The sequence below is a fragment of the Rosa chinensis genome, chromosome 6 (assembly GCF_002994745.2).
Source record: "Rosa chinensis cultivar Old Blush chromosome 6, RchiOBHm-V2, whole genome shotgun sequence".
In the NCBI taxonomy this organism is placed as follows: Eukaryota; Viridiplantae; Streptophyta; class Magnoliopsida; order Rosales; family Rosaceae; genus Rosa; species Rosa chinensis.
This window is the reverse complement of record NC_037093.1, coordinates 24,726,386-24,798,205: the sequence shown is the minus strand read 5'-3', so window position 1 is coordinate 24,798,205 and position 71,820 is coordinate 24,726,386. Positions and strand designations below refer to the sequence as shown.

Below are 71,820 nucleotides of genomic sequence, written 5' to 3'. Positions count from 1 at the left end.
AATAAAAAATAATGAAGAAATATATTGGGGTTTAGAATGCAAACTATAAAGAGGTTCTTGAAATTTGGATTGACCATTTTATGCACTGGAAAATCATATGCCAGTGAGAGGGAGAGACTGGGTATCACCTCAACTCACTAGCTATTAATACTTGCTAATCAAGCTTTAACTGAGTGTGAGATCAGCAGGTATCCAGCTTAAAAAGAACTTAGTTATAATTTCTCATAAAAATTTGTGACAACTGCAGTACTCATACTAAAACCTTATCAAAGATGTAGTGAGAGATGATGACCCTAAACAATTAAGGATGCTCCAACTCCATTAGAATCTAATAATCCAAAGCAGAAAATAAATTTTATATAAATCTGAATTTTTTTTACAAGTGAATACTATCACAGCAACAATATCATTAATTCTACATGGAAAACGATTCTTTAATAGCTTAAAAAATAAGAAAACGGACCATAGTAACCGACGGCTGTTGCGCTGACCAAGACTGAAGGTCGGACCGCATCTGGTAAATCATTTATTAAATCTATGACCTTCACAATTAATTGAAAGGCCACATCAATTTTTTGCAGCAGTAACAATATTTTAAAAAGGAATATATGTATATGAGATATACTGGTTTAATAGCACTATGAAGAGATCATTAGATAACTGCTTACCTTAGAGGTGACTCTAACCCTGCTCTGCTTGATCTCTTTCTTTATCTACAGTCCAATAAGAAGTTAGTCACTTTAACTGGCTTCTAGGAAAGCATATTTATCATGTTTAGTTCTGCTATTAAAAGATTGTTTGAATCACACACCTGCAACCTTAAGCCATTAGCTAGTAAGATTCCATCAATTCATCAAACTAAATATACAGCTGTCATATGTATAGATACACACATCTTAGTTATTAAAGATAAAAGGTTTGGTTATTAGTTTCATTGGCTTTAATCATATTTCAGATGATTTAGGAGTGCTTTAGATTCAAAATTTCTATCCAGAACATAACAGTAACAGCTACACAAAGGGTATGTAATGTAACAAAGCAAGAGTTATCTAGAACTTCTTTTCATATTATCACTGCTTACTGTAAAAAGACAGGTAGGATAACCAAAAGAAAGGTAAAGGTAGTAGACCTCAGAAGTCCATCTTGTACTGATGGGCATTCCAGCCAAATTTACAACACCAGTTGAACCTCGAATGCTATCTTTCCACTCTGGCTCCTCTGCAATTACGATTCCTGGAAAGTCCTTGACTACAAATAGCAAGGAAACATTCATGTATGAAACCAAACAATCTAAAATGAAGCAACAAACAAGACTAGATTCATATTACCAGAAAAATAAAAGCAGTGACATTTAACAAAGAAACCAAGAGTTTTCTGGAAGTTAACTTTGGGGTTAATTTTAATTCATGTACTTATATAATAGTGTGGTAGATTTAGCAACATTCCAATTGCAATTGAAAATTGTTTGTGTTACTTGTCTATGATCCTTCCAAGCCTAAAGCTTCAAGCTATTAGTAAGCAACTCCGCATATCAAGCGCATTTCAACTCTAAGCACTGACCCTAACATGTACACCCACAAAACTGAACCTAACGAGGACATACATGAGAGCAACAGAATTACCAGAACCAGTAACTTAAGGAACAACCAAGCTCTATACTCACACTAAAGGGAAAAAGGACCAAAGATGTCCTGTCAAGCATGAAGCAACAACACATAACTGTTTGGAAGGGAAACATATTAATAATAGGCTCAATGAGTACTGGAAGGAAAACATAATCGTAACTTCTACAAGTTGCCATAGCCTTCAGTCAGTGATCCAAGTTTATCATATATGATGCAAATTAATCAGGAATCTTCAACTTAATTAAGTAGTATTTACGACACTATATGAGGGTTGGACTAGAACATTTAGAACATCTGTAACTGTTTATAACAATTTAGAGGGGAAAAAAAGGTATTCTTCCATGGCTTTTTGTGGTTTCTTGGGAGGGGCAAGACCAATTCAGCATACTTCCAAACTATTAATCTATCTCTAATGAGTAGTTATTCCAAGAGTTTGCAAAATTGGATTCAAATAAATATAAGTAGGCATACCTTCTTACCCGGAAAAATTAACTCAGCCTTTGATCTAGACCGTGTCAAGACGTGCACACTATGATTATCTGCATTCCAGTTTTGGAACAGAAGAAATTTCAAGTTAGTGCAACAACCAAATACATGTAATATAAGTTTTAGTTTCATAGACAATAGGTGTTAGGTATGACCTGCTTGCAGCCTTTGCACCAATCTTCTACCGATAAAACCCGTAGCTCCTGTTACTGATACAGTCATCTGATTTGCCTATGACAACCTGCAAAGAGTCAATGAAATCTCCAACAAACAAAAGCCATCCTAGAAACCTCATTATTATTATTATTAACTTGTTTGACACATACACAATTGCCTATAAATTGCACCACTAAATTTATCCAAATGGAAAGGGCAAAATGTAAGCTGATGCAAACCAATTACAGGTAGTCTAGTACAGCTGAATTCCCAAAATGAATCAACCATGCATTGCAAATAGTGTGACAGAATCATCAGAAAATGTACACTTGTGAAAAAAGATGAAGAGCACACCTTCTGGGTTTGGTCAGAGGCACACCAAACAGTGAGTCTCTTAGACTCCCACTTCTAAACACCCAAAAAAAAGAAGAATCAAACAAAAAGTCAAAATCAAGGGGAACAACAAAGGGAGCAATGTGTGAGCAAACAAGTGAGAAAGTAGGAAAAAGGAGAAGTGGGTTACTTACAGAGGGGGGCAGAGAAACGTGAAGGGAGGTGGAGATGGTATGGGTCCATGAGAAAGCAGTGGCTCTGCAGACCTCCATTGTTGCAAGCTCAAGGAATAAGGTGCTTTCTTCTGTTTTTCTGGTAGTGAAAGGCTGAAAGCTAAGGATGGATGATTGGATAGTTTGAATGACTAGGAGCAATGTGTTTGATTTGGAACCACACCCGACCCCCCCACTCGTTCCCAATTTTCCATCACCCATTTTCCAAAACTAATGCTGCCAGAGGGCTATATGGGTTTTCGGGTCTTTAACCCGGCAACGTCCTCCATGGAGGTGACTTTCACGCAAGTTATTAATACTAGCCTTAGCCTCGTACTCGTGTAATTAACAAACAATTGGTAAACATCCTTAAATTGTTATTCAGTTTTTTAAATTTATTTTATTTAAGTTTTTGTGATTAAAATTTATATTAAAATAACCATCTGGTGTGGTAAGGTTGGTCGAGCTGCCTAGTATGGAACCCCCATATTTAGAGTTCGAATTTCAACTCCCACCAGTTTGTGGCTAGCAGGTTTGAGGGGTCTTCGGGTTCGTGTGCCTGCTGCGGGAGATTAGTCTGATTTTGCTGGGATACTCTCGTGGACCTCGGTCTAATACTGACTTGGTGGGTGTGTTATTAACTCGTTAACGTAACTGAGGTGGCTTGCTACCTCACTCCCGATTAAAAAAAAAAAAAATTATATTAAAATAACTATGTAGAGGATTTCAATGAGTATTTATTTTATAGACTCAAGGACAAATATAATTTTGTTGAAATTAAACACGTGATGCTCTTGTGATCATTTTCTCATCAAAGGCAAAACAAACCTCAAAATTGTACCGATTCTAATATCAACAGGTCATACTGTTACCCAAAGATTTTTTTTATTTTTTTATTATTTTTTTTAGTAACGGCTAATATGGCTTCCCGTAAGTCATAATCAGTAATCAAACCGCAAAATATAGGGGGAGAGACATTGTACCTAAACCTTGTATTACAATAAGCCTCAAGAAAATGTCTCAAAATAATAATATAAGGAGTCTCTACATAACCTATGTACAAGCACTAGTTAGCAAAAAGTGCATAATTGTCTACTTCATAATTAAAGCTATAGAATTAGCTTAAGTTCGAAAATGGAAGCATATATAGTTAGAGGTTGATTCTTCCTCTTGTCTTTGATTTCTTTGCTCGCCTCATTTAGTTCCCTGGAAATTAAGGATTGTGTGGAGGAATTGTTTGCACCATTTTTGGATGATGCAATTTCGCTCGTCTCACATTTTTTGGGAAGATTATTGTTGGAAACTTGTTGGCAAACTATGTTACTACTTCTACAGCCTTGGTCTGGTGGGATTTGACTCCTCCCTTCACACTATCATCATGTAATAGTGACCGCTGATGTCTTCCACAGTATCAGTCTTGCTAGTCTCTTTCTTATTTGTTTGTTTGTTAATACTAACTAGAGATGTATTGGTTTAGTCCCTTTCTCTTTGTGTATCTTTTATTTTTTTTTAAATAAATTTTGGGCCATAAGGAGGTTCACTACCTCTCTAGAGTCAGACCATCTCTATACTGAAGTGAGCAATTTAAGCATTTTAGACAACCGGTCATTAAAAAAAAAAAAATAAGTTAACCCAATCCAATCCAATTAAAGATGGTTTGGTTCGGTCGATTAGGCGGTTTTAAGTTTTAACCTATATTATATTAAAATACTATTTATGAAAAAAAAATTAGTAGAATTCAATCTAAATAATAAAAATTATATTAAATAAGCATAATCTAAATTTAAAATACAATAATCAAATCCAAAACCAATATTCAAAAACCAAAATCTAGGATAGATTCAAAGTGATTGACTTATTTGATGGCTTAGCTATAAATACTAGCTTAATATGGTAGTATTAAAGGTTAGAGAATGAGAAACTAAGATATGTGATATAAGAGGATCAAATTAATCGTAGCGATTATATATTAGACTTCTAGGCCTTTGGGCATTGGATTCGATATGGTAGTATATCATTTGAGAATAAAGTTATAATTGGATATTTAGAATTTACTTAGAATAACTGGACAAATGAATATATATAAATATATATATATATATATATATATATATATATATATATATATATACAGATCCTATCTAGAGCGGAGCTCCGCTTTGAAATTAACGTGTGAAGTTTGAGTTTTGGGTCACTTTTCGGTCGCATATCCACATCTCGACCCTTCAGTTTTTAGGTATTCGTGTATAGATCATCTCTGCAAATTTTCAGCCAAATTGATGATCGTTAAGGTATCTAACTCGCTTAAACCAATGGACGGACTGAATCTGTCAACCTGAACCGTACTAGCTTTAAGGCAGTTATCAATGCCTTAACGATCATCATTTTGGCTGAAAATTTGCAGAGACGATCTATACACTAGTACCTAAAGACTGAATGGTCGAGATGTGGATATGCGACCGAAAAGTGACCAAAAAATCGAACTTCACACGTTAATTTTCAAAGCGGAGCTCCGCTCTGGATAGGATCTGTATATATATATATACACAAATTTAAAAAAAATTCTTATTACATTTCAAACATACTGGTTGGTTCGGGTTCCGCGGTATAAGCAAAAGAGAAACCAAACCAACCCAATTCAAAAATGGTTTGGTTCAGTATTGAACCGGCTTTCAATTTTTAAAATTAAAAAACCTTAACCAAACTATATTTACTGGTCGGTTTTGACCGGTTTGTACCGTGCTTTGCACACCCCTACTCTCTTATCCCTTTGTTGAGGCCCAAAAAAAAAAAAAAAACTATGTTTCTTCTAAAGAAAAATTATTGACTAGCCTTCCATTAGCCAATCACGCAATTGTGGTACCAACATAAATTCACTTTCTAGCCAACAAAGAGGAGCACTTTCTTATCCACAACTAAGCCACATGAAATACACTAATCACATTCAAGATAGCTTCCAACTGACTTAAGAGTCATGATCCAAATAAATTGACACTCGAAGACCATAGATAGAGGGAAAATGCTCAAGAAAGTTCAAATTCACTAAGTAACAAGTGAGGGTGGCAGATCGAAGATCCCGTGAAGGACGAGGAACGCCTATATTGATGCTTACTACCTCCAACTCCTGCCATCAACACCACCCGCGATCCTTCGAGATCTAACCAATTGAAAACCAATTTGAATTCGACCTTCTCAATCCTAATCAACAGTCTATGGAGCGACGCGCCTCTCGATACTTCTCCCCACTCCTGAAGCTGGACACGATGCCACGACCTTGACTTGATCACACATAAATTCAAGGCACAGTCGAGGACAATGCCTCCTCTTATCCCTAGGCTAAGGTTGTTTTTACAGTTTCGGATTGGAGCTTTTCCTTATCTATAGTGAAACTTGGACTTGTTTTAGAGAATTAGGTGAATTAGTCATACATTAAATTATTTTCTTTTGAGAAATAGGCATACATCAAATTAAGTTTTAGAAGATCGGAATGTCCACAAGTTACATTACGTCATCATATGTTGTTTCCAAATCACCGTTGTACGTTATATATATATTATGCACGTGCCTTAATTAGTCACATATTTAAAATACCCTCTTTATATTTATTCACGCGCCCTATATTTATTCACGCGTCCCATAATTTTTCATGCACTCCATATTCATTCATGCACGTCATATGTATTTATAGTGACTATATTATAACTAGGAACATTGAGCGCGCAAAGCAGCTAATCATTAGATGTCAGTAACTATTTACTTCATTTTCTTCTTCCTCTCCTCCTCACTATAAGGATGGCAAAATTGAAAACTACTATAGGTCAGTTATTGATCAATAGTTTTTTTTTTTTTTTTTGCCAATGATCGATCTCTTGTTTCCACCGTATTGTTGCCTTCAAATGTTATGATAAAGACAAAAAAGATAGCTTCTGTAGTCACATTCCTAAATTATGAGTAACTCTTTCAGTTGAATTCAAATTTTGAAAGAATATATATGCTTGTTATTGCAAAATAGACAACAAATTTGTGGAAAACTCTGACTATATTAATGAACTTTAGTTGTACAAAACAATAATGCTTCTAAATAAGGTCTTCTAATTGGACTTAGAAACAAGGATCTCTACAGACTTAGTCTTTGAAATACAAAGAAAATATTGTTTTTACATCGGAAAATAAGCAAATGCAATAGGAAAATGAAAAAGAAAATATTGTTCTAGATTACATTGGAAAATAAGCAATTACATCTAAAAGTAAAAAAGAAATTGTAGATTACATCGGAGAATTCTGACAAAAACACCAACAATATGTGAAATACATAACCAAACAATATTAAAGTATTAAACTACTTAAGTACATGTCAAGATAAACACCAATAATTATGAAATACATAACCAAAAACAATAATTGTCCCAAACAAACAAAAAAAACCAATAATAATCAAGTAAACCAGTTCCATTTCACAAACATAAGCAATATATCCAGAAGAAACAACCATAAAATAAATTAAACAGTCATGCAAGAAAACCAAATCAAAAGAAAATTGTCCGGAATTAAAAATATAAAAAAAACACACACACAACAAAAGAAACTCAAGCCATGAATTCTTCAAGGGAAACGAAGGGACGAATCATTTGGTCATGTGTCATTGCCGTTGTTGTAGTCTATGAATGCTCTTGGTGGAAGTGGTGGTAGCGGGTGCAAGAAATCCATCTTCTGTGGCAACGGTGGGTTCATGATGTCCATGAACCAGGGTTGCTGTTGAAGCATCTGCTGCTGCCTTTGCTCCTCAATCTGCATCATCTGGTAATGCATATGCTCCATACTCTGTGCCTCCACAGGGATATGGTGTTGCTGCTGCTCCACGCCTCTACTGGATCCCTCACCAAATGCACACATTGTTGTCAGGTTGAGCTCTACCGTAGCTGGTGCAGCTTGCACCTGGTTGAGCTGGTTCTCCTCCTGCTATTTGATATCTAACTCCTTGAGGTTCTGTTCGATTATAAAAGTGAGGTCACTCAGATCCTTCAATTCAAGATCAGATAGGGTTTTCCCCTTCAAGCAGTCGAACATGACTTGAGTGATCTGCTTCTCCTGGTTGTCTCTTTTCAGCTTTATGATTTTCTCTTGGATTTTGTCTATTTGTTGTCGTAAGAAGGTCTCCTGATTGACCATATTTCTTGTCTTGTCCATCTCCGGCATATCTTGGAACCTTGTTAGCATTTGGTGGACTTCTGGATGACTTGGGAAGACCTTCGACTCGACTTCAAAGGGACTATAGATGACCGCCGCAGCCTTGATGTCACAGAGAGCGGTAATCTCGTATACCTTCTTCAGAAGGCCCTTATTTCTTTTCTTAAATGTGTTTCTTCTGGAACACGCATTGGCGATGTACTGCAGTCTCAACTTTCTTCTAGCCATGGATGATTAACTGGTAAAGAAAATGGTGAGAAGATAGGGATCAAACAAGGGAAGGAAGAAAGAGCTTTGCTTTCTTAGAGCGGAGAGAAATGAACTACTGGGTTTGCTATATATAGCGCGGCAAATGGGTACCTAAATCAAATTTGGCTAGAGTTGTGTCCTGATTTGAAAAATGTGTCCACTCTTAAAATGAGACAGATAAATTTTGTTGGTGTACCTAGGATGTGAAATTTAATGAGCGCTTACGCTTACGCATGTATTGATGGGACCAAATCATTATTAGGTTGGTTTAATTTTTGTAATTGAAATGGAAATTAACTTTATATAAGAATTGGGCATTATTCATTGAATTTCAAAAATGAAAATGGGCCTTAGAATATGGTGACTATATAAATGGTAATTAAAGTGAGTTATTAAAAAAATTGGGTCATAGATACCCTGCAACAAAAATGTTTGACGAGTTGTCTACATGCAATTAAAATTTTTAATTTATTTGTTTTCTATTTTGATCACCCATTGGTTTTTATGGTAAATTTTGTTACCTTTTAAATGCATACATACAAAAAAGCCTAGTTTTATGTATTGCATTTTTTATTTCAAACTCCGTCGTTGCTTCCATCTTTAAAAAAAATTCAGTTATAAGTGAATCCAGCCCTTTATGGTTTGAGAATTCAAAGCTTTCCTTATATACTTTTGATTGTTGTTGTTCTCTTATCTTTGACACCACTATTAATTTTTTAAAAAAAAAAAGTTGGATAAAAACGAAAGAAAAAACTCTTAAAAAAAAATTGGCCGACACTGCCTAGCTCGTCTTCATACCATCGATCCCTCGATCATTTTTTCTCACTTAATTTTCAGCTTATAAGTGTGAGTTATTAACCGAAATTATGAGTGAAATTAACATTTCTTTAGATTTGGAGTTAAAAACAAAACCTGAAATCAGAGATATGATCTTTTAGACATATTCAAAATGCTACTGTGAAAACTGAAAAGGGATGGCCATGAGATATGTACAAATGAAAATTGAAAAAGAATAAAAGTACAAAACGTAGGGGGACATAAGAGTAATTAAGTCAGAAAGCATGAACAATTTGAAACAAAATTTTTGCTAAATCATAGTTTGGAAAACTCATACTATTTTTATTAGGGTTTTTTGCACCAACAGTGTCTGAAGACTTGGGTGACTGACAATATGATACCCGAACTCAAAAAGTTATCAGAGTAATACCCAGACTCAATTTTTTGTATCAACGTGGTACCTACTTCAATTTTTTGTCACGGTGCCGTCAATACTGATCACGTGCGTCGGACGTGAGTAGCAAAATAAGGACAAAAATGACTTTTCACTCCTCCACCCCCGTTAGAATCAAATCCACCAATCCAATCACCGTAATTCTCTCCTCTCTCCCTTCCACTTCTCTCTCCCATCATCGGAGACCACCATTCCCGGCCACCAGTTCACGGCACACCCACCACCAAGCGATTCAGGACCCAATTCCGATCAAAACCCAAGAAGATCAGTGCCATCCACCTCTACCAGCCTCCTCAAGCGACCATCAAAGTAGCTACGGCGCTGCTCCCCATTTCTCATCGAGTTCCGTCCATTTTCTTAACACACCACCACTATCAGCGTGCTCAGAGGAAGCCAGACATCAAGATCCAGAATCCTCGCCGCCAACCCATCCTCAGAGGACTCTGGCTTATCTTCTTTGTTCTGGTAACCCATTCTGGGTTTCTCCAATCATTCTTCCCCAAATCTCGAATCCAGTATTTCTCTAGTCTTTCGTTAATATTATGAGTTCCAATTTCACCGTAATGGAACATATAGAGACATGGTTTCCATCAGCGCCGTCCTGCAAATCCTTTGAAAACGACGACGCTTTTCCTGACCAAGCACTCAAAACGTCGTCGTAGTCTAGCTTCAACATCAGCCCACACCCTGGATCCTCCTTATTCGGACTCTTCTCCTTTGGAAGCAACTTCGCCAGCTTCGACTCCACCACCGATAGCTTCTCCATTGAGCAGTGACGAATTACTCGTGCTAGTGGGCGGAAGATGGTGATGATGAGCTATTGGTGGAAGTGGTGGCATCAGACGCCGCCGTTCAAATCATTGAGACTAGACTTAGGTGTCCCGAGCCTGAATGCCCCGAGTCTGAGTGTCCACCGAAAATGGAGGGCCTAGCTATTATAATGATGTTTCGGGTTTGGGTTTTGGATTTGATCTGTTTCAAGGAAGAGGACGATGAATAAGAGAGAAAATTTAATGAATTGAGGGCAAAGTAGTATTTTTGGCCTTATTTTATGAGTCACGTGCGACGCACGTGGTCAAATTGACTGCGCCGTGACGGAAAATTGAGGTAGGTACCACATTGATACGAAAAATTGAGTCTGGGTATTACTCTGATAACTTTGTAAGTTCGGGTATCATATTGTCAGTCACCCAAGTCTTCAGACACTGTTGGTGCAAAAAACCCATTTTTATTACGATAACAAAGGGAAAATGTGGTATTGAATTCCACCTAACTGAACCAACTAAGGATGAACCATATTTTGTTGGAGAAAAATATTTGATGACATATGATTATCTTTCAAAATATGTTATAACAAAATTAAAAATAAAAATACTGATGATATACAAATCTTTTATGTTTACAGAAAATAAAGATGAACGAGAAGAAGATAAATAAGAGATGAGAATTGGTTAGTGAACTAACAGCCTAGCTAATTCTATTTTCAAAAGATAAAACAAAATAAAATCTACTAAAGAAAATATGATGATATACCGATCTTTTATGTTGCTTTGAAAATAAGGATGAAACTGAAGAAGACGACTAAAAGAGGGAGATGAGTTTTCTTCCTGTAATAGTATTTGAGTGACCCACTTATCACGCTTTGAGTTGAAATTAGTCCAGAGAGAGGAGGCTCACTGAAAGAAATAGGAATTAGGTCATTCATTGTCTTGACTCGCATATAAATACTGAAAATGTTTGCCACGTAAACATATGCACCATAAAAAGTATTAAATAAACCATCTCAACAATAAAAATCAACTAGTCATACATATAACATTGTTCGCGGTGTGGTGCTAGGCCGGCCCTGAGGATTTGGAGGCTCAAGGCGAACTAAATTATGGGGCTCATGGCTCAATAATTTAATATAAAAAATAAATAAATTCAACAAATACAGAGTCACATATTACATGTCTACAATACATCAAAACTAAAATCTAAGTGAATCTTACTTCTAGATAGAGTTGTATCTACTAATTATGTGACCATAACTCCAAGCCTCTTGTTCAAGAGTCACTCCAAGTAACTAATTAAGTTGAATAAATGTTTTTTTTTCAACAATTAAGAGAGATTTAATAAGTAAAAGTGTAAAACTATGAACACTTGATGAAACCTAATATCAATTTATTATATACATACTTTATAAAAATATCTTTCAAAATCAAAGTAGAGAAGTGAGGATTGAAGAATCCGTGGGACTTTGATAGTTTGGGTCTTTGGCAAATGATCAAGTCTTTTTATTTTATTTCTCTGCCATCTTTTTTTTTTTTTGTTAAGGGATGAGCACATGAGAGCTTGCACAACATACTTTTTAGGTTTTGGATTCTTGACTCAAAGCACCAAAATGGGCTCAAATTAACCCACTTATCCCATCAATAGATTTTTATTCTCATTTACCCAATTTAAAGTAAAATGACAACTTTGCCCTCGACCTAATTAATGAATTACGTCAATGTCATCTCTTTCCCTCTCCCTCCCTCTCTCTCTCTCTCTCTCTCTCTCTCTCTCTCTCTCTCTGTTCGAATTGCCGTCGCCCTAAATTCTGGCTCCACTCAAGACTTAGGGATCAAAACCCTTGATTTGACCAAAGAGCAAGCTCTTGCATTGGAGAAGCTCAAGGATTCGTCGACTTTTTACGGTGTCTGTGCGCTTCTAGACCACCAAGTGCACATTGAGGGAAAAGTGCCCTTTCAAAAAGGAGTTTTGATAAAACGATCTCATCAGGTTTCGGGTCCGAAGATCATGAGCAAACAAGATGACTAACAAAAGGGACATGTGGATTGAGTTCTTATGTGTTGTGATGGGTTGTTAGATCATATATTCAAAACATCTAGGGCCATCCCCCGGTTGGTAAAATACACGGTATGGGACGTGTAGGCTCTCTTATTTTTGATATATGGATTAACGGGTATTTAAGTGAAGTTCATTTGGCATACATGCATCAATCATTATCATTTATAAAGTATTGATTGTTAACTTGATTGTGTAATATAGTAAAGATTAATTTAAAGAGTTTAGCCCTACTAAGTGAAAGCCCACCCCTATAGATTATTGTTTAGATGTGTTACGAGGTACGATACATTTGTCGAGAGGACTAAACGAGACGTTACTTTGTTTACGAGACTCGAAAAGGATTACAGAAGACAAGAGGGAGTTAGATTCGAGAGCGAGATGTAATTTCTCTTTATTTGAGTTTTGTTATTTTAAATGTTTTATTTTCGTCTATTTCTGAAAATGTATTTGGTATTATTTTTAATTTCGTTTTACTTTTCTATTGTTGACACCTCGGATTGGGCGCTGGGTACCAAATCTCACCTTCACCTAGTTCAGGGCGTCACAGAGTGGTACCAAAGCTAACTGGGGATTAGAAAACCTAGATCTGTGGAAGTATAAAACTTTTAGAAACAAAGTTTGGATCGTTAGAAGGTATTAAGTGATCGAGCAACTATAGATTTTCTAAGGGGATTATGCGATGACGATTTTGTTACAAATTAATTCTTATGTTTTTGAAGAATGTTTTTAATTGAGAGATTTACTTTGAGTACAAAAGTGATAAAAAGATCATGATCATTATAGTTCTTAGCTGCACCTACGAGCTCGGATCCTGTGTAGTTGGGTAGGAATCTGTTCTGAAGATGTCGCTTTTGTCTATTTCAAATCTATTGTGATTTCTTACTCTTGAAACTTTGCTGTCAACTCAGTCTTTGTTTATAATTATTTTGCCGATTTGAGAGGTTTGCTTATCTTGAGGATCTTTAGGATCATTTGCCTCAGTTACATTGGTTAAGAGGTCTTCACTGGTCAAAACAAGGACACGATACACTTTGTTTTCTTTTCATTGGACAATGAAAGATTGTTACTTCAAACAAGGAAATAGTACAATTGTGAAATGATTGGAAGATAAGAGTTCGTTCTTTAATTGACATAAGTAATCATGTTTGGATCTGTCAATGAAAGTATACTATTTCAGCAGAATTGGTATTGACATTCGAGAGACGACAACGTATGCACAATCTACTGGTAATTGAGATGAGATTATAGTTGGATAAGGTACTTAATGTGGAGAATGATGAGTAGTTCGATTTGATGGAAGATTGTATTCTGCCGAATGTAGTTTTGATTCTACTTAAGATGATTGTTGTGCGGAAATGAAGATAAAGAATACTGCATTAGTTCTAGATATTAGAATAGAGAGCATAATTCAGAAATGTTTAAGGAAGCTTCATGTGAAGGCAGGTGGTACTCAAAGTAAGTTCTTTGGAGAATGTGTCACCTGGAGATGCTTCAATTGGATACGTTAGATTGGATATGATCGATGAGATTTATTGTTAGTAGGTGAAGCCTAATTGGATGATTAGTGGTTGTTTGGGTGAACAACAAGTTTGTGTGGACTTAGTGAAACACATTAGACTTCAAGATTAGAAACAGTTTGGTGATTGCTATTTTTTTCAAGTGATGGGAAAAGAGGAGCTGAGTGTATATTTTTCCTTGAGTAATCAGAAATTTTGGAATTTGTGATTGTGTGTAGTAAAGGAAAATGAGACTTGTGAACCAAGAAGGATGCGCTCAATGATTTATTAACAATGGTTCCTGTCAATAACTTTGGAAGGGTATACAACGCAATAGTAAATCATCAGTTATGAAAGATAGTACCAAGATAGATGTGAGATGAGTCAAATAAGACACGATTGAGAGAATGAATTTTTCTGATATAGTATTACACCCATTCTGTGGTGTATATAAATAGATTACAATCGTACTACAACTATTGTGTACTACTGTACTACACAACATATACAAGGTAAGTAGTTACAACAATATATTCCCTTGTAGTCTATTCCTAATAGGGAACGATGACTCACACTAACAAGTTGGCGCATATACATCAACCATGCCCAACTTGCTTAGTGAGTCATAAAACGCCTTCCTGGAAACTCCTTTGGTAAGTACATCTGCAAGTTGCTCTTCAGTTGGAACAAAAGGAAAGCTAATGATTTTGGCATCTAGATTCTCCTTTATAAAGTGACGATCAACCTCCACATGCATAGTACGATCATGCTATACTAGATTCTGTGATATGTCAATAGCTGCCTTGTTGTCACAATACAACTGCATGGAATTTTTGAGTATGAAACCCAGATCACGTAACAGATTTCTCAGCCACAACAATTCACACACTCTGTGAGCCATACCTCTATACTCAGCCTCAACACTAGAACGTGCCACAACTTTCTGTTTCTTACTCTTCCATGTAACCAAATTACCTCCCACAAAGGTAAAGTAACCTGATGTCGACCTCCTGTCTGTGATATTTCCAGCCCAATCTGCATCAGTGAAGCCACAAACCTCAAGAATGTTGTTGTGTTTAGAAAATAGTACTCCCCTACCTGGAGCTGACTTTAAGTACTTCAGAATTCGCATAACAGCATCCATGTAACTCTCACTCGGATTATGCATGAACTGACTCACCACGCTCACTGCATACACAACGTCTGGTCTGGTATGAGCCAAATAAATCAAGCACCCAACTAACCTTTGATAGCGAGCTCGATCAGTAGGTACCTGATCTGGATACTCAGCTAAACCATGGTTCTGCTCAATAGGAATGTCAATAGGTCTGCAATCCAAAAAACCTGTCTCTGTCAGCAAGTCAAGAACATACTTCCTCTGGCACAGATAGATTCTTTCTCTCCCCCTATCTACCTCAATTCCTAAGAAGTACTTAAGCTCACCCAAGTCCTTCATCTCAAACTCAGAGGCTAGCTGTCTCTGCAGTCTATCCATCTCAACAGTGTCATTACCAATGATTACCATATCATCCACATAGATAACTAGAGCTGTTACCTTCCCCTGTTGATGCTTGAGAAACAAGGTATGGTCTGAGTTGCTTTACCTGTAACCAACCTTCCGCATGAACTGTGAAAATCTTCCAAACCAAGCACGAGGTGATTGTTTGAGACCATACAGAGACTTTCTCAATTTGCATACAAACTCACTAGGAGAAGCAACTACATACCCTGGTGGGAGGCTCATGTATACTTCCTCGGCTAACTCTCCATGAAGAAATGCATTCTTGACATCAAACTGTCGGAGTGGCCAGTTTAAACTAGCAGCGAACGAGAGCAGAACCCGAATAGTATTCATCTTGGCAACAGAAGCAAAAGTTTCATCATAGTCTATACCATACGTCTGAGTAAATCCCTTTGCTACAAGACATGCTTTGTATCGATTTACTGATCCATCTGCATTATGCTTCATGGTAAACACCCAACGACAGCCTACAGCCTTCTTGCCTTGTGGTGGAGGCACAAGTTGCCAAGTACTGTTCTTCTGCAACGCCTCCATCTCTTCATCCATAGCCTTCCTCCACTTTGGATCCCCCAACGCATCCTGCACTTTGTTAGGTACTGATACAGCAGATATTTGATTCACAAATGATTCATATGACTTAGACAACCTCCTAGTGGACATATAATTGGCTACTGGATATGTTGATTTGGCAGTAAGAGTAGGTTCATATCATTTGGCTGATTGACCTCGAGTGGTCCTATGTGGTAACACATATTGCTCAACATTAGACTCACTACTACTAGTATCAGTGGATGGACATACCTCAAATAGGTGATCTTCAGTACCAAGAAGCTGTGGGTCAGGGGTAGAAGCGATGGCAGGAGGGGCAGTTGTGTCTTCAACCTCATTCTGAGTAATGGGAACTGGTGCTTCTGCTGCTGGAAGCGGCGAGCTAATAGTTTCAACCGGATCCTTCAAAATGCCTCCTGGCTGTGTGGCTGCTCCTTCTCCCTCTAATTCCTCCCCCTCTCCATGATATAGCTCTTCAAAATATGAATTCTCCCCCTGAAGAGCTGTATCTGAAGAGGAGAAATAATTCATGTCTTCAAATAAAGTAACATCCATAGTGACATAATACTTTCTGGTGGGTGGATGATAGCAGTTGTACCCCTTCTGATGACCTCTATAGCCAACAAACACATACTTAAGGGCCCGGGCATCCAACTTAGACCTATGATTTTGTGGTACATGGACAAAGGCAACACAGCCAAAAACACGAGCTGGAAGATTGTGAAAGGATGGTAAGGAGACATGAGAGGCGAGAACCTCAAATGGAATTTTTCCCTGAAGGACACTGGATGGAAGACGATTGATAAGATGAGAGGAAGCATGTATAGCATCGCCCCAAAGATACTTAGGCATATGAGCACTAAAAAGAAGGGCACGAACCATATCAAGTAAATGACGGTTTTTCCGTTCGGACACTCCATTCTGTTCTGGTGTTTGTGGACACATGGTTTGGTGAACAATCCCATGGATTTTAAAAAACTCTTGGAACACATGATTAACATACTCCCCCCCATTGTCAAAACCAAGGACTTTAATGGTGCTATGATATTGTGTTTGAACAAGATTACGAAAGGTTTGAAAAGCGGGGAAGACTTCATCTTTGGTTTTAAGAAGAGCAACCCATGACAATCTTGTACAATCATCAATAAACAAGGAATAACACTTGAAGGTCCCCAAACATCAGAATAAATCAACTCAAAAGGAATAACACTTTTATTAGAAATACTAGGAGAATAAGTAGCATGATGACTCTTGGCCAAAACACATGTTTCACAATGTAAAACTGACTCATCCACACCAATAAACAGAGTAGGCATGGTTTTCTTCATAAGACTAAAAGATGGATGCCCTAAACGGCGATGCCACTACCAAATCTCACTTAGCTTATCAGAAGTCGAAGTCAAAGTGGCTCGGGACTGTGCTCCTGGTTTCTCTCCTGCGTATGTCTGATCCAGATGGAACAACCTACCCCTCAGATACCCCCGACCGACTATCTCCCTGGTGAGAAGATCCTAAAAAATCATATACATAGGATAAAAGGTTACAGAGCATTTAGACTCAGTGTTCAATTGTGGGACAGATATCAAGTGATGAGATAAGTCAGGCACATATAACACATTATGAAGTTCTAAAGTGGGAGTAATACGCACTGACCCTGACCCTAACACAGGAAAAGCCTCACCATTGACATTGGTTACATAGGACACTGATGGGGAAGACAATCTAGTAAAATATGATTTGTCATAAGTCATATGATCGGAGGCACCAGAATCAATAATCCATGTATCAGAACCAACAAAGTTAGAAATCTGTAAAGCCATACCAATTTTACCTTGACCAGCTATAGAGGCTGTAGGTGTAGCTCCACCTGCTTTATGATGATCTTGGCCAGCCACTCCATAGAAATCCGGTTCTTGGACCAAGTGAACCGCAGCTGCTTTCCCCTTAAGGCGATAACCTTGCTTTTTAGGTTTAAGGTGTGGGTTCAACTTCCAACAAGTCTCCCGAACATGCCCAAGATCGTTGCAATAAGAGCATTGAGGACGAGGACGGTTGGTGAAGCCTTGTGGGAAACCTTGCTGATGAAGTGGGGCTGAACTCTGTTGCTGAAGGAAAGGTGCAGGTGACTTGGCCTGAATGGCTAGGCTTGATACTTCAACCTGTGCATGTTTGACACTTTCCTGCTGAGACTCATCCTTGTGGATGTATGTAAAAGCTGTGTTCAAACTAGGAGGGTCTGTCATTCTGAGCAATTCCCCCTTGGCACTGCTGTGCTTTGCATCAAGCCCTCTTAGGAAGACATGAACCCTTTCTAGCTCCTTCTCCTTCTGGTACCACACAAGATCTTCCTGATTCTTGATCTTGCAAGGACACTTCTGATCAATTTCAGCCCATACATTCTTCAGCTTGGTGAAAAACACTGACACTGGTTGCCCATTCTGTTGCATTCCTGCAGCTTTGCACATTAGTTCATGAACCTGTATAAAATTAGACTCATTCGTATAGAGATCTCCCAACGTCTTCCATATTGCCTCAGCAGTTTCACATTCCTCTACCATCTGTAGCACATCATCAGTCATGGCCATAAATAAAATGGACATTACAAACCCATCATCATCTTCCTACTTAGCATAGGCCTCTATGTCATCTTCACTAGGAACCTTGATTGTTCCTGTCACATGTCCCATCTTGTGTATCCCACGAAGATAAACGGACATAATCTTCTTCCATGTTTGGAAATTGGTACCAGTGAGTTTGGTACCTCCAAAAGAACCACCCTCTGAGCTCTTAACAGAGATCTCAACTTTCTGAACCTCATTGGCCTTAGAACCCTGACCTTCACTTTGATCACCACCCATCACAACAATACAGTAGCAAAAATCACAGAGTATGCAGTGGAAAAAAGAGGATATTCCAACAATTGCAGCGATATATATGTATATATATATATATATATTTTGAAAACTGTTGGGATTGACCGAGTTGGTCGAGTTGACCGAGTTACCGAGTTGACTGGGTTACCGAGTGGACCGGGTTACTGAGTTGACCGGGTTACCGAGTTTAGCTGGTCTGACCGGGGGAGAGGGACGACCGGAAGCGGGGCGACGCCGGACTGAGTCGAGGTCACAATCGTGGACGTCGATTGAAGGGATTCGACGATCTGAGGTAAATGAAGGCGGACGACGATCGATCTGGTGTTTGAGGCAGACGAAGGCGGACAAAGATCGATCTGGTGTCGGAGGCAGACGAAGGCGGTCTGGGACACAAGACGAGGCCGGTCTGGACTGAAGGTCTGGGAGAAGAGCGCCGGCGATCTGAGATGGACCAGATCGATATGTCTTTGACGGAAGACGAAGCCGAGCGAGCGAACAAGATGAAGAGGACGTCTGAACGACGTCGTTTCAGAGCCTGACCAAAAGATTGGCTTTTAACCCTTTTCGGATCTTTGCTCTGATACCAAGTCAAATAAGACACGATTGAGAGAATGAATTTTTCTGATATAGTATTACACCCATTCTGTGGTGTATATAAATAGATTACAATCGTACTACAAATATTGTGTACTACTGTACTACACAACATATACAAGGTAAGTAGTTACAACAATATATTCCCTTGTAGTCTATTCCTAATAGGGAACGATGACTCACACTAACAAGATGAAGAAGGATATCGAGTTCAAAGTCGTACATAGGATTGAAAGAATGTTTTTAATCCCAGATCATCGGAATAATTTTGAGTTAAAGGTATAGAGGACTGAAAGGTTGTCTGCAATCTTGGATCATCAGAATTCATCTTACAGATTAGTAACTTCAACAATCAAACTGTATTTTCTCTACGAGAATCAACTGGTGAGGCGTACACCATTCAAAAGACCTGAATGTCAGTATTTTGAGAGTTTCTTCTTTAGTCAACGGATATGAAATACATGTTGCAGTTCAAAGGAAAGTTTGTTGATTAGAATAAAGATTGAAGTTCAAAAGAAGATGTTTGGCTTCAAATGAAATTGGAACTATTTGGTTCATAGCTATAGTTCATAATTAACTTTGCGGAATGGAAACATGAGTTAGTTGACGAAGGTATGTGTTCTATATGGAAATGGAATTCCAATGAGTGTTGAATGAAGGTGAAAGAGTTTCAGTGTTTTGGAAATCATAAATTGGCAGTTGAGGAAATTTGAGTAAGGATCGTTGCACATTTAGAAAATTGGTTGTAGTTCAATGAGAAGTTGTGGAGACAAGACCATATTCAGTAATGCTAGCTCAGAAATTGAGATTCGTGGTCAATTAAGAGTAGGAATAAGAGAAGCAACTTGCATTGGCATAATATTGGATTTGAAATATGAAAGTGAATCGAGCATCATATCTTGGAGGACTGAGTATTGAGAATCAAGACGAGAAAAGGAAAGATTCAGATGTACAAGGAAGAAGATAAGAAAACAAGGAAAGAGAGAAATGCAAATGAAAGAGAAGAAGAAATGGAAAGGAAGAGGAGAAAACTTACACATTTTGCATTTTGAATATGAAGCCAAGTCTTTTGTCTCTATCTTGGAAAAGTGAATGACAATGGCAGAATACGTGAAACAGTGAAAGGCAAGGGAAAAAGGACATAAGAAGAGAATGAACAGGACAACCAGGGAAAAACAATGAAAAAAAAGTGAGAGACTTGGAGAGAATCATTTTGACACAGACTGGATATTTAATATGTCGATTAAGAGAAATGCTCAAGCAAATGTGCTAAATCACCTAATTAACCATCTCTGTCCAGATTCATTGTATTTTGTAATTGCTTGATCTTAGCTTCCTCTTCATTATGTAATTGCCTAGATTAAAGATCTACTTAGCTAACTCATTGTAATTGCTTAGACAGAGGATCTAGATAGCTTAGACATAGGATCTAGATAGCTGTAATTTAGTAATCCTAGCTTAGACAGAGGATCTAGATAGCTGTAATTTAGTAATCCTTTGTGTATATAATGCTTTCCTCACAATGAGAAGAATACACAGCAAATTCTATAAATCCTTTTATGGTATCAGAGCCAAGATCCTCCTCTGGCTCTTGCTCTTCTCTTTTTTTTTTTGCAATCGTCGTACTGCTGTTTTTTCAACCTCTTCCTCTTCCTCAATCCCCACAAATTCTTAGCCTTAGCCCAGTGCTTTCTCTTCCCAATTTCCAAATTTCTTGAAACTGCCACCACGTTTTCTGCTTCCATGACATCCTCCGCTGCATCTTCATCTGTATCCATGCCATCAGTTCCCTCTCAACCTATCTATCATTCTGTCACAGTCAAACTGAATGATGATAATTTTCTGCTTTGGTCTCACCAAATTGAATCCTATCTTCATGGTAACAAACTCTTCAAATTTGTAGATGGGTCATTCCCTTACCCAGCTCCCTCTTCTTCTGATCATGAGGCATGGTTCTGCACTGATAAGAATCTTGTTAATACCTTGTCAGCAACTTTGTCTGAGCCCATGCTCGCTTCTGTTGTTGGCTGTAAAACCTCAAAAGCCATTTGGGATCGCATCCAGGACTATTTTACACAAAAGTCTACTGCCAACTCATCTCATTTGCGACGCAAGATTAATGAGCTTTCTCGTGGAACCCGCACCGTTTCTGAGTACCTATAAGAAGCTAAGTCTATTTCAGATCAACTTGCCTCCATTGGTGAACCCGTCTCCAACACTGATCTGGTTCAAGCAGTCTTGAGGGGTCTTGGAGATGAATATGATATGCTGGTCATCGCTCTTGAATCGCATGACAACTTACCTCACTTCTCTACTCTACGGTCTCGCCTTCTCAACCATGAGGCCAAGCACTGCTCATCACCACCACCTCTCGCTATGTTAGCATCCCCCCATACCCATTCTCACCAGAACAAGTCTTCCGGGTATCGCCCTCATAGTCGGTTTAACAATAGAAATCGCCGGAACAACACCAATGCTTTCAATACTCCTGCAAGGATATCTTCTCCTGGTATCTTAGGCAGCGTTCCTAGCTCTAGTCTGTGTCAACTTTGTCATAGACCAGGTCACTCTGCTCCCACATGCCCCATGATCAACCGCTTTGCTCGCCCACCAGTTCCGAACTCTCTCCATACTGCCTTTGCGGGTTTACAAATTGCTGGGCAACCTCCTTATGACACAGCTTGGTATCCTGACACTGGTGCTTCCACTCATATGACTGGCAACCCGACCTATCTACAACAGCGCCATCCTTATACCGGCTCCGACTCTGTTATGCTTGGAACGGGTGATCAGCTGCCTATCACCTATACGGGTAACATGTCACTTTCTCTTGGCTCCAACTCATATAGGTTGAATAATGTTTATGTCATTCCCTCCATGCGTAAAAACCTTCTTTCTATTGCCCAATTCTGTACTGATAATCATGTGCTTTGTGCCTTTGACTCTCATCATTTCTATATTTTTGATCATTCTACGGGTTGTCTTCTGTTTCAGGGCCTATGTAAGAATGGTCTATACAAACTACCTTCACTTCCGTCCAGTCTACAAGCCTTGTCGGCTTCTCTGCAGTCATCTACTTTATGGCATAGTCGCCTTGGTCACCCGTCTAGTAAGATTATGTCTTACTTAGGCAAAAATAAATTGTTATCTTCCAACTTTAAATTGGACAAATTTTTTTGTAAGGGTTGTGCTTTGGGAAAATCCACACAACTCCCCTTTTCTTCTTCTCATACAATAAATACCGAATCTCCTTTTCAGCTTGTGCATTCTGATGTATGGCAATCACCACTCTCTTCTGCTAAAAATTATAAGTATTATGTTCTATTTACAGATGATTACACAAGGTTTACATGGTTATACTTTATGAAACACAAGTCTGAAGTTCTTGACCACTTCAAGAATTTTTTGTCTTATATTAACAACCAGTTTTCCTCCACCATACAACAATTCCAAAGTGATGGTGGCAAAGAGTATGATAATGCTGCTTTTAAAACTTTTTGTTCCTCCCTTGGTATTCATCATCGTTTTTCTTGTCCCCACACTCCTCAACAAAATGGCCTTGCTGAACGTAAGCATAGACACATTGTTGACGTCGCTCGAACCCTTCTTGTCACCAGCCATGTTCCTCTCAATTTTTGGGTCGATGCTGTGTCAGCGGCGGTATATCTTATTAATCGCCTTCCCACTCCACTTATTCAGTGGTCCTCTCCATACATTCGTCTCTATGGCATTAACCCTTCCTATTCTGAGTTGCGAGTTTTTGGTTGTGCATGTTATCCCCATTTGGGGGCCTATCTGACTAACAAGCTTTTGCCTAGGACTGTTGAGTGTGTTTTCTTAGGCTATAGTCTACAACACAAAGGATACAAGTGTTTGGATCGCACCACTGGTCGTGTTTACATCTCCAGACATGTTCGATTTGATGAGCAATCTTTTCCATTTGCTCAACTCAGATCTTCTCCTGTTTCCACCTCCTCTGAGTGGACTTGCATTCCGGTTACTCCGCCTCTTCCGGCTCCCCAGCCCCCTCCGGCTTCTCCGCCTCATTCGGCTCCCCCACAGCCCCCTCCGGCTCCCCAACCTCCTCCGACTTCCCAGCCCCCTTCTGCTCCACCACCTCCTCCGGCTTCACAGCCTCCTCCAGCACCATTACGCACCTATCAACGTCGGCAACCTACTTCAAATGCTCCATCCGGCACACACGCTGTCCTACCCTCTCTTCTAGAGCTTTCTTTAGATGATTCCTCCTCAGTTCCAGGTTCTCCTACCGTAGCCATCCATCCCATGGTTACTCGCAAGCGGGATGGCACTCTCACACCTTTCATCCGCACTGATGGTACTGTTCGATATCCCTTACCCAAGGCTCTTCTAGCTCTCACCAGCTCTTCTCCTGCTAAACCAACCTGTTATACTGACGCTGCTCGTCATCCTGAATGGCGCCAGGCCATGTCTGTTGAGTTTAATGCCCTTCTTAAAAACCACACATGGGTTCTTGTCCCTCCTGATCCGCGACAACATGTTGTTGGTTGTAAGTGGGTGTTCAAACTCAAGCGCAAGTCTGATGGTTCTATTGAGCGGTACAAAGCCCGTCTTGTTGCTAAGGGTTTTCATCAACAACCTGGTGTTGACTTCGATGAGACCTATAGTCCTGTAGTCCGACATACCACCATCCGGACAGTTCTATCCCTAGCTGTCTCCTTTGGATGGACCCTCCGTCAGTTGGATGTGAAGAATGCTTTTCTTCACGGTGTTCTTGCTGAAATAGTGTTTATGCGTCAACCTCCAGGCTTCGCTGATCCAGCTCGCCCTCATCATGTTTGTCGCCTCAACAAAGCAATATATGGTTTGAAGCAAGCTCCTCGTGCATGGTTTCAGCGGCTCAGTGGATTCCTACTTCAATTTGGTTTTCTTCAAAGTCAGGCTGATCCATCTCTGTTCATTTTTCGAACCGAGTCTGCCATCATGTTGCTTTTACTGTATGTGGACGACATTATTCTGACTGGGAATCAACCTGAACTTCTCTCTTCGTTTGTCACCACTCTTAACAAAGAGTTTGAGCTCAGTGATCTTGGTGGTCTTTCCTACTTTTTGGGTTTAGAAGCTAAACCTACTCCTACCGGTCTTCGACTCTCTCAGACCAAGTACACCATGGATCTCATTCATCGCCACTCCATGACTGCATGCCAACCTTGTACTACACCGGTTTGTGCTACTTCTCAGCTGTCTCACCTGCAAGGTGATTTGCTGCCTGATGGCACTGAGTATCGGCAAATTGTGGGCGCTCTTCAATACTTGACATTCACTCGCCCTGATATTGCCTATGCTGTTCACCATGTTGCTCAATTTATGAGTGCTCCTCGCACCTCTCATCTCATTGCCGCTAAACGTATACTTCACTATCTAAAAGGGACTCCAGACTTTGGTTTGTCTTTTCGTCGCTCCTCGAGTCCTCTCAATCTTCGTGCTTATTCGGATGCGGATTGGGCTGGATGTCCTGACACTCGACGTTCCACCACAGGTATATGTGTGTTTTTAGGACCTAATCTTATATCTTGGTGTGCTAAGAAGCAACAGGCTGTTTCTCGCTCCTCTGCTGAAGCTGAGTATCGTTCTCTTGCTCATGCTTGTGCTGATACTATCTGGATTTCATATCTCCTCACTGAACTTCAGTTTTCACCTCCTCGACCCATCATCCTTTTGTGTGACAACCTCAGTACCACTTACATGGCCTCTAATCCAGTCTTTCATGCCCGTACCAAGCATATTGAACTCGATTATCACTACATTCGCCAATACCTTCTTTCTGGTGCTCATCGCGTTCAATTCACTCCATCTCCATATCAGATTGCCGATATCTTCACGAAAGGTCTTTCCCGCCAGCGGTTTGATCTTCTACGGTCAAATCTTGTCTCTCCTGGATCGTCAGATTTGCGGGGGAGTGCTAAATCACCTAATTAACCATCTCTGTCCAGATTCATTGTATTTTGTAATTGCTTGATCTTAGCTTCCTCTTCATTATGTAATTGCCTAGATTAAAGATCTACTTAGCTAACTCATTGTAATTGCTTAGACAGAGGATCTAGATAGCTTAGACATAGGATCTAGATAGCTGTAATTTAGTAATCCTAGCTTAGACAGAGGATCTAGATAGCTGTAATTTAGTAATCCTTTGTGTATATAATGCTTTCCTCACAATGAGAAGAATACACAGCAAATTCTATAAATCCTTTTAGTAACTATGTTAGAAATGAAAACGTGTATCCTCATATGTGGAAGTGTGCTTATGGAAATGTGTTCGAAGTAGAGCTACGATTTAAATTGGTAACGATATGGAATGAAGTGAGACAACACATGGTTTCAATTAGTTATATCTGCATATAAGTTTCTGCTTTGTATGTAATCTCTGGTCAATCTCAGATCACCTGACAAAGCTATGAGCATGGTCGATACTCGGGTATGCTTAAGTAGTCTAAATGCAGAATTGCATCAAATTAGTTTGTTCAGCTATTAAGTAATATTGTTGTGAAGTCGTTATTCATTGTACAGTTACAAATTGTGTCTTCACGGGCAAATTCATCATTTGGTTCAATGGTCACACCTTGGAAGTTATGAAGCTTGGAAAACTTGGATTAAGAGTCAGTGTGTAATTGGACCCGATCAGGAGGAAAAATCTGACGAAGGTTGATAAAGGCGAAATATAATTTTAGAACCCAGAAATTGTGAAGGATATTGCTTGTTGGAATTTGAATGTTACAAGAAGTAAGGTTCTCATATAAGGTTCAAGGAATTGGTATTGGCACAATGGACATCGAGACATTGAAATTGATTTGGATGCTATCGAACTAGCAATTTGGTGTGTGGTTAATTATAGTGAGATCAGAATGCATTAAAATTACTGCAGGAAGTTGCAAATGGACGAAGTAACATGAAAAAGGTAAAGGAAGTATTTGTGACTCCTTATATAGAAAGTAATGTGGAAAGAGTATAAATGGATTTCACTATCTGTGCTTATATAGTTACGACACTCAACTCAGATTAGGGCCCAATTGATCATCGGATTCCCCTAGATATTCTGAAGTTGAATGCTTGTTGATTAATAAATGCAAATTGCTAGTACTACTTTCTACTGTATGAGTGGCTGAAGAAATAGCATTGAACGATCATGTGAGGCAGTTATTGAGGATTCCACTATCAAGTACTCTTATTAGAATTTAGGGACAAAATTCTTTTAAAGAGATGAATTGTAAGATCTAGGAGATTGAGACACAAAGGGCTACACAAATGAGCAGAAATGAAGAAATGAAGCTTTCATGTTCCAACTAGGAAACCCGGTTCAAAAGAGGAAAGTGTACCAAGCAAGATTTAGAAGCCAACTAAGAAACTTGATCGAAATAATGAAAGAAATGGCTTTGGAGACCATCAAGGCTTGAAGGTGACGCAACAAGGCCCAAGAACCCTATGGATTAACTTGGATTTTCAGCAAAATGGATAAAAGCCCATAAAAGTCCATTGGATTTTAGGGTTTGTGACGCAAAGAGACATGTTTAAGGGTTTTGCCGTGAAATGCCAAGAGAAAAAGATGGAGCCAACGTGAAAATCAAAGAAAATATCAAGAAGATTACGCAAGAGATATTCAAGGGAGAGTTTTAAGGAAAGAAGAAGTGTGTGCAACAAGAAAAGGTCCAAAACAAGTCTAAATTCATTCCCTACTTTGTCTCAAAATATTTTGGCTGAAATTGAAGTACAAAATCAGAATATATTCATGGAATTTCGGCAACAATATATTAGGGAATTATTTTGGAGACTTTTGATTGGTTGGACAACACAATAGGGCTTACATGGCAATTTTCGATTGGTTGGAGTTATGTGGAATTTTCTGATAATTCCTTGGAAAATAATAGAAGATTCATGAAGACTTGGAGACCAAGGCTAACGTCCCCTATATATACTCTCCATTCTTGACGTTTTACACACCTCACAATTCAGAAAATTACTCTATACGCGAAAGCTCTCTCCATCCTCTAGTGCAAGTTCAACGTTTCAAGCAAGGAAGAAGAAGAGAAGAACCAAGCCGTGAGCATCCCTACATCATCCACCTTGAAGACCTGCTTCTAAGATTCAAGAATCCATAACGTCAACTTCTCCATCCCCATCTCCATCTCACGGTGTAATTCGCCCTCTTTCTTTGTAACCTTGTTTGATTTCGTTGGAATTGTTTCTAGTTGACAACAATGTTTGAACAAAGTTTAATTCTGAAATTTTATAATTGAATGAAGATTTCGATTCTTATAATTGTGATTCTATAGTTGCTTTTGTGAGATTTTTCAATTAAATTTGCTTGATTGATATCTTTTATATGTTTATCTTAAATGGTTTGAAACTTTTAGGGTTTGCATATAATTAGAGCTAGATTTAAGTTTATGATTCACCTAATAGTTTTGTGAACTTGAATCAAAAGTAGTAAATGTTTTGGACAAGAATCGAATATAATTGAAAAGGATTGCAATTAGATGAACTTATTCATACTACGTTGTGCACTTCAGTTGATAACCTTTCTCTTGTTTATTGCGTTGAACATGTCTTGATTTGCTAGCTTTCTAGACTTTGATTGCATGTTTGATAGAATTGATCTATGTGCTTTCACTTAGATTAATTAGTAAAGGAAAGTAAAATATGGGAAATCGTTTGCTTCAAATGTTTCACATGATCAACTTCTTTCTCATGACTTGGAAGAACAATTGTAGGGTTGATTCGAATTTGATTATGGAATTGGTTTTGATCTTTGTTTCTTATGTTTCATTCTTGTACTCATGTTTTTGTTTATACTTAATTGTATTTCTTTCTTTTAGTTTTCGAAAACCTAAAACCCTAAAACCCTAAAACCCCCTTAATTTCGTAAATTGTATATATTCTTATAAATATTATACTTTGTTTTTATTTTAATTCTTTATTTGTCTTACAATGACAGGTGTACCCTCAATCCCCGGAATAGAATGATCCCTATTTACTTTATATTAATGATGACATTTTTAGGGTTAAATTATATGCTTGCTTTGAGCGTATCAGTTTCCCATTTTTGAAAGGGAAAAATAATTTCCAGCTATTTTTGTTTGAATATCTATTAGTTTTAAACTAGTTATAGCTTTCAAAAATTATTTAAACTTTTAGTTTGTTAAAAATTATCTTTTGAGCCTATAGGATTATACTAGAGGTCGTTACGAGTTCGTATGAATTTTCATAAGATCTTTCGGACACCCGAGCTAATTTTAATCATTTTTAGAAGTTGGTAATATCCAAAAATTTATTAAAAATATATTTTTGAAGTCGGCTATATCTGGACCGTTGATTTCAAATGGTAGAAGATCTAGACCATTGAAGGAAACTATATATACCTTGGCACCACATCGATGGTCTGAAGTAGGCCTGGCAACGTGCGGGTATAGTGCGGGTACGGTGCGGGTTCTTAACGGGCCGGGTTTTTAACGGGCCGACCCGGTAAAAACCCGTTAAGTTAACGGGTTTCGCGGGCTAAACCCGGCGGGTTTGCGGGTTTTCCGTTGGAACCCGTTAAGAGATTTTTTATTTTTTATTTTTTATTTTTTTTAAGCAACTAGAATTAAGACTTGTGCATATAATTTTTCAAATGGAACAAAGTGCCTGCTTTATAACAACAAATAACTAGTGGAAAGCCATTTCTTTCTTTTTCCATTGCTCAATTCATGTTTTATATGGCTAGCTTTGTACGACACTCATTCTCTGCCCTTGACCTTCCAGACCACAAAAAAAAAAAAAATACATCATTACATCTCGCTAGACTTCGTACAATTTTCCTACTGTTGAGAGTGTTGACCCTAAAATCACACTATTTGTGACACACTCTATGCAAATCATCCATCACGGCAAGGCAACTCAGCACAAAAACTTCAACCAATCTCATAAACTCATCTGGATCCTTCAGTTTCTAGTTCTTCATATAAACAACAAAAACATGCTACAACCATATTCAAATTCCATCTCTTTGTCAACTGGCATGGGTGTTCAATTAATGCAGGCTATGCAGCAACAAAATTCAAATTGCAGAAGCTTTGCCTTATCAGTATATCATCTTACATTATATCGTCAAATCGTCAATAATACCTTGGCATGGTAGTCTTTCCAAACTCTGCGAGCAATCTCTGCAAAACAAAAGCCTTGAACTTGATTTTCTGAATGCTTAACTCCTCAGATGTAGGATATTGAGTCGGTTGGTGCTGAACTAATCTCTGCAATAGCCCATCACAAGCAAAACCCAGAATCAGAAAATCAAATGAAATTGAACACAACACACAGAATTGTATAAAATTGTGGAGTTTCCCAGCAATCAAACAGAACCCATATTGAAATCAAGACCAGAAATTCAATACTTCAATCAAAATCGAAGATTACAACAACCCAAGATTACAAATCAATATCACAACAAAAACCCAGAAATCTATCACAACAAAAACTCCATCATTCAAACCCAGATACACACTCAGATTTCAGATTATAAAATGCAATACCCAGATACAAAAACTGCACGGAATCGAAGAAAACCCAAAGCAAAAGACAGATCCAATACCTTGAGAAATTGGGCGCGCAGAGAGAGATGAGAGAGAGAGAGTTGGGATTTGGGTGACGGAAATGAATGGGAGGCTGCTGTGCTCACTGCTCAGATTCAGGGTTGCGTTCCAGAGAGAGAGCGTTGCGTTTTTTGTCGTTGCTGAATGACGGAAAGGGTCGGAGTAGGTTTGTTTGGAAGTAAACGGGTTCCAATGGGTTCCAGTGGGCTTAGCACGCAAGGCCCGTTAATTTGCGGGCTTTTTGCGTGCGGGCTTTCTTAACACGAATTTAATAAATGGACGGGTTCGTGCGGGCTTTTACCGTGCGGGTTTGCGGGTCACGGGCTCAAATGCCAGGCCTAGTCTGAAGCTCCAATGGTTGCTACTGACAGTTCAATGCCGGCTCTTCAGGAAAGTGAGGTGGTTCGTGAAGTCTCGTCATCGTTATTATAGGGATTTAGTTTTTGATTTTCTAGGTTTTGTTTAGGATTAATCAGCCCCTCCTCCTTTGAGTAAGGGTGTTGGTGGTTTTTTTAGGGATTTTGTTTTAGTTTTCTAGGTTTTGTTTAGTTTTAATTTGTCCTTCCTCCTTTGAGTGGGGGTATTAGTAATCTGGACTAGTGGTTGTGCCATTGTTATGGTGTCATCCCCAGAGACTAGTTGTTTTAATTTCGATGTTTTCTTGTAGTCAATATAATGGAGAGCTGCCTCTACATATATACCGACGATTTTGGTGTACGGTGTCGGAAGGGTTTAGTCTCTTCTTGAGGTTGACTGTAAGAATGTATTGGAACTCCTAAGATAAGTTGATGTTTGTGGTTAGAGTTGAGCCCCTATCGGTTCATGGTATTTGTAACCACCGGTTCTATATTAGAGGTATGATTAAGTCATCTTCTCTATTTGGAGTAGTTGAGATTTTACAGTGTCATCCCATCATTGTAATTTTTTGGATTGATGAAATTTCTTCTATTCTCACCAAAAAAAAAAAAAAAAAAAAACCCTTTCGACCCTTGTCAACCCTATTCAGAAAGACAGCCCAGTTCGGCCCTTAAAGACGAGTAAGAGCTCATATATGAATCATTGGCCTGACTCTAAGTTTCGTTGACTTTAACTAGACCCGACCTGTTCCTACTCTAAACCCTACAATTTAAGGTAGGGCCCAGTCCATGATGACCCCTATTTTGATGTATATTTTCAGTTTACATTAAATTTGTGAATAATAATAATTTTTATATGTACTACTGCATGTAATTGAAAAAATACAAATTTTCGTTAGATATAAAGAGAAAGTCAAACCGAACTGATAGAACGATTAGAACCGAGTCCGCACCCTATATAAATTCTACAGAAATGTTAAAAGTGGAGAAGGAATGAAAATTTATGGGTGTCCATTTCTAACAATGGAAAACCCGATGACCCGACCCATGAGTTAGCTCTATATATACGATGCCTTCACCCTTCTCAGCTTTGCTTGTCTAATTTTGATACAGTGCAAAGCAGGAAGAGGAGAAATGGCGATGGTGCAGTGGTGCGGCGCAGCGGCGAGGCGAGTGTTGGTGAGGGAGCACCGCGCCCTCTTCACGACCTCGTCATCGTCGACGTCATCAGCTCAAAGCAGTGGAATCGGGGCTCCGATGCTGTGCGGGCGAGGGGACAAGAAGACGAAGAAGGGGAAGCGGTTCAAAGGGTCGTACGGGAACGCTAGGCCGAAGAAGGAGAAGATGATCGAGCGCATCAAGGACAAGGTTGAGGTTCCCAGGTCCACTCCTTGGCCTCTCCCTTTCAAGCTCATTTGAATTCCTCTCTTTCTCTTTCTTAGGGTTTTAGCTTCTTTTTATATATGCAATAGTTGAACTTTTTGTGCCTTGTTATCGAAATGAGAATGTGTACATTTCTTTGTATGAATGCTGCTTTGTGCTTTTTCTTTTAATATAATTTTGATTAGTTTTCTGGTCTGGTTATTTGATTGGTCTCCTAGTGTCGTATCATTTAGAAGCACAAAATGCATGGCAAAAGATTCGAGCTTTTTAATGAGAGTTACTTTGAATGGACTATGTCTGAACTCTAGTACTTGTACATTACTGCTGAGGTGAAGAAACAAAAGAGTGATTGGTGATTAGTAGGGGATTCATGGTTTCTGGGGTAGAGTAAATCTGATTCTCTTCGTACGTGTTCTCACTAAAAACTAGTATTGGTAATCTGATAATTTATTCTTTTTTCAGCAAAATTGAAATGAATTAGTTATTCTTCTAATTTGTTATCAGTTTCCAATATTATTTGTATGGCCTATGTTAGTGTGATACGACACTCATAATGTTTGTGTATATGAGCAATTTTGTTAGGCGTATGAGCAGAACTTATAAAGACACAGGGGAGGGAAGACTGGAGAGTAATATTTAGCCATCTTTCTTATTTAGATGCATGCCTCACCCCCAATGAATTGACCAAGCTACCATGAGCATAAATAGGCATCTTATAGTAGATATTGTCTTCAACTTCTGTGTTGATTCATTACGAATCAACAAATAAGTGGAGGATGGCGATTGGAGGGTTCAATCCCAAGATATCCCGTATAATACCATCTTAAGCAATTTTTCAACCACCAAAGCTCAAGTTTTTAAGAAATCTTGGCCAAAAAAGGAAGAATGTAGTCTCATAAAGAAAAGAAGGAAGAAGATAGACCGAATGAAGGCCAATTTCAGATGCCCAGGTCTACTACTTTGCCTTTCCCTTTCAAGCTCACATGAATTTGAACTCCGCCTCTCTTTCCTTTCGTACTGACATGTTTGTTCCTTAGCTTTCGAACGGTTCTTTTCATGAATGCCTTATGCTTATATTTGGTTTGAAATATTCGTCATTTATACGTGTTTGGCTACTAAGTCTTACTCTTTCATGCGTCTTTCTCTTACTTTTATTGTCTAACACTACAAAATGCATAGCACAGGTTTCAAAATTTAATTTAGAGCTAGGTTTAAGGTTTATTTGTAGTGAGCTCAAGATAGGGAACTGTAACTGTGACCGCAAAGTTCAATAATGAGAATAGAATAGTACTTCCTTTGCTCAGGAAACACTTTGGTGATGGTTCTTGTAGCAGTCTTTAGGTTTTGGGCTTTTAGCAAAATGGGAGAATAAAAAGGCTAAGTTTGCGTTAGTTCTGTGACTTGTTATTGTATAAATCTCTCATCATTTACTAAAAGCACTTGTTTAGCCAAACACAGATGTGATAGAAAGGCGGAGATGTGGATGGAAAGCCAAACATAGATTGCGTTTTTGTGTGTTTTGTATACTGGGATATGTTATTGGATACCAACTATTAGTTTCAATTTTCTTTCTGGAAAGAGGAGACCTATGAACAATACTACATGATTGTGCATCTGCTTTTATAGTTGTAGTAGCTAGTAGGTGTAGGCCTTAGTTAGTTGGCTCTACTTCATGCCTACAGTGTGTGATTAACTTGTGATACTATGACCCTTAATATTACCTAAAAAGAAATGCATTGAATTGTAAAAATAAAAAGTCAAGGTTGGTTGCATTGGCTACCAGCCAAAACTGACAGTGGTGCTGCCCCAGTTGCAGTTCCCGAATATTTCTGCGGTGCTGCAATTACTGGTAAGCTGCCACTCCTGGGTGCTGCCTTTGGTCCAGCGATCTTTAGTTAATCACCATAACAGTATTTGGTTCAGGGTTAAAGTCAAGGCCAATTTTGGGATATTGATGTGTTGGGTCAACCGGTCAAGGAGTTTCTTTCTCAATTTTGTAGGGCAGGAAATTTTGGTGGGTTGGGTGACTAGATTGGAGCTGGTAATAGTGCTCATCAGTCTCTTATTGTTGAGTCAGTTAGTGTGATAATTAATTAATGACTGCCAATAGAGGCTTGTGATATTGAGTTTTGGTGAAAGCTACTGACTTTTTGCTCATCTACAAGATAAAACTCTATACTTATTGGTTTGTAGATTAGGTCAAACAGCTCATAAATGCATGCTCAAGTCTCAAAGTTGTAACTCAAACTGTTCTTGGCTTTTTAGACTACATAAAGTTCTAAGTACTAATGTTAAACCAGCAGTAGATCCCCAAAAGAAACTGTTTTAATTACATGTCCCAGCCTTTCAAGCTCATCTGAATTGAGTTCTGATTTTATTCTTAATCCTCTTTAGCTTTAGGGTTTTGATATATGCAATTTCAAGGGTTTAATTCATGCCTTGTTATCGGATTCAGAATGTGTGTACATATTTATATGATTGATATATGCTCTTGGGTTTAAATATTTGTTGTTCAGTTTCTTGGTTATTGATAGATATTCACTTTTATGTGTAAAACCACAAACTGCAATACAGAAGATTTAAACTTTTAATTGAGTACTTCTTACAAAGAAAACAATTATGTTATTGTAGTCTGCCTGCATTCAGTGAGGAAGCACTTGGAAGGGGGATGGTTGTAGAAGTCTTGAAAGTTTCAGGGTTGTAGGTGAACATTAAAATCAGATACTCTGTTTATATTCACATGAAAAGTATTACGAATTTACCAGTCAATTTTTCCAGCAAAGTGGGACAAAATCTTCAATAAAATTCTGTACTGTTCAATTTCATATCATTTTCTGAAATCACTTATGTTGCCAAATTTAGATATGATGAGACATAATGTTCATGTTTAATCTACCAAGCAGTTGAGAGAAGCTCATCTGAATTAAATTCTGACACTCTTTTCATTTGTACTCATCCTCTTTAGCTGTTAGCTCAATATATGCGTATTGCACTCCCATTTTGCAGCATTGCATTTGTCATTGCTTTACGCTGCTCTTGGAGTTTGTATATTTGTTTGTGAATTGTTTATTTTGTTATTTTATGTTCTTAATCTTCATTTGTTGTTGAAAACACAAAATGCATAAAGTAAATCTCAATATTATAATGAAGAGTTATTCTTAATGAAGAAAAGATTAATGAAGAGCTGTATGGAATGGAAGACACACACACACACACACACGTGTACTCCAGTATTTAACTACCTTATTCATTCTTAGAGTTCAAGAAAGAAACCCATGATTGCTGCACAATTACAGGGTTTTAAGTTTAATTGGGAGAAAAGTGAAGTACTTCCTTCGGATTGATTTTTAGGGACTTTCATAGGGTGTTTTGATTTTTAGAAGGAACATCTGTATGTACTTATACAAACTGATAAAGTTTCCTGCATCATTCAGAATTATCATTTTTCAAGATCAATTGTCTGGTCAAATATAGATGTGGGATAAAGGCTTTATAGCATGTGTTTGTATGTTATTTATCTGTCACACATTCTCTTGTATGTTTCTGTGTATGTGTGTCTTTGTCACACACGCCTTTGTATGCGTCTGTGTTGGTGTGTGTTTTCCAGCAATTTAGTGATTGGGAACTAAACTAATGAAGAGAAAGATGAATGATGATAGAAAACTTTGAACTAGATACTGAAAAGGGAGAGTAGCATACTAAACTCTGCGCAGATGTGGACTAGGTAAACAGTTTAGGTTTATCAGGGCGATATTGGGGTGTGTTGAATGAAGAATTTATTTTTATTTTTGTAAAATTTTGTGGGTGTAGATGGTAATGGTGCTTCAAATGTGGCACCATTACCATCCTAGATAAATGTGGCTATTTGACAGTGAGTGTATTTAAAAGCTAGCCAGTTTTGCTTGTCTGCATGATCAGAGTTCAATAAATTACGTATTTGGGTATAAAAAAAAAACATCATTATCTCAGTTATAGATCATTGTCTCAGAATTTAATAGGTAGCACTTCAATTGCTCGTCTCATTCTGTTATTTTCCTCTCCACTCATTTGTTTGATATTAAAGATGGATCTGAGTAAGCTTTTGTTTTTACAATGTTTGGTTGCATTAGCTGTGATAGAAAAGGGTTTTCAGGGACTCTAATCTGGGTTGGGAGAATGAATTTTGATAATCCAATGGATTGTTCAGTCGAATGACTAATCTGATCCATTTACTTTGTTGGAATTGAAAGAAGCCATAGCCACTTTCACTTTTGCAACTAGCATGGAATTACTTCAGGCAAAAGGCATCAGTCGGAACTTTTAACCTAGAGGTTGTAATCTGCATGGAACTACATTGGCCACCTATCCTTTCTCAGGTTCATCAACCTTGAGACCTATAGCTTCTCTGGCAAGATTCCACAGGAATGTTGACCATTGCTCCGACTGCACCTCTCAATCTTAGTCAAAACATGTTGGAGAGGGGAATTCCAGTCAACCTGACCAGCCTGGAGCTGAGCGTCATAAGTTTTGGATCAAGCCGATAAAGTTCATCAAAGATTGGCTCGTTGATGAAGCTAGTGATATTTGATCTTTAGCCGCCAGGAGGCATCCCTCCTTTGGAAAAAAATCTTTCATCAATTAATTTTTTTTCTTTTTCTTTTTCCAATTGGCAGTATTCCACCAGGTATAGCGCTAAACTTGCCTAACTCCAACGATTGTTCCTTGAAGTATATGAATTCCTCGGGAAAATTCGAGGTTTACTTTTCCAATGCTTCTCAGTTCGAAGAGTTGATATTTCATAGTCACTGAGCGGTAGTGTTTATTTTCAGCACTTGGTGGGAAGCCTTCAAAACTTATAACCCCAGTTCAGTATGTTAAACAAGGACGAAACCTAGAAACCAATCATGTATATCAGGCTAACAAACCTAAAAAGTAGCTAAAATCAGATATTCGATCATTTGCTACCTTGTTCTTACAATGTCTGGTTAAAAAGGTCTTTTGGGAGTTTAATCTAAGTGGGGACAGTCCAATGGATTTTGCCCCTTAAGATACACCTGTTTTGCATTAGCTATGGGCAATGGCAATCTTGTGAGTCATCTGGATGGAAAGAAACAAGAGAACTTTTGAAAATATGGAGGAGGAGCTAGAGCTGTAGCTATTATGGATAGGTATGATTATCGGCATCTCCATAGGCATTGGTTTCCTCAGAATTCAAAAGTCGAAAGTAGTTCACTCCATGCAATTCTTTATGATTGGAAGGTTTCGTAGATATATGCTAGTTTTGGATGTAGACTTCAACATACAGCTAGCACATTCCATGGACATCTTCTCCCCAATGACATACTTCGTTATAGTCTCTTAATAGCATGAACTCTCTGATATTACCAAGGATGATGTTCATCTTATGTTGGCAGACTTCTGTTGATCATCTCTGTCTTGGCGAGTCTCCAATGTTTTTTGGGCATCTCATCTTTTTATTCCCAAACAGGGCTTACCAGACGTTGACTAAAGTTTGGGAACCTTTCTCTGGTCTGTAATTTTTCACGTGCTTATATAGCATTATTCATAATGCTAAGGTGGCTTCGAGTAATATCTGCTTGCTGAAGGATGAAAGAGTTCTTGGTATCAAAGCTTTGCATTAATAAGGTGATTCGTATGACACCATGATCCCCTTTAAGAGTTTAATTCAAGGAAATGTCTGTGGCTAATGTTTTCACACGGATTTTCATATGTAATACAGTATTACTCACATGGATTATAGTCCGTATGAATTTAACTGTAAACCTCATCTGTGTGTGATGAACGCATTTTCTTGGAATATTTCTTGAACATGGCTGTCATGGTAATGCATATTTGGAACCTTGTGACGGACTGACGGATGCAGATTAGTGCTGCCAACACTTCTTGCTGTTGTTAACCATTATTTTCTCATACTTGGCCTCTGAATTGGATAAAGATTCTTAAACTTCGTTATTCCTTGAGGCTATGCTTTCTTCACATACTTGGAAATGGGGGAAAGCATTTGAGTGGCATGAGTAAGTCAGGCAGAAATATTCAGTAACGCAGGTTTTAAGGAAAAATTATTCCTTGCTTTCCCTTGTCTTTGAGTTGCAGTGCAGAAACAGTCAGTCAGTCAGGTTTTAAGGAAAGATCCTTTGGTGTTTTTCATTGTGATTGATCCGAATGGATGTTGGCCTCAGTAAAATTTTGATGAGTTGTATGAGATGTCTACTGCACTTATCAACCAAAAGTTCTTGGAGCTTTCTACGTTGGTTTAGCCAAAACATCAAGGGCATGATCTTCATATTGGGGATGATAATCAAAGGGAAGCTGTCGACTTTAGACAAGTATCTGTTTATTTCCCGCATACTATTAATTCTTGTCCCTCTAAGCTCTATTGGTTTTAAAGTCTCTGCTGCAAATTTCTTTCTTGTGACTAATTGGAATCGTCTCTCTTGGCAATTACCTTGCTGCCCCAACTTGGGTTATAAGCTTGCTTTGCCAATCTCAGCAACTTGATGAATTCCTAATTAACTACTGGAGTAGTGATTGCTGCTGTACATAGGTGCTTCAGTTCGATAGGGAAAAAAAGTTTTGAGTAATTCCTACTCAGAAACACATAGAATGGTGAAATATTGTCATTTTTAAGATCAACTAAATGGTGAAATACATAGGTGACAGAAAAGCGCTTATACGTCTTCCAGAAATTTAGTAAAGCATGGGTGATGGGAGCATAAGATCATTAGAGAATGATGAGTGAATGGTATGGGAAAATATTGAACTAGAAAATGATTGGTGGAAAGGAAGTGTGGCATACCAGCATGACTTGTTTATGATATGTTGGACATCAAATACTACATTCATTGTTCTTTATGGTCTGGGATATGCCTTGGATATGTTTTCCAGTTGTGAACCAGGTCAAAACACTATACTTTCTCATGTGGCACTAGCTGCTAGGTTATGGTATGATAAACATCACATGATTAGTTGATTCCGTTGCGACTGCTGCTACTCGTAGAGGGCAAACCTAATAGCAGTTTGAACAAGATTGCTAAAGGGACTGAAGTGGTATCCAAGTATGAATATGATATGCATATTCCCCATATCCAATAAATTAAACAAAAGCCAATGGTAATGATGTATTACTGAAAATATCAAACAAAACAATTGATATCCATATTGTGAACTTGATGAATAACTATTTCGTTCTTCACTTTCCCTTGCAATCGCTTCGTCAATTCTACTGCTAGTTCTACAATTGTGCAGAGTCCAATGATAAAGTAAATGACACCAAACATAATACTAACAACGCCAACTGGGGATGCTAGAGGATAATATGTGCCTTTTTTTGGTTCAGTTACAAGCCTAAACCCAGTGTAAATTGCCCATACTAGCATCAACATTGCAATCAAACTCACAATTATGCGGCTGACGATACATATCGTCTTCATCTTCCCTCCTGCATCAATATGAATCAAGTAAATAGTAAATGTCAATAGGTTTATGATTGTTCACAAGCAGATTCACATCATAGATGAAAATTTATAAAGTGGTATATTAGTGGTTGCTGTATCGGACTCATTATAGACGACGTTGCATCTTGCAAATCAAAGGTAAGTGGGAAATGAGGGTTTGAAGGTTTGAATTCAACACCCTTGCGAATGATCAGAAGTCATTGTTGGGACATCAACTGAGGGCAAACCAATTACTAATAGCCATGGCCTCGAGACTATGAGTTTCTAATACTGTTTTCAATCAGCAGACTATAGTAAGTTCGAGAAGGATGCCACCATAAACTATGAAATCTTTGGTTGACACTCCAAATGGTAGCCATTTGTATTTTTCCAAATTGAGCACTAGGTGGAAAGCTTCAGAAACTATTCTTATAAACTGAGTTCTAACGCCAATACTATGTTAAACAATCACCAAACTTAGAGAACGAAGCAACAAACGTCTATCGAGCTAAAAATGTAAAAATGGCTTAAGTGAGATAATCATATGACAGAATGAAATGATGTAAGTTTTGGTACGTGTTACGACCTTGATGTATGCCACCCTCCTCCGGGTTTTGAAGTTGTTCAGAAAACTTCACAAACAAGTCTGCTAGTATAGGAAACCCAACAGCCAAGAAAAAGAAACCAAGAACTATGGTAAGCACTCCACCAAAGACTGCCCAACTATTGTTGTAGTACTCATGGTTCATTCTTGGTTCCTCTGCAACTTCAAATCCAGAGCAAATGGTCCACATAAACAGTATTACAATGATGACAGATGCAAATACACCAAAGGGGGTTGCATATATGCTTTTGGCATCTCTTCTAATCTTCCATCTTATGACTACACACTCCTCCATCTATGATGTTTTGGCCAAACAAGAAATGCTTTAGGGCTGAGAGAGAGAGAGAGAGAAATAAGGGAGGAGGACAAATCATCTGATTTTATAGTTAGTTGGGTCATCCCTGATTCAAAGTTAATGTGGTAGTAACCGTTCACTTTTACCGAATGTAATTAGTAACAGTCTATCTAAATTCAAAGTTAGTACAGCCATATATATCATTTCAGAATCTGTAACGATTGAAGAAGTGGACTTGGATTAGGAGACTAAGACCCAAGTGTAATGTTTAATGGGAGAATTGAGAATTGAAAGCCACTTTGAAATGGTTACATCTCAGCGCACAAAATGAGTCCCTCGTTTCTAATTGGTATACCTTTCAATTTACATCGGTCCTCAACAACCTCATTCCATATGGTTTTTATGCTTATAAATATAATTGAGACTCATAATGTTCTGCTTGAATCTTAATGTACGTGTCTTTGCTTCTGTGGTGAATGAATATTTGATGTAATTCCTAGTGGGAAATGGGATTTGAGTCTTAACAGTTCAGTCATATTATGGAGCACTCAACCAAGTCCTACCCCAACCCTCTAGAGTGCAAGTGACTTGATTGTTCTTGGATAAAATGATGATCCAACTAACCAATATCACAGTATTTGTGCCTTTGCGCCATTTTAGGCAACATTTACTTCATTCGTATATGGTCTGGGATCCTTTTGTGTTGATTTAAGACTTATATTGTGTGGACCTCCATCCTTTTTTTTATATTTAATACCGTTATTTTTTCAATTGTTATTAGATTTTATCAACTCATATGAGAAGAAAAATAATGATAGAGAAAGAGAGAAAAAAAAATGTAAGAAGATTTTGTCAACTCATTCTTATAATAGTTAGAAAATTCTCTACCAGTGAGTTGTGACCTGTTAGTAAGTTATTAATCCAACATTGTAAAGGTCATGGGTTCGATTCTCAATAGCATATGTAAGGGTGGGCGACCGGGCTAAGGGTTTATTTAAAAAAAAAAAATTGGAAATTTCCCTAAATCAATTATACAAAATCATTACTTTCTTATAATGGTTCCCCAGTCTAACATAAAATCAAATTTGGGAATGAGACTGGGTTCATCCCAACATAGAATCTTCTTCTCAATTGTCATTTAGAATTTTGTATGGTGATTAAGAGCAAAATCCGCCGGCTTCCTTCAATTTTTGAATTGGTTTCCTTTATTTTATTCTATAAATTAGGTATGTTTCCTCTTGTTGAGTCCCTTCCTTCATGATCTTACCAAATTGTACACAAACAGAATAGATTACCCATGTTCTCTTAACTATGGTACCACCTTTGCAATTGACAAAGAAGTTGAAGAGCAATAGCTCTAATCAGAATTCTTCATGGTGGAAGGAAAAAAAAATAGTAAAAAAAAAGAAAGGAAAGAAAGAAGAGAAAAAAAAAAAGAACAACAAATTTATGAAGAAACAGATTTTAATTGTTCAAGGATGTTTTGGTAAAATTAAGAACGTGTACTGAGCTCTTTAAGTATTAACAAAAAATGAATTGGAGGTTTAATAAGTAAGAGATGTTCAAATATCAAATTTGGAGGTCCAACTAGAATTACCCTAAAAAAAAAAAAGATATATCAAATTTATTTCCATTTTAAGAAACAAGGAGAAATATGAAATAAACAAATAAATAAATAAATAGAGGAGAAATAACAAATCTATGAATAATGGAGTTGGTGCATATCGATAAATTTGCAAGTGTAGTTCGTGATTCGTATAAAGCAGTTTTTGGGAGTATGTCATGAGTGTAGATCACAATCCCGTATAGTGCATATAGGTGTGGTGATTGGTGGTAGTCTCTTCAATTTGTTATCGGCCGAGGGTTTCGGCAAACATAATAAGGTTATGGTTTCTTTTTAGTTTATAGTAATCTTTTGTTTGAGGTTTTTGTTGTCTTTAGTTTTTTGATCTGTGTTCAGATATCAAATAAGTTCATACTCTTTCGAATTGGGTTGTCGTCATGGATTTCGATTGGACCCAGTTTTCTGTTGGATGAAGGCTGTGCATTTCACTACCAATTTGCGTTGATATGATTGGGATATCTTTGGGTGGCCCACCCAATAGTTTTCTATTGTAGTAACTTATTTAGGTTATTTCTCATTATTATAGTCAATTTGACTTTCTCGGTTGTGCAATATTGTTCTTGTCGTATAATTCATTGACATGTCAGTCTCTCCTCTTTCAATTGAGACTGATTAATATTAGTTTATTGATGTATGTTTACAGGATGTAATCCTTTAATTGGTGCTATGATTGCGGTTAATTAGTAATTGAAATTTCTTTCAATAAAAAAAGCAAAAGTAAAGTATAGTCAAAATACGAAAACAAAAAAACCCAACTCAATCGGATCCTGTTGTCAAATCTCGCAAACAGAGCCCTGGTTTGTACGCAAACGCCGCCAAGCAGGATGAAAAAGTCACCGAGGTGATGTCTTGTTGTCCCAATTTGACCATAACGTGAAGAAACCAACAAATAACCAGACTTTAATTTTAAAAATTTTCGAGCTAAAATGTTTCATGGTCCAACCAGGAAAGCTTCCAGACTTCATCATTTACGAGAGTGGGATCAGAGATTATTGATTTTTCAGGTGCGTGCGGTGATGGAGGTGTGAGTCTGGGGATGAGGCAAATCCCCAGTTTGACCATCCGGTCAAGCTGAGAATATAAAAGCTTAAAAGCTTCTTACACATTCCATTAAGTTCAGCTCCAATCCCGAAAGCCAAATTCCAAATCTATTGCTGCCAATTCAGGTTTAGAACCATACACAAACATACATGTGAATGTGGCATGCATGATAGAATGCACAGGGATACACCAGTACCCCATCCTCCAATTGCTGATTATTGCAACACAGTAGCCAATTGCGGCCAAAGAAATGCAATTAAAGGGACGGAAGAAAGTAGTTCACATTAAGCACTACGCTTAACCCAACCTGAAAGCATACAACACATTCATTGTTCATCTGTATCAAAGATCCATTGAAGAAAAACACCAAATACACCATGATAAGGAGCAACTGCATTTGAAATAATTTGTAGCTTAAAATCATCGTTTGCTTGAGCAATACATCAAAGATGCTGGCCTCATTAATTAAAGTGTCTTCATCATCATACTCATTCTTCATCTTGATCTGCATCAGAAAAAGTAGCAGATTGAAGATCAACAGAACTCATATGTTGACAAGAAACTAACAAAGTTCTATGTTGATGATGAGAAAAAAACATAAGATACTCGCAAACAGAAGCAACATGAATGGTTGGGAAGAGTAATTGGATTCCTCACAGCCTCTTCTGAATAAGCACATGTAATAAGATAAACCAAATTCATGTTGACTAGACACTCAGCTATCATAATTACACCCATCAATCCTAGATAAAGTGATCATTTCTTTCTCTTTTTCATCCAGAACACTGTTTCTTCAACCTTTGTCTCACAGATTCCTCTCCCTCTTCCATCCCCAAAACAGTTAAACCTTGAGAGTCCAAACCCCATCACCCCACCAACTGACACATAAATTTGAAGAGTCCCTGGCTCTATAAGTTTACTCGTCAGTCTCATCCACTTGTAAGATAACCTGACTGGTTTTTGACTATAAGAAAGTCAAATTAGATATTCATGGTCATGGACAAAGAAGCTCTTATAATGGTGATTACGGCAATTAATTGATGCTTGAAAGTACATTCAGTACTACATCAGAAGAGAGACCAGAAAGGAATATGAAAATAAACCTCTACTGCTATATATTACCAATTCCACCAAAAGGGTATCAATATATATACCCTCCCACTTCTTGTTTACATTTGTCTTGTAGTCATATTTAGAATGGGAACTCAAAAATAAATCTCAGTAAAACCAAGAGAATAAACAGAGAGATAAAGAACACCCAAAGATATCATGGTTCGGCAATGTACCTACTTCCACAACGCAGCAACAACCTCTTCCACTAAATCAATAATGGATACAACAATCTTACCAAGCCTCTAACACAAGAATGAACAACAAGAAGCAATAAGAAAACAAGGAACCTCTCGCCCTATCTGGAATGGAATACAAAAGTTTTCTCTCTGTCTCTCCTTACTCTCTCTCTAGAGTGATCTACAATTCACCTCTCTCCTCAGAGTGGTATGATCACTCTCTCACCTTCGAACGGCATCCTCTCACTCTCATTGGAATGGAACTCTCTTGCTTTATTGTTGCCTGCCAGTGACACAAAGAACCACCGCCTCTTTATGTAAGCTAACAATAGCCTTTCATCAATTAAGAAACTAAATCCTGTTGGTTGTAGGCAAGCATGTTCTTCCCTTCTCTGTAGCCAACTAGGTGTACATGTAGTCTTTCATCAATTAGGATTAGTGCAACCCCACTTTGATGCCATGAAGATAGGAATAACTATTCGTCTATTGAATATCCTACCGGTAGTGAGACATATTGTCTTCTACTTTTATTAATCCTATTAAACATACGTAATCTAATCATGGGCTGGACCACAACAGTGCATCTCCCTCAGTCTCTTTCATTATCAAATTTCTAATCTTCTCTATAAGTCCCATCCGAACATCTCGAAGCAAGCTTCTGCTACATACTTTCTATTGCTATGGAATTCTATTGGTCATTTAGTCTCTAATTTTTATTTTTGACGGGAGACAAACTAAACAGGAGAAAAGCTCTTACACCAAGAATATCATTACTGTTCTGTTAAGAAACAGGTGTGCATGTGTCAAAATTAGGAAAAAGGGAGGTATGGTTCCTTGAACAAGTGATGCAATTTCAAACCTAATTGACCAATGATTTACACCTCTAGTTTAAGGCCAAAACATATAGCAGTACTTCAAGCAGACAATAAAATTGCTACCTTTATTTATTGGAAGGAAAAATATGCATCGTTTTAGTTATCTTCTCGGCCATAGTCATATACTATCTCAATCTGCATCAGCAAAACCACAATGAAGTCATAAACAGTGAAGTTATAGAAATGCCTAATTTGTCATATGCTTGTTGAATATATAACTGGTCCAAGAGACTTGCAAAACACAAAACATAGGAAGCAAAGAAGTTCTACTTGCATTAATAAGATTCTTTTGTAGGAAATGCAATAATAAAATTATAAAAGTAATGATAGAACCTAATCAAACTAAGGGTAAAATAACTGTAATTAACTCTGGAAAATTCTCATAAATCATACTTTCGACTGAACAAAAATAGTATGTTTCATCACTGAAAGAAAGGGTAATGGTATAAAGTATAAACAAGAAAAAATAATTACTCTTAATCATTGAAGTAATCATATAGAAGATGAATATATAGATGTCCTTAAAATAGAAGTGAACATGGGAACGACCGAAGTGTACAATGAGATACCAAATAATAAGTTGACATAATATAATATCATACCCCAGCAGGTGGAGTCGGATTCCGATGAAACTTTGAACCACCAGGAGCCCAGGGAACTGTACAGACAAAACAGATAAAAGAAAGACGTTAAAAACATCAAAACAACTAGACAAAATGTATTTGGAAGAATGATATCAATTAAGTCCATAAACAATAAGAAAATACTTAAGGGTCCATCAGGAAGGAAATTCAAAGTCAGTAGTGTAAATTGCTATATTGGACTTTTGTTCTGGTCTCGAAAGTGCATTTTACTGGCAGTCGAATACTCAAGATCCTTAATTGTGTGTCTTTTTTTTTTTCATGTCTCAACGAAAAAGTGGTAAACCAAATCCTTGCTTTGGCTGAATGATCAAGTCATACATTTAGTTCATTACCATCAGATAACTATGGTGCTCCAATTAAGCAATTTCCAATGATAACTGGGATCCAAACCCATATATCTGTTAACCCTTGCATTCAAATAGATCCTAACACAATTTACAGAAACAAATATTTCATTTCAACACATTTGGATATCTAGGTACTAATGAGAAAAGCTAATGAGGTACCCTAGATAGTGACTCTGATGTACAGCTAGAAAGAGCTTAACAGCTTGTTCTGGTCTCAAAAGTGCATTTTACCAATGATGCACTGACACGGGTACGGGGTACGGGGTGCGATACGATACGATATGGGGATACGTTTTTTCTCAAAAAAACAAGATACGATACGTTTTGGATACTTTTTTTTTATAAATAATATGTAATATATATATAGTGTTAATAAATATATTTGACAAATATTGCATATAAAATGACAGAATTACAATGAAACAAGCAATTAAAAGACATAATATTCAAACAATTATACAATACGTTAGTCCAAGAATCACATTAAAAACAATAACCAATTTATATAACAATTATAATTGAAACAGATGGTTAGTTGGTTACTGACACAGGAGGCTACTCACAAAGTCACAGGTCACAGCAATTATATAACAATTATAATAACCAATTTAAGGCTTTAACTCTTTAAGGCTTTAAGTAACCCACAGAGGCACAGATCAGATCGACCTTCAAGTCTTGGTCGTTTGTTCGTTGACGAAGCCGCGAAGAAGCAAAGAACAGAGAGACTCGAAGAGAGAAAGAGAGAACTGAAGAGAGTAGTGCGGCTGTGGCCCACAGAGCTTCAAGCCTTATCTGCAGTTCAAGCCTTCAAGTCTTGGTCGTTTGTTCGTTGACGAAGCCGCGAAGAAGCAAACAACAGAGAGACTCGAAGAGAGAAAGAGAGAACTGAAGAGAGTAGTGCGGCTGTGGCCCACAGAGCTTCAAGCCTTATCTGCAGTTCAAGCCTTCAAGTCTTGGTCGTTTGTTCGTTGACGAAGCCGCGAAGAAGCAAACAACAGCGACGCGAAGAGAGAGAGAACTGAAGAGAGTAGTGCGGCTGTGGTGAATTAGGTTTTAGTTGATAACAAATTATCAAAATACCCCTGAAAACGTATCCAAATCATGGGAGCGCGCATCCAAGACGTATCGAAAGAGTCAACACACACTACATGGTCAATGATACGCCAGGAGAGTCTCAGATACGCACCCAACGCGTATCGAACCCGTATCCGTATCCGATACGGATACGATACACCATACTAAAATTTCTGGCGTATCCATGCTTCATAGCATTTTACTGGCAGTAATACTCTCTCTCTCTCTCTCTCTCTCTCTCCCCCCCCCCCCCCCCCCCCCCCCCCCCCCCCCCATTTTTTTCATGTCTCAACGAATAAGTGGTAAACCAAATCCTTGCTTTGGCTGAATGATCAAGTCATACATTTAGTTTATTACCATCAGATACCTATGGTGCTCCAATTAAATAGATCAAATAGATCCAATTAAATAGATCAAATAGATCCTAACACAATTTACAGAAACAAATATTTCATTTCAACACATTTGGATATCTAGGTACTAATGAGAAAAGCTAATGAGGTACCCTAAATAGTGACTCTGACGTACAGCTAGAAAGAGCTTAACAGCGTGTTCTGGTCTCGAAAGTGCATTTTACTGGTCTCTCTCTCTCTCTCTCTCTCTCCCCCTCTCTCCCCCCATTTTTTTCATGTCTCAACGAATAAGTGGTAAACCAAATCCTTGCTTTGGCTGAATGATCAAGTCATACATTTAGTTTATTACCATCAGATAACTATGGTGCTCCAATTAAGCAATTTCCAATGATAACTGGGATCCAAACCCATATATCTGTGAACCCTTGCATTCAAATAGATCCTAACACAATTTACAGAAACAAATATTTCATTTCAACACATTTGGATATGTAGGTACTCATGAGAAAAGCTAATGAGGTACCCTAAATAGTGACTCTGACGACAACTTGCCATCTATATACAGCTAGAAAGAGGTTAACAGCTGGCCCCAATAACATCGACTCCGAAACCTCAGAAGAAAAAATTCCGAAAACAAATTTAATCAAGACAGAGACGCATGTAAATTAATTTCCGTAAAGCGATGAAAATTGACATTGATCACCCACAAATCATTTCTCCAGGATAAGGCAGCCCGAAACACTGACAAAAGATTGAGGTCTGACCTGAAAATGACATCATTTCTAAAATGATGTCATTTCATATCATCCCAAAAGTGTCTCCCTGTACTAATATCCATATAGAGACTAAAAGACCTCTAGAACTTAAAGCATATGAACAAGTAACAAAGAAGCTGAGATTTAATAAAGCAACAGAAGTGAATTTTTACAGCAACCACGCATAAATTGACTGATTGGGGCAAAATGCAGTATACTTAAACATGTCAATTTGGTGTCGAAATAAAAGTCTTACCAACATAAGGGTCAGGGTGGCGCCACTTATCATAGGTAGCTTCAGCATTAGCTATGAGTCTATCGATTGTGTCAAGATCTTCCTGTAAACCCAAAAACCAAACAAGCAATCAATCAAAAACGGAGTCTTTTTCATCCAATTTCAAACAATGTATCAAGAACTAGAACTGAAACCCAAAAATGGAAATGGAATCCAAACAAATTGGAACCGGAAAGGGGGAAAATCAAATAAAAGGAAGGGGGACGAACCACGTGCTTGTTGGTCTCGAACCTCTGGCGCAGAGCATCAGCCTGAAAATGAAATCAATCGCAAAATGAATGAATCGAATTTGAGAAATTGGGAAAGTGAAGAAGATGGGGGATTTAGGTGGGGGGTGCGCAGTACGCACATCTTGGTAGAAGAGGTGGCGGTGGACGGCCCAGTTGAGAGTGTCTTTGAGGGCCTTGCGGTAGAGGATCCGAACCCGCTCCTTCTGAGCTGCCCGACGAGCTAAGTACGCCGCTGTTGAAACTCCGCTCATCTCTCTCTCTCTCTCTCGCTCTTTCTTCACTCTCCCTTGTTTCACTGTGTCGAGCGAGAACGACCCACAAGAAAAAGCAGCAAATGCCAACTAAACGGCGTCGTTTGCTTATTAGATCCGGGAATTTTATTTTTTATTTTGTTTTTTTGTTTTTTTTTGGATCAAATCAACAATTCTGATACAGAACTAAGGAAAAGACTAATTAAGTTATTAGACGGTAACCACTGCAAGTGGTCTAGTGGTTCTTGCCTAGTTGGGTGTGCTCCTCAACCTAGCTTCGAACCCCGAATCTGTTAAAATATGCGTCGAAGGGGTTTATCTTAGGCCTAGGAAGCCTTTGGGTTTCCCTTGACAAAGTCAAAAAAAAAGTTATTAAACGGTATTTTGATTAGACAAGGTTAAGTTGCGAAACCGATTAACCCACAGTTGAGAACATCCGACATTCTCCGGATCGAATCCCTAAGGCGTTATTCGTGTAGGTGACTAGATTTTCTTTTAAACAATACATCTCGGCATGTTGACTGTTTAGTTTTTAGGCTTTCATAAATAGGTCATTTCTACAACCTTCCATCCAAATTTGAAATCGTTAAGGCATTCACAATCATTTACCATTATGAACACAATCAATTCAGTTTGGACATATATAGTTCATCTATTGATTTTAATCTAGTTCAATAATTTAACTATTTTCAATTTGAATGAAAATTTGCATAAATAATATATATACACTCTATAGAGGCAAGTTTGGCAATTTTCAAGTTTAAGCATTCATTCTAAGCATAACTACTATTATCCGACATATCATCCACGATGCTCAAATAGTGAGCATCTACTAGACTTGATGATTTGTCAGGTATAAGATATGACCCAATAAAATATAGAACAAAAGCTCAAACATATAATTCTCATTAAGGATGAATCGGAGATACTTGTTACTTAGGTCAACAATCAGAAGATTCAAATAGGGATTTCCATACCTAATTAGATTATGGAAAATTTCTTCAGCAATTTCAGACAGAGGCACGTTCCTATCGATAAAACTATATACCGTCCTTTTGGCAACACCGAAGTGATAGATATAAGCATCCACGGTTAAATGATTAGCTATCTTTTGACACTTGGCCATAGGAACGGTGGCGTTGGCTTTTTATTACCATTAGTTATCTCAAAACAACGATCAAATATGAAAGATAAGATATGAAATCTTGTCTGATATGGACAATTTCTCTACCCCGTCTGACAATGGAGAAAAGGGTTGAAGGATTTTTTGAATTTGAAATTTGAGAATTTTCTAGGTTAAGGGTAGGTATTTATACTAATTCTCAACCAGCAACGTTCTCAATTTTCAAAAGAGAGGAGAAGGAAAAGTGTAAGTTCTGTGCCGTTTGGTTTCGGTGGTCCATTGGGTTGGCCCATGGGCTCTCAACATGACTTTCTTTTATTGGTTATTACATAATTATAAGGGTGGTGCTATTCACACACCATTTTTCTCTATTATGTTATTTTTAACTAACAATCTATTGTATTGTAGGAGTCTTGCAAGATATTGCTGATAATATTACTCAACTTCAAAGGATGCAGGATGACGTAGATGCACTTAGAAGAAGAGGACACTCTTCACCTTTGTGTTTATATACTATTTAGATATTACAATTTTGATTTTGTAAATTTTTTTTTCTAATCATTGATGTTATATATAAATTACTTATTTATAGTCATTTTGATTATTTAAGTCGGTGCTGAAAAATGAATCTAATTTTGTTTATCAATTTTTTTTTTATTTTTAGGCTCTGTAGTAACTAACATGGATCTAAAAACCAGCAAACGCTAAAGTGTATATCACAGGCAGTAACATATTGCTCACATGCCGTCTAGAGTGAAAGGGGAAATCAGAGAATAAAAACAAAGAATTCCCATATAGAGTTACCGTTTGCGGGTGGTATGGATCAGAGTTGGTGATTATTGTGGTGGGATGGCAAGTAAAGGTAGAAAAAGCAAGGATGTTTTGGTAGCAACTGGGAGAGGACAAGAGTATGTTGAAGAATATGCAAATGATCGATTGAGAGGGAACGAGTTTGATAATGAAGATTATTTAGATTGTTTGCGTACAAGGGTTGCGTATTCATGCATGCGCACATTTTGGAGTGGAGGCATTATCAAGGCCGCTGTGGTCCCTATAGGAGGCAAAGTAGAATTATTGTGGCTCTCACATGCATTAGCAGCCCTCTAGGAATATCATGATGATCTTAAAAATTATTGGGACAAGAGTTTGTTATGTGTGAGCAGGGGCATCAGATATTCTCACAAGCGCGAGATAGATTTAAAGCATCAGATTGTAGGGCAAGTGGGAACAGTAGTGACATTTCATGTGTTAGGTGTTAACGCTAACAGTATAGTTAGGGTGATAGAATTTCCTACTATTGATGCCAAGGGGCCGCATTACATGTTTTGACAGGTTTGCTTCTTCAAGAGAAAGACAAGTTTAATTTCTACATACCCACAGCTGAAGTCATTGAAATGGTTAGCAAGGAGTTTGAAACTATAAGTCCAGAATCTGATGACTTTTTGTAGGCACGCAATATTCCTTTCACTCCAAGATACTTGCGCAGATCATTCTTTTTCAGCTTCTTCACCGTTAATAGAGACTTTCTCTGTACTTCAATTTCTGTCCTGTGGTCTTGAATATTGGATGAGCAGATGAAAATGTTGAGTTGTTGATCCTCCATTCTTCAGATAGTGCATTATCTGTCAGGATTTGAAGTAATGCTTCCAGCTGATTTGGAAAGGGATTCAAGGGGAATCTCCTTACCATTTCTGCAAACTGATCCAAGTCGGAGCTAGCACCACCGTTGAAGTTCATTGGTCATAGTTTAATACCAATAAAGAAAACATTTTGTGTGAGTATATTGCTATGTGAGTATCCAGTAGTATTCCACATGCAGACACTAGAGCTTGCAGAACAGCACTCAGTTTAGAGGCAAACTCACGGGAGAGGTGAGTAAATCCATGTTGGGTGGTTTGCAGGAGGTTATGATGGCTCGAGTAAACCCAATCGTGCAGAGTCGTGTAGCTGTCATACCCAAATTTCTCTTGATAAACTTCGAAATGGAAACTTTTGCTGGAGATATGTGCATGGAAGTTCTTGTCAAATCAATGAACAATAATCTATTTGATAAATTTGTCTTAATTAAGCCGATGTCCAAACTTCATATCGAAGCTCCTCCTGTCATTTCGATTATCAGCTTGCCTGTTGATTATGTCAAATGCAGCGGGAGCTTGGGGAGTCATACCTAAATATATTTTGGAAACAATTTTCAACATTTTCGAATAGAGACACGTTCATGTTGATAAAACTATATACCATCCTCTTGACAACACCGAAATGATACATGATATATTCATCCACGGTGGAATGATCAGCTATCTTTTGACACTTGGCCATGGGAACGGTGGCGTTGTTTTTTTTATTTTTTACCATTAATTATCTCGAAACGACAATCAAACCGAGAAGATAAGATGTGAAATCTTGTCTGAGATGGACAATTTCTTTGCCCCATTTGATAATGGAGAATAGGGTTGAAGGATTTTCTGGACTTGAAATTTTGGGATATTCTAGGTTAAGGTTAGGGATTTGTACTAATTATCAACCAGCAACGTTCTCAATTTTCAAACATACGTTAAATGAATAAAACAAAATGCTCTGCTTTTGGAGAAACCCTAAAGCCAACCTTCCTTCGACTGCGAGATTGTTTCTCATCCAGCGATGCCCTGATGTCCGGCGGACCTTGATTGCTTACGATGTTGAACAAGGTAATTTGCTTTTACAAATTTGAGAAAGATACTGGTTAGTGCTTTGTTCTTCTTAGAATTTCGTTTCAAATGTGTGAATTTGACGCTATGATTTGTCACTACAATGCATTTTGATTCACCTCGGATGATACGCTTACTAGCTTTACTGCAAATAATACTTGAATATGAATATGAGGAATATGCTTCTTCTTCTTTTTTTCCTTTTTTTTTTTTTTTTTTGAGCTCAAAAGGTTACGGTCATATATGATTAGATCAATCTAAGAAGTCTCAATACAGGAAGAAGTACAAAGAAAAAGTGCACAACGGAATAATCATAGAGAAGAGCACCAAGCAGTAAACTGCCTAAATCCACAGTATGTCTTCAAGCTCAATGCCGAATACCGCTCTCTCAATGTCTAGCACTCCCTATGTCTCGGTTTTGAGCCTCCTTTCCAGCTTGGTTGTCATCTCAAATTTTCCATATCCTTCGTTGCCCCATTCAGCTCCCCAGCAATTCTTGAACTCCCAAGAGGGAGGAACAATGCTTTCATCTCTATTGTAAGCAGTCAAAATGACACAATGTCTCATAAAATAGCCATAGAATCCACACAATGGCCAGAAGTAGGGGATGTCAATATGTTGCTACCAATAACCCTGTCCTCGGACATGATATGGACAATCTCTATGGTGACAAAGGCCTGGCCAATACCCCTATGATCTCGCAAAAAACTCCTCAAACAAATAGGAATCTGCTTCTTCTTAAATTAGTGCTTGCTTTTTTTTTTAGTTTAATGATATACTGTTAGATTAAGAACAATAATTTGTATTGTTTAGAGGAATCTGCACTAAACAACATTCTATTGCAATTAGGATGTCAATCTCTCTTATCTTTTGTTTTTGAAATATAGTATTGTTCACTGTTAGTGTATAATCTTGTGCTAATAATGCTAGAGCACACTGTTCACCTTTGTTTTAGCATATAGGATTAGATATTACAATTATGATTGTGTAATTTTTTTTCCTAATTATTAATGTTATATTTAGAAGTTACTTATTTACAGTCATTTTGATTATCTAAGTCGGTGCTGAAAAACGAATCTAATTTGGCTTACCAAATTTTTTTTTTTTTGGTTCCATAGTAACAAACGTGGATCTAAAAACCCTCAAACATTGAAATGTATATCACAGGGGCTGGATTGTTGCAAAAATATCAGCTTATGACATTTTTCAAAGTAATCATATAACTAACATGTTTGTACTACCCCAGACAAAAAGTAGTACATTAGATCCAAATTTCTCTTGATAAACTTAGAAATGGAAACTTCTGCTGGAGATATGTGCATAGAAGTTCTTGTCAAAGCAATGAACAACAATCTCTCTCTCTCTCTCTCTCTCTCTCTCTCTCTCTCTCTCTCTCTCTTCACTCCCTTTGTGTCACTGTGTCGAGGGAGAACGACTAACAAGAAAAAGAGCAAATGCCACCCAAATGGCGTCATTGCTTACTGTCACTAGTGTTTTTCTTCTCTCTGTTTTTTTTTGAAGGGATTTTTTCTATTTTTCTTTTTAACTTTATGGTTGACAAGTGTATTTTGAGGGTGAAAAATAAATACACTGTTTTAAATCTATCTATCTATTTTTTTAAGCAGTAGATAGTATTAGGGGTTTTATTTTGTAATTTTCTTTTTTCATTGAAAAAAAAATCTATCTATCTATTTCTTTGTATAATTAAGCCAATTCCCAGCAGAAAGGCTAGCCGGGTAACTACAAGCAAAGAGGACGTGAGAGAGGAGAAACCCTAGTTTTCCAAACCTTAGCGCTTTTGGTATGTATGCTGCTGACGAAATGGCGGTACGACTGGCAGCCTCGCTAGGATTGGAAGATGGCCGCAAGCCGATGGATCTCAGGCCACCAAAGGGAGAAGGTTTGCAACGATCGCAGGCATATCTAGTTGAAAAACTGCTGACTGCTCGTGCTTTTAACAAACGCTCGTTTATAGGTATGTTCCGCAAGGATTAAAGACTTAATGGCCGTTATACGGCACATGCACATGGAGATCGATTCCTGTTCACTCTGACTGATCCTTCTGATTTCAACTGCATTCTCCCGTGGGGTGCTAGCACCGTACGACGACATTGGAGATCGCATGAATGTACCCTTGTCGTCTCTGGATTTCTAGATTAAAGTCTTAGGCCTCCTTCCCGCCTTCCACTCTGATCGCTGTCTTTGGTGGCTAGGTTGTGCTTTTTGGTAGATATTTGCAGAAGGACACTGTTGAATTTGAAGCTGGTAGGATCTGGATCTAGGTGAGATCGATTTGTTGCAACATGTGGTACTATATCGGAGTTTTACGGTGGAGTATGGGGTGGTTGTGGATTTGAATTTTTTCTTTGAAAATCTGTACAGTAGATGCCAAGAATATGGGCTGCTAACTCAAGTTGGTCTCCCGTGTGCTAGACCACGGTTGCCAGAGATCCTGAATAGTGCAACGCTGCTAACGCAACGAAACCTGAACGCATGGTGCCCCGAGTGGAGGCTGTACCGATTGTGGGGCCATCTCTTGTGTTTGGAGCTCAAACACAAGTTTTGGAGACACCTAGCTTGGGTAGGTTTGTTGGTCCATCTCTGCCAAAACAAAAAGCTTGCATAGAGGTTCACATTCAACCTATGGCGGTGAGAAAGGTGTTGGCAGCTGACAGTGTGTCGCTAGGATGCAATTCCAATGGCCTTTATGCCTACAAACTTGAGCATCAGAATATAGGTACACACGGCTAATCATCTAAACAAATTATACGTAAATGAACAAAGTGCCTATATGTTGTTGGGAAACAAGACAAGTACATTCACCGTAATCGAAGAACAAATTCCTAAGTAGACTAGTATGTTTGTTAGCCCATAGCGAGGTTCAAAATGTAGAAACAAAGTGCTTGCTCCTGATTGCTGCAGCCTTTCCTTTGACAAGAAGTGAGCCGAGACAGCACTAGACAAATTCAAAAATCATACAAGTTATAAAACAAACTTCATTGGATAAAAAATTAGTATGGAAATGACATATTATACTTAATAGGTGGAGTTCACAAACTACCGGAGCATATGCATAAGCAACAAAATTGGAAACCTCTCCAACAATCATTACGAGTTGAGAAAATCCAAAACCAGGAATCAATATATCATGTTTTTTCAAATCATCGTATCAGTTACACATATGTTTTAAGTGGCAAGACCTATACTTATTTTGCTACAAAATCTGAAATTTAAAGATTTGTTTTCCATCTAACAAATTTCATTGTTGTTATGTATTGCTAACATTTGCTAAAGCTAGACTTCCCAGTACTAATGTGTGCTGATTCTGAACCTCTTCTTAGTACAAGAAATCAAGAAATTGAAATTGAATGGAGCATTGCACTGCCTCTGACATACCCCTATTTTTTTTTCCTTTCTGTTTCCACTTAAAAAAGTAAACAAACTGAATTGACATCATTGGTGGTTTAGGTGTTCATATTCTTGATAAACTTCAAGCTAGGTATAACTTTTAATGAGTAATATGTGTTATGATAAAAATATTTTTCTTTTCATAATACAAATTATGCCATAATTGGCTCCCACTCGATTAGCAAAGTCAATTTGGAACCTACAACTCATTTAAGATCTATAGGCTTGACCAACATATAGAAATGCAATTTATTTTGATATATTTAACAAGAAATTAAAGGGAGCATGTACCTCTCCGATTGACTAGATTGTCACAATAGGTCATTCCTCCATTAATTTTTTTTTTCATATATATTTTTTTCATTTACTATCTTTATTTACTTAAGTAAAGTAACTAAAATTGACGTGATTTGTTTGTTCAAATTCTTGATAATTTCTGAGTTTCCACTTTCTAGAATTTTTTTTACCTTTCTCTCTACTCCGTCTCACCCACAGGCTCACCACAATATCAACCATCAAAGTCGGAGTAGAAAAGAGAAGAGGACGAATTGGTGTGGGTTTGTTTTGGATTCCCTGATTTTGAGTTTTTCTTTTCCTCAAACATCTCAAAACTTTTGTGGTTGTTGATTGAGTGAAATAGAAAGAGAGCGAAGAGCATGTAGAGCAGACTGGAGAATGAGCAAACCATCTCGCAGTTGTGGCTGTTGTTGATTGATTGAGACAGAAAGATGATCGAAACTGGAGTACAGCAGACCGGAGATTGAGCCAAGGAGAAGATGAGGGATTTGGTGATTGATACTTAGTTTTTAGGGTAAGTTCAGGTAATTTCAATTTTGATTGATATTTAGAAAAATCAAAATTATGAATTTAGCAATTTTTTTGGAGGATAGGATAGTGTGTAAAAATAGATATGTTGTTTACTTAGAGCCAGTCAAATTTGTTCAATGTCTGGTTTGTATGCCACGATTTTTTTTTTTTTTTTTGGAAAGGGATTTGGAATCCAGCCTAACTGGGAGGCTCAGCCCCACGCCCGGTTTCATTTATTGAAACTAGAAACTGCTCACACCCTCTGGGTGTGGAAAAGTGGGTGGTTATCAGTTTAAAAATGGGTAGTTAATATATATTTTTATTGTTTTAGTGTTTTGACGATTATGTCCTGTAGAATGAAAATTGTGCTTTGTTTTTTAATATTTTAAGGGTATTTTAGTACATTTTTTTAGTTTTGGCTAACAAAGCCTGTTCTATTAATATTAGTATAGATAGTAGTAAAATTTTGCATCGCGAGCTACATTTGGATTATAACGAGCATCCTCATAGAGAACATCCTGAATAATAGCAGGTGTCTCATCTAACCAAATATCATCAACATACGATAAACTAGCAAGGTGTGCTAAACGATTTGCAACATCATTTGCTTCACGGTAGACATGCCTACACTGTAAAGATCTTATACCATGCATATAATGCTTACAATCGTCTAAAATCCTCCCCACAGTCGACAAATCAGTAACAACACACATCACTAGTTAGAGAATTTACCAATAATGAGCAATCTGACTCCAAATCAACCTCAATCCAACCTTGATGAATGGCTAACAATAGGCCAGCCCGGCAAGCTTCAACCTCCATTTGAAATGCAGAACCTGCGTGAGAGAAAGGCCTTGCCAAAGCTGCCACAAATCTCCCATGCTCGTCTCTAACGATTACCCTAACTCCACCTTGCCCAGACTCATCTTGAAAAGCTCCATCGATATTTAATTTCAGCAGCCCACTAGGGGGACACCTCCAACGTTCCTTAGGACGTTGTTTTTTCACCAAGCTACTTTGATACAGCCTATGGTATTCCTCCAAAGTAGTACTTGCCTAGCTCACCATGTGCATGGGGTTCCCCACCTCTCCGCAATATATTATTCCTTTCCATCCAAATAATACATAAACTGACAACAAACAAATCAACTTATGGCTTACCAAGTGCAGAGATCACTTCTTGCATCCATTCAAATAAATTATTGCCGCAGAAGCTTCTAGGTTTCAAATTGAGGCCACCTGCTCTCCAGAAACACTCTAGAGCTTTACAGTACTTGTAGATACGCAAGTCAGATTTGATGGTGGTTTGGCAGAAAAGACAATTAGGATTTTCAATGTGCACTCTTTTTGACAATGCAGCGTGCGTGCGTAGGCAAGATGCCACGCATCAATCACCATGCAAATGTTCTAATTTTAGGAGGAACATTAGCCCTCCAAACTGCTTTCCAATGCCATACTAGAGGGGATGACGACGATGCTCTATCAGTTATGCCTTCAGTATTACATGCAACTCGGTATCCACTTTTAACGCTGTACACCCTTTTTTTTTTTTTCTTTTTTTTTCTTTTTTTATCAAAGTGACACATCTAATGATCATCAATCTATCGCAAACTTAATGGAATACCCAAAATCAAATCGCTCTCCATCTTAGTGAATAGTTCGTCAACCAATGGCTCAATCCACTCACTGTTCTCCACATCGATGAGATTTGCAACTCTCCACTCAGAGGTCCCCTCCATTGGCTGTGAAAAGGGTCTGTAGGAATAAGGCAAAGGAAGCCAAGGATCCCTTCATATATTAGCCCTAGTTCCGCTGCCAATTTGATATCTCATTCCTTTTTCAAGTACTTCTCTGCCCGCAAGTATACTATGTCAAGTGAAGGACATGTTTTTCATAGGGGAAGCATGTAGAAAGTCAGAATTTGGGTAATACCTCACCTTGAAGACTCTGGCTGCCAAGGAATCCGGGTTTGTTAGGAGCCTCCAGCCTTGCTTCGCCAAGAGAGACAGGTTAAATAACATCAAATTTCGAAACCCTAGCCCCCCTTCCTCCTTAGAAGCACATAGCGTTTCCCAAGCAACCCAATGAATTTTGTGAGCCTCCCCCTTATCTCCCCACCAAAACCTAGCCATGAGTTGGTGCATGTCACGACACAATTGCTTTGGGATTTCAAAACAACTCATCACATAGGTTGGGATAGATTTGATGACCGATTTGAGAAGTACTTCCTTCCCCGCTGCACATAGGTTAGGAAGCCAAATGCGTCAATTTCGGAGTAGCTGACGTCCATAGGCAAACCCAAATATTTTTCATGTTTATCCACCCGTAGGACTCCCAACAAATCAGCAAGAAATAGAACTCTTCTTTAAGTTATTGAATTTAAGCAGATAAGCATTACTAAATAAATAGTTACTGAATTCATGCTGTGTTGGGTTCATGTGTCAATTCTATTTTCCGTTTTGAATGCTTGATATTGTCAATTGTAGCTTTGCAGGAAGATCATAATAGGAAGTTGCTATACAAAGCTGCTAGAACTTTTGGATTGTATAAAGTGCTCAACTGTTGGGTGTTTTATGCTTATGTAAGGTAACTTTCTTTCCTTATTTTGTTATGTTATTTAATAAGCACTCTTTTCCTTATCTATAACTATCATCAACACCAAGAAAGGGCTGAGAGTAGAAAATGTTGAAATTCAAACTCGATCTGGAAGTCTTAACTAAGACACACATTACTAAAATGATTAGGTCCATTTACATATGCATAACATTTCAATTGTGCAAGCCAATAAGGTGATTAGATGATCAAGAGAATAAACATTTCATATCCCTATCCTATAAATATATATATATATATATATATATATATATATATATACATACACACACACAGATCTTATCCAGAGTAAGGTCTCGCTCTGAAATTTTAGAGCGAGGTTAGGGTTTAGGGTCACTTTTCGGTCGCATAACCACATCTCGACCGTTCAGTTTTTAGGTATTAATGCATAGATTATCTCTGCAAAATTTCAGCCAAATTGATGGTCGTTAAGGCATTGATAACTACCTTAAAGCTAGTATGGTTCAGGTTGGACAAATTCAGTTCGTCCATTGGTTTAAGCGAGTTAGAAACCTTAAAGATCATCAATTTGGCTGAAATTTTGCAGAGATGATCTATACATTAGTATCTAAAAACTGAATGGTCGATATGTGGATATGCGACCGAAAAGTGACCCTAAACCCTAACCTCGGCTCTAGATATGATATATATATATATATATATATATTTATATATTCAACATATTACAATCTGCATGTCAATAATGAAGTATCAACCTTGTGACTCAATTTACAAAATCCTTGCCTCTCTTTGGACATAGGATCATTGGAAGTATAGTTGGGCTTCCTGTAATATGATTTACTCCTTTTTCATGGACGTAAATTTTATTGCAAAAGATTGATAGAAAAACCATATTATGAAATTTTATTAGTTTTCTCACCAACTTACTAAAAAGAGTTAAAACATCCTAGGAAATTATGTACCTAAAAACAAATACTTTGTTACAGCTGGTTTAGCTCAGGTGGCACCTAAACTAAATTTCTATTATTACTCATGCCCTTTTCCTTTCTGATTTATTAAGTACTATGGGAAATTCTACGGTACCTGTATGTATGTGATACACTCATTTACAGATCTGACAACAATTTTGTTGTTATTGTGGTAAATAGAGTTATTTTTTGTGTAATTTTAGTTCTATTACAGGTAATTACTCCACTTACGATATTTTTATAAGTTTATGAACAAATTGTTGTCGATGTAGATACTTGGTTCAATTATATGTAAATGTGTAAAACATCATCCCATTGGTCCACTCACTCTACTTCAATACGTTGATAGAAGAGCAAATAGGTTGCTAAGACAACTAAGGGAGAAGCTTCCTAAAGCAAAGATGGGTGATGCACCAAGGCCATTGAAGGACTAAACCGTTCCTACTTTCACAAATCATCCAAGTTACATTGTCTTGCCACCATGTGCTCATGCCTTTTCTATTATGCCAAGTACCTTGCAACTTCTACCGACTTTTGATGGTGGCTTCACCAGTGATCCATTTAGGCACATCAAGCTATTCAATGAAGTTTGCTCAACGGTCCAACTAAATGGTATTGATGAAGACAACCTTAGGCTAAAGCTTTTTCCCTTCTCATTGAAGGATAAGGCTAAAGATTGGTTGTACAAGATTCCAGCGGCAAGTATCAACTCATGGGATGACATGAAGGCCGCATTCCTCAAGAAGTACTTTCCACCATCAAAGAGCAATGCATTAAGGAATTTACTTATTACTTTTCAAGAGTTCCCATCGGAGTTGTTCCATGAGTCTTGGGAGAGATTCAAAGATATGGAGCAAAATTGTCCTAATCATGGTGTCAAGAAGTGGTTGCTATTGAGCACTTTCTACAATGGGTCAAGCTAAGATACCAAGAAAAGAATTGACAATGCTTGTCAAGGGAGCTTCATGGAGAAGAATGAGATTGAAGCGGAAAGTGTTCTTGACTCATTAGCCGAGTCATCCCAACTCTATGATAATCAAAGTGATAGAAGACCGGTGAAAGAAGCCAATGTGATTTTGAAGGATCAACAAAGAAGAGGAGGTATGTATGGGATGGATCCACCTAACACTCAAATGCAAATTGAGTTGAAGAGGATTGAGGCTAACATGAATAAGAAGCTAGACTTGATTCTTAATGCTCAAGGAAATCGGGAGTAACTCCAACCTATGTCAAACAAGATGGTTGAGCAAGTGTGCTTAATTTGTGAGAGTGATCAACATGAGACAATGTTTTGTCCAAGAGGATGTGCACTTCAAGTTGATATGGAGCAATGCAACCAAGTTGGTTTCCAGCCAAGGCTAAGAAATGATCCATATAGTAACACCTACAATCCCGGATGGAGAAACCAACCAAACTTTGGGTGGGGAGGCAATCAAAATCAAGATCAAGGGTTTGGCAATAGTGAGCACGGCCAAGGTTTTCAAAGGTCAAGCTCCTCCAACTACAACATTCAAGGAGCTAACAATCAATACCAAAGGGCACCTTATTAACCTCCACCTCAAGCACAACCTATTGTACCATCTCAAGAGTCATTAAAAAATCCTAGCGTGGAAGATATGTTGATGAGTGTCTTTGTAGAGAACAAGGGTACTTAAGCAAAGCAAGATGAGAAGATCAATGTCCTTCACCAAAGCATGAGCAAGCTTGAGATACAAATGGGGCAACTAGCCCAAGAGTTAAGCCAAATGAAGCAAGGTGTGTTTCCAAGCCAAGTGGTCAACAATCCAAGGCATAAAGCCAAGGCCATCGCTATTTTGAGAAGTGGAAGGCAAGTTGAGAATAATGTGTACATGCCCACTAATGAAGAAGTTGTAACTCCGAGAGAGCTACCGGGTTTTGAAAGGAGATCAAAGCATGAGCAAGTTGTGTTGGACTATATGAAGGACAATGTGAGGTATTGAAGAACAACTTAAATTTCAAGGCCAACTATGAAAAAGAAGTGTCCAATGATCATCCAATTGAGAGACCATTCCAAAGAGGTATCACTTTTAATCCTCCTTTGAAGATTTTGCAAGAAGAAGAAGTATCTCTCCCTTACCCTCAAGCTCTATGACAACAAGAGAAAAAACTAAAGAAAGAGATCCAATTAAGAGAGATGATTGATTTGTTCAAGAAGGTTCATATAAACATCCCACTCCTTGAAGCCGTGAAGACAATCCCATCTTATGCTAAGTTCTTGAAGGAGATGTGCATGAAGAAGAAGAAGTTCAAAGAACATGAGCAAATGGCTCTTTGTGAAGAAGTGAGTGCTATCATTCAAAGAAAGCTTCCACCAAAGCTCAAAGATCTGGGAAGCTTCACTATTCCAAGCAAGATTGGAGAAACTACTTTTGACAAGTGCTTGATGGATCTTGGGGTGAGTATCAATTTAATGCCCTATTCGTCTTTGAAGAAGCTTGGTCTTGAAGGAGTTTTGAAACCAACTTCAATCACTCTCCAATTGGCGGATAGAAGCATGAGGTATCCTAGAGGTATCTTGGAGAATGTGCTTATCAATGTAGCAAAGTTTGTGATACTGGCGGATTTTATAGTCTTAGACATGGAGGAAGCCCCCATGGTTGGCAATGAGCTTCCTATCATCTTTGGAAGAGCTTTCATGGCCACCGCCGGTGTCAAGATCAATGTGAAGAAAGGCACCATGAGCATGAAAGTACTTGGAGACAAAATCAAGTTCCAAATCTTTCCTCCCTTTCAAATTTCGGATGACATGAATGAATACTATTTTTTTGGTTACTATGGAGAGGCGTAAAGGGAGATGAGAAAAGTAAGAAAGAAGCTTGCGCACCCCTTCTGGTCTTACCATGTTCACAAGGCTTTGAGTCACTCCTCACCCCCATCAAGAAGAAGAAACAAATTTGAGGATTGCTCAAAGGAGCACTTGTTGACATGTGAGCTTGCTTTGGAAGTTCAAAGAAGGTGAACAAGGGAGATGGTTGTCTCAAGAAGCCCCCTTGAACGAATCAAGGGTCAACGGACCGGCAAGATGTCCTGAAAACAAAGCCCTACTTGGAGGTAGCCATGCTCTTGATGCAAGATGAAGGAGAAAGAAAACTCTTGGAATAGCACAAAGATGACAAGCTTGATGGCAAGGCTTCGGTATTGTTTGTTGGTGATTGGAGGTGTTTATAATAAAGATCATGGTCTTCAAGGGAGAGTTTCTCTTAATCCTTTACTTGCATCTTTCATTTTCATGTTTACTTAGTTTGTTTGTAGTGTTAAAAGTTTAAGTTTTGTGAGTGAATTTGAAAAAACAAAGCAAATGATCGATCTCTTGTTTAGAGTCACAGAGAGTTTTGAAATCAGAAAAGATCGATCTTCACTTCCAAACGATCGATCTCAAGCCCCCCAAAAGAAAAAAGAAAAAAACGATCGATAAAAAAAAACAAAAAAATTGTTAAAGAAAAAAAAATCTGTTTTATTTTGTAACCCCTAATGTTTTTAGGAGAGAGTTCATTGTAGTTGAACCTTCATGATGCTTTTAGCCACTCTTTTTGAAACTTTTTATGGCTAAACATGTGTTCATTCACTTTCATATTCATGATGCATGTTGGTATATTTGTTTTCTTCTTCACCTTAATGTTTGAATAATGTTGGGTTTGATGTTGATTTTTGATGGAGAATTTCTTGCTCAATGATGATATTTGACACTATTGGAGTTGGATTGCAAAGCCCTTGCCTTGTTGGTTATATGTTGGTGCCTTGCTTGGAATTCATGGTCTTCACGGGGGAGAAATTTCTAACTTACTCTTGTCAATTTTTTTTTTTCAATTTGTGATTATTTAGTTGGTTTTTGTTTTATAAATAGCTTGTTTCTTTCTTTCATACTTGGACTTTTCATTGAAAGTGCTTTCAAGAAAATACTTTGTAACGTTGGGGACATTGTTAAGTTCAAGTGTGGGGGGAGTTATGTTAGTGTTTAGTATTAAATTGAAGAAAAAAAAAGTTTTTAGTTTATTATTTTCTAGTACTTTTTGTGTTTATTTTAGGTTCCTTCCAACACCAATGATGAACTTGAGCTTAATATAAATGTGGGCTAGAAAGCATGTTTGGGTCTTATGAGCTTTATTTTTCAAAATAAATCATTATGGATCAAGTGTTTGATTTCATTTATATCCATATTTGTCATGTCAATATATTGAGCTAGAGAAGCATAGTGAGATTTGAGCTTAATTGAAGTGCATGCATCCTTATAAGTACTAATTTCTTCATGAGTGAACATCTCATTTGCTTTGCATCTCTAGAACTTGCTTCATATCTTTCGAAACTCTTTGTCTCAATTTTACATCTTGAAAATGATTTAGGTAACTAGGAATCCACCATGGCCAAATGAGTATGTCCCAAAAAGATTCAATATCCTTAGATGCTATTTTGAGCCTTTATGTTAGCCTTTCAATTCTTCACACCATAAATGTAAACCCTTAACTTAAACACTTGCCTTACCCTTTCAAGTTTTCTTAATGAGCAATATGAGATTCTTTATGTCATGATGATGCTAAAAGAAACAAGTTTGGGGGTACTTGGAAAAGAATAAGTGTAGAGGTGTTCTTCGTTTTGCAATTTTACTTGATGAAAAAAAAAAAACAAACAAACAAAAACAAAAATTGTAGTATCAAGAAGAAAAAAAAAAGAAAAAGAAAAAAAAGAAACAAAAGAAAATCTCAAAAAAATGTTATTTCAATTCAATAATGAGTTTTTGTTCATGTTTGGGGGAGTGGTGAGAAAGTGGAAATTTTGAGCATCTTTAGTTCTTAATCTCAAAGATGATGAAGTAGGGGACAATGTGAGACTCCTCATAGATGATCTCAAGCATCATCCCCAATACTTCTGAAATGACAAATAGTACAATCAAGTTATGCGGCTTTAGATCCCAATAAGAGAAGTGGAATTCAGGGGTCGGGGTTGGGTTAATACTACCAACCCCAAAGCCAACGCATGTATCTCGGACCAGCCTAACACCTTCCTTCAAATCACTCTCTCCGATGATGACAGGAAAACCAGTAGAGTTCTGCCCGTCGACGATGACAGTGATCTCTTCGGCGATAGAGAGAGATGGATCTCGCTGGCGCTCGCCCCCTTACACAACAGTACTCGCTGAGATCTTCCCCCTGGCGGCAGCTCCTGCTAGCCCTTTCCCCTGTAGACAGTAGTACTCGCTGAGATATGCCCGTCGGCGGCGGCGACAGGGAGAGACAGATCCCGCTGGTCTTTACCCCCGTAGATAGCAGTACTCGCTGTGATCTGCACGTCGGCGGCGGTGACGGAGAGAGATGGATCCCGCTGGCCCTCACCTCCGACGGAGCTACCAAGTGAGCTCTTTCTGCTTCGGACGAAGGCGACGGCGCTATCCGGGGCCATGGAAATACGTCTCTCTGAGATCGAGTGAAATCCTATTACAAAACGATTCAGGCAGTGTTTGGGTTAGAGCAAGGAATTTCAAGGTGAAATGACGATGAGGTGATATGAGCTTGAAGTGAAGGAGGTTATGAGAGTAGCACCAATTTGTATAAATTATTGCCTTCGAGTGTTGAGGATTAGGCTTTATTAGGCGATTTTGAGGATTCAGGATCTTTCGTTCATAAGTTCTGTCAGGAATTTGTGGGGCCGAGGGAGAATCCTAGTTTTATATATTTTATGTATCAGGATATCTCACTTTCCTTAAGTGATCATGCGACTTCAGTCTTCAGCCATTGAGCTTGAACTCAAAAGTAGCGGAGGTCCACATTATATTATATTATTGATGAGAGTGGGAATAGAAAAAAAAAATTTCTTAATCTCAAAAGGATTGTTGCTGATTAAGTTACTTGAAATTTGTTTTTCTATTCCACTTCATTTTTTTAACCCCCTCACCCTAAGCCTCATTACATCCAATAAAAGTCCTTTTTCATCCAAGATGTGATTTTGTTGATAAGTGGAGATAAGATTGAAGAGCAAGCATATTGCGGTATTGCATGAGATTGTTTTGAGTGTAGAATACTTAACCCATAAACACTTGTGTGAATAATAGAGTGAATATCTTGTGAGTTTATGGTTAACATGGTTTGACATGCATTCTCAATTTTGGTACATTGAAATGACAAATTAGAGACATATTACACATTTCAAAACGCAAGCATTTGATTCATGATCCATGAAGTTTTAAGACCAAACTTGATCCATGCCCTATCTATATTGCATGTGTTCTTTGAGGAAATTGTTTGTCGAATTTGGGTTAGTTTGCTTGAGGACAATCAAAGTTCAAGTTTGGGGGTATTTGTTGGATCATAATTCATATACATATTTGTGTCCTAAAACATGGAAATTACTTGTTCTAAAGTCCAATTTAATGTTGACTAATCCAATTCCATGTTTTGTAGAAAATCTTGACAAGAGGAGAAAAAAATGAAATTTCGGCAAATTTTCCGTGCACCACCACTTTTGGTGGCACAAGAGGCGGCACACCACCACTCACGGTGGTGCCATGTATTTTCCGACCACATTCATGGAGGAGCAAGGAGGATGAGTACCATAGCATCTATTCTATTACATCCATTCACCATCATTCTATCTCAACCAAATTCCAACCATTTTGGTTCCAATTCAACCAAACACTCTCTATTACCCAAAAGTCCATCATCATTAACACTCCAATATCTAACATGTTTTAGGCTTAATCACCATCTCTCACTCATAATTTCCTACTCCAACCTACACCATCACTCCCATGCCATTTTCCCTTGATTTTGGGATTTATTAACACTTTTCTACTCCACCTCCATGGTTCTTGCAAGTTGTGAGCTGCTCCCTTTTGCTTCTCAACATCATTTTCACACCTCTCTCTCCATCTATTTAAGCACCCATTCTCTCAAGGAAGGAGGCATCACCACACTTAGCCACTACATCTTTTTCTCTCTCTATTCTCTACACAATCCACCACCATCTCCTCCATAAAACCTCCATCTCCACCACTTCATTTCCCAACTACATCCCTACTCATAATATCTTACATATACCAAGCATCATCATCATCTCAAGTCTTGAAGAAGGAGTTCGAGGAAGAAGTTAGAGCACAAGAGGAGCCACCACATCATCTCTATGATAAAGTTTCCATGATCAACCACTTCATCATCCTTCACTTGTGATCATCTCTAGTCATTTCTAAACTTTATTCTTTGATAGCTTAATGTTTTCCATTATGTTTATGCTAGTTTATGCAGATATGTGTGAGTAGTCTATTGTTGGGGTTAGAGTTAAAAGCCCTAGTCAAACTTGTAATGAATTGATGTTTGAATCTTATTTGATGCAATTTCCATGATCATCTTCACATGCTAATTCAAGAAGTGAATGCTTGTATTTGAATCTAGTTAATTTGAATACTTTGCATTTTTGAGGACATGCCATTTTTGACATTGTGATAAGGAAAAGGAAATCTTTCCCTATTGTCTCCCGTTGTTGCCCTTTCATTGCATATATACTTCCTGCTCTTTTTTATTGAGCGGCCTCTATAAATTGCATTCACGACTATGATCTATAAAATGCAAAAGGAGGTGTTGACTAGCTCTTTTGTGATCTGTGTTTAGGTGGCTTGCTTATCTGGATTAGTTCTGATGGAATATCCCATAGGGATGAGAAAGTGTTCATGTTTGCTTCAGAGAGGAATATTCCCATTGTCATTCTCAATTCAGATGAGATCAATTTACAATGATGATCATATAACAACATATTTTCAAGTACTTTTGTTAGTTTCGATTTTAGAGTATTTTCAAAGCAGATGGTTTTGGTTATTTGGCCCAGCTACTTATAATGTCCAAGACACTAATGATTATGCTAGCTATAAATTTTTTTTTGCAGTTTATAAGCCAACATGTGTCTTCACTAATAAATATCACAGCATAAGTAGGCAAATGAAATCAGTTTTTGGCAAACTCAAACCAAATTTGTGTCTCTGTGTTTGACAATGTATCCATTCTCTTTTTCTCTCTTAGTAACTTTGTCATGCTACTGTTTTAGTACAACTAAATCTAGGTTGTTTAGTTTACAATTGGTAAATTTCTGCTTTTCAATTGTTTCTCAAGTATTTGGAGTCTTCATTATTCAGTGTAAGATAGGTGATAATGACCTTTCAGTGACATTTACGTTTGTTTAGGTACCTGTAAAGTATTTGATTGAACTTGAAAGGAAATTGTGAAGACCAGGTATGTTAAAATAGTTTCACTTGAACTGTTGAATTCCATGAATTCTTACCTTTTGTGTTCGATTTTATTGTTACTTAGATCAAAGTATTGTTAATGATTGTTCATTCCATGTCTATAATTGTATATGAGAGTTTTCATTACCTAAGCTGTTCGTTTGTTTAAGTGATAATAATACCAGATTCGTGAGATGACACATCTTTAAGGCTTTATGTTTGATGTTGTTGCATAAGTGTTTGTGATATTAGCAGACAACCATTGTTTTTGTTTGTTGCTCATTGTCGAGTTTTATATTTGTTTACTTACATTTTTGTTTTTTTAGTTTCCTGTGAGTTCAACATTTAAAGTTGTAATATGGCCTACAATATGATCATATAAGAAAGGGTTAAATAATGTTTACTCCCTGAACTTTCAAAAAAAAAAACACTTCAGTCCCTCGCCTTTAAATTTGATACGTTTACTCCCTCATCTCTCAATTTCAGACCAATAGGTCCATCCGTTAAGATTTGACGTTAAATCAAGGGTAAAAATGTCTTTTTCCTCTCATCTCTCTCTCTCTCTCTCTCTCTCTCTCTCTCTCTCTCTCTCTCTCTCTCTCCATAAACAAATTCCCAATTTTTTTTTTTGGTCTGATCCACCTCGGTAAGTTCGATGTTCCTTGTCTTCTTCTTCCTTTCAGCTCTCTCTACTCCAGATACCTCCCTCCATCCCTTTCTCCTTCAAGTCTGAGACTTGTCTAATCTCAACAACATGTCATCCCTGTCAATTCCTGCCAGCAACAAACCACTACCTTGATTCCTTTCTGACCATACTCTGCACCTCCTCCTTGGATTGCAGATACGTTGAGTCAGATCGGATACGCCGAGTCAGACCGAGTGGAACCGCCAGCAGCCAAGCTCTCCGGTAAAGCCAGCCGTTCATTTCGGTAGGTCAACATGGGGTAAGGATCCGCCTTGGATTGTCTAGGAGATCCATTCGGCGGTGGAGGTTGCGGACTCTTCGGATCTGGAGCATTTGTCGGCTTGATTGACGATGAAACTCCGGTGCTGCTGGTTGTGTAGGGTTTCGAGATGGACCCGGTTGTCTATCATTATCTGATGGTGGGGTGTGCGAGGAATTCGGATTGGGATGGGGTGTTTCGGCGGCAGCGTCGTGGTCGACGATGAGAGGGACGGCGGAGAACTGGTGGGGGAAGTTGGTGAGCTTGATTTTGCAGAAGCAGGGAGAGGAGGTTTTGAGTTTTTCATTTTCTGTAGAACTTGTTATGAGCTTGAGGCAGTGAGGCTAATTTTGTTTGAGTGATGATGGGTTGCTTAGTAGTGAATTGCAGAAACAGAGGAGTATAGAATTGGATGGGGAAATGAGTAGGAAGAGAGTGAAGGGAGCAATGAAATTGAAATTCAAAATTGGGAGCTCCAAAATATGAAATTGATGAAATCAATTTGATGATAGCAGTGTTGGCTGAAATGGAGTCGAGGGGTCGAATCCTAGGCCGAACGAGGGAGGTCAGAGATGGAGATTGGAGAGAACTATGGGGATGGGTTACTGGAGTTATATATTGGTTTTGGTAGAAAGAGAGAAAGGTAAGAAAAAGGGGGGGGGGGGGGGGTATAGGAAGTGTTGGAGGTAGTGGCGGCAAGGGGAGTGTCGGAGGGGAATAGGCTTCTCCAGACAGCCCCGCTGATGCCTACGCCGACGATGTTGTTGAGATTGGACAAGTCTTAGACTTGAAGGAGAAGGGGAAGGTTGCAGAGGAGATGGAGGGAGGTATTTGGAATAGAGAGAGCAGAAAGAAGGAAGAAGAAGAGATTAAAAAAAAAAGGTTAAATACTGGTTACTAACTTTCAGGGAAAAAAACAGTTCAGTCCCTGCCTTTTCAATTTCACACGTTTACTCCCTCATATCTCAATTTTGGACCAATAGGTCCAATTTGTTATTCTCCGACCAAAAATGTCTATTCTACCATCAAATTTTTTAATTAATTAATTAATTTTTTTATAAGATTTTTTTCTCTTTTGTTTTGTTTTGTTTTTTTTTTCTTTTTTGATTGAGCAGATGAAGAGAGGTTTTGTGTTTCGGATTGATTTGGTCGCTTTAGAAATTTTGATTTTGAAGGAGAAGAGAGGTGGAAGAAGAAGAGATAAACAGAAAAGGAAAAAAAAAGATAAAATAAATAAATTAAGAAAAAGAAAAAAGATGAACTGAGAGTATAATAGACATTTTAATAGAGTTTTTTGACGGAATGGACCTATTGGTTCAAAATTGAGAGATGAAGGAGTAAACGTGTGAAATTGAAAAGGCAGGGACTGAACTGTTTTTTCCCTAAAAGTTCAGGGAGTAAATAGTATTTAACCCTAAAAAAAATATAATAATAATAATAATAATAATAATAATAATAATAAAAAGAACTAAAAAAAGGTGAGGGTATAATAGACTTTTTGACTCATAATGATTGCCACGTCACCAATTTAACTGAGTTTTGAACGAAAATCTTAACGGATGGACCTATTGGTCCGAAATTGAGAGATGAGGGAGTAAACGTATCAAATTAAAAGGCGAGAGACTGAAGTGTTTTTTGGGTGAAAGTTCAGAGGGTAAACAGTATTTAACCCTATAAGAAAATATAGAATGAATTTCTCTTTCCGTCTTTATCCCCATTGGATTGCTTAATAACCATCCATCACTGTCACACAACACGCTGGACTCGATTTCATCTATGTGCTTCAAAACATGGGGCAGAGAATCGAATTGGTTTCTCATCTCAAGTGCCACGTCAAGTACATCGGATTGTATAAGCACCTGCGCAGACAAATTATTAGATATATCATTGAAGCCTGCAAGTGAGTTAATGAGATAAAAATAATATTCAGCAGAACAAACCCTTATTGGATGAGAAAATATATTCCATAGAAAATGCATAGACTGATCAGGTTAGTAGCTAAGTAGCTGGCTCTGCTGTTTGGTTGTTTAGCAAGCAGCATTAGCAAAAGATCTTTACCATAAAATATAAGAGCGAAAGTTGTCCAGTTCCTTTATGTAGGTTGACTTCAGTTTGAACCCTATCATATAAATGAGCCAAGCTGTTGAAATGAGAGTAGCAAAATCTAGAGTGTGCATATCGGCCTCCATGATGGTACTCACTTTCACAATGTTCATACTTTCTTAGTGCTTCAATGTACAATGTTTGGGATTGTTTGTTCCATCAACAAATTCTATAGCAAATGAATCAA

At 37.9% G+C, this 71,820-nt stretch overlaps 6 protein-coding genes and 1 long non-coding RNA gene across 8 annotated transcripts in view; 2 read left to right on the top strand and 5 right to left on the bottom strand.

Moving 5' to 3' along the window:
- The window catches only part of LOC112172688 (epimerase family protein SDR39U1 homolog, chloroplastic), a 5,770-nt gene extending 2,751 nt beyond the window's left edge, over positions 1-3,019 (bottom strand). The window contains exons 1-7 of one of the 2 annotated variants that reach the window (XM_024310137.2): positions 2,795-3,019; positions 2,622-2,675; positions 2,267-2,342; positions 2,105-2,164; positions 1,130-1,248; positions 669-713; positions 464-542 (exon numbers count right to left, since the gene is read on the bottom strand). In XM_024310137.2, the coding sequence (XP_024165905.1) occupies positions 464-542; positions 669-713; positions 1,130-1,248; positions 2,105-2,164; positions 2,267-2,342; positions 2,622-2,675; positions 2,795-2,872 (511 nt within the window). In that variant the 5' untranslated portion in view covers positions 2,873-3,019. Of the gene's footprint in view, positions 1-463; positions 543-668; positions 714-1,129; positions 1,249-2,104; positions 2,165-2,266; positions 2,353-2,621; positions 2,676-2,794 lie in introns of both variants that reach the window. The other variant, XM_024310138.2, reaches the window with a different exon arrangement.
- Positions 3,020-7,771: 4,752 nt separating this feature from the next.
- Positions 7,772-8,227, bottom strand: LOC112171107 (agamous-like MADS-box protein AGL80). The gene has a single exon (XM_024308341.1). It carries the CDS (start codon positions 8,225-8,227, stop codon positions 7,772-7,774), a length of 456 nt encoding a protein of 151 aa, XP_024164109.1.
- A 20,793-nt stretch (positions 8,228-29,020) lies between these two features.
- On the bottom strand, positions 29,021-30,257 carry LOC112169568. Its single transcript, XR_002924748.2, has 2 exons — positions 29,946-30,257; positions 29,021-29,607 (listed from the first exon to the last, which is right to left on the bottom strand). It is a non-coding gene; the product is annotated as an uncharacterized LOC112169568 (long non-coding RNA).
- A 1,030-nt stretch (positions 30,258-31,287) lies between these two features.
- Positions 31,288-31,886, top strand: LOC112173088 (30S ribosomal protein S31, mitochondrial). The gene has a single exon (XM_024310634.2). The coding sequence runs from the start codon at positions 31,437-31,439 to the stop codon at positions 31,719-31,721; it is 285 nt and encodes a 94-aa protein (XP_024166402.1). The 5' UTR covers positions 31,288-31,436; the 3' UTR covers positions 31,722-31,886.
- Positions 31,887-38,778: 6,892 nt separating this feature from the next.
- LOC112169000 lies at positions 38,779-40,065 on the bottom strand. Its single transcript, XM_024305937.2, has 2 exons — positions 39,705-40,065; positions 38,779-39,123 (listed from the first exon to the last, which is right to left on the bottom strand). The coding sequence occupies exons 1-2, from the start codon at positions 40,015-40,017 to the stop codon at positions 38,819-38,821; spliced, it is 618 nt and encodes a 205-aa protein (XP_024161705.1). The 5' UTR covers positions 40,018-40,065; the 3' UTR covers positions 38,779-38,818.
- Positions 40,066-42,894: 2,829 nt separating this feature from the next.
- On the bottom strand, positions 42,895-48,860 carry LOC112174595 (NADH dehydrogenase [ubiquinone] 1 beta subcomplex subunit 9). The gene is made up of 6 exons (XM_024312395.2): positions 48,664-48,860; positions 48,524-48,565; positions 48,276-48,357; positions 45,449-45,504; positions 44,910-44,981; positions 42,895-43,187 (listed from the first exon to the last, which is right to left on the bottom strand). Exons 1-5 carry the CDS (start codon positions 48,793-48,795, stop codon positions 44,943-44,945), a joined length of 351 nt encoding a protein of 116 aa, XP_024168163.1. The 5' UTR covers positions 48,796-48,860; the 3' UTR covers positions 42,895-43,187; positions 44,910-44,942.
- Positions 48,861-62,517: 13,657 nt separating this feature from the next.
- Positions 62,518-63,171, top strand: LOC112171106. The gene has a single exon (XM_024308340.1). It carries the CDS (start codon positions 62,518-62,520, stop codon positions 63,169-63,171), a length of 654 nt encoding a protein of 217 aa, XP_024164108.1.
- Positions 63,172-71,820: the final 8,649 nt, after the last annotated feature.

What these genes read in the sequence shown, in the direction of transcription:
- LOC112171107 (XM_024308341.1), bottom strand. Translation starts at nt 8,227, where the DNA reads ATGGCTAGAAGAAAGTTGAGACTGCAGTACATCGCCAATGCGTGTTCC.
- LOC112173088 (XM_024310634.2), top strand. Translation starts at nt 31,437, where the DNA reads ATGGCGATGGTGCAGTGGTGCGGCGCAGCGGCGAGGCGAGTGTTGGTG.
- LOC112169000 (XM_024305937.2), bottom strand. Translation starts at nt 40,017, where the DNA reads ATGGAGGAGTGTGTAGTCATAAGATGGAAGATTAGAAGAGATGCCAAA. An exon ending in GGAGGGTGGCATACATCAAG is followed by an intron (nt 39,124 to 39,704) that starts GTCGTAACACGT and finishes ATATTGATGCAG; the next exon opens with GAGGGAAGATGAAGACGATA.
- LOC112174595 (XM_024312395.2), bottom strand. Translation starts at nt 48,795, where the DNA reads ATGAGCGGAGTTTCAACAGCGGCGTACTTAGCTCGTCGGGCAGCTCAG. An exon ending in GCCACCTCTTCTACCAAGAT is followed by an intron (nt 48,566 to 48,663) that starts GTGCGTACTGCG and finishes TTTCATTTTCAG; the next exon opens with GCTGATGCTCTGCGCCAGAG. An exon ending in CCACCCTGACCCTTATGTTG is followed by an intron (nt 45,505 to 48,275) that starts GTAAGACTTTTA and finishes TTGTCTGTACAG; the next exon opens with TTCCCTGGGCTCCTGGTGGT.
- LOC112171106 (XM_024308340.1), top strand. Translation starts at nt 62,518, where the DNA reads ATGATTGATTTGTTCAAGAAGGTTCATATAAACATCCCACTCCTTGAA.